Source organism: Cyprinus carpio, chromosome B17 (assembly GCF_018340385.1).
Source record: "Cyprinus carpio isolate SPL01 chromosome B17, ASM1834038v1, whole genome shotgun sequence".
NCBI classification, from domain to species: domain Eukaryota; kingdom Metazoa; phylum Chordata; class Actinopteri; order Cypriniformes; family Cyprinidae; genus Cyprinus; species Cyprinus carpio.
Window position 1 is genome coordinate 13,759,062 of NC_056613.1, and position 67,807 is coordinate 13,826,868.

General features: G+C 36.8%; 2 protein-coding genes across 6 annotated transcripts; both read left to right on the plus strand.

The window, feature by feature from the left end:
* Window positions 1–4,127: 4,127 nt before the first annotated feature.
* On the plus strand, window positions 4,128–55,735 carry LOC109108101 (ribosomal protein S6 kinase 2 alpha). 5 transcript variants are annotated; one of them, XM_042742393.1, is made up of 23 exons: window positions 4,128–4,728; window positions 13,272–13,316; window positions 40,960–41,016; window positions 43,699–43,815; window positions 45,596–45,677; window positions 46,423–46,503; window positions 47,294–47,373; window positions 47,453–47,559; window positions 47,754–47,791; window positions 47,882–48,024; window positions 48,125–48,195; window positions 48,672–48,760; window positions 48,933–48,997; window positions 49,084–49,186; window positions 49,942–50,072; window positions 50,856–50,981; window positions 51,368–51,457; window positions 51,602–51,760; window positions 52,664–52,825; window positions 53,078–53,154; window positions 53,257–53,374; window positions 53,464–53,601; window positions 53,683–55,735. In XM_042742393.1, exons 1-23 carry the CDS (start codon window positions 4,666–4,668, stop codon window positions 53,803–53,805), a joined length of 2,265 nt encoding a protein of 754 aa, XP_042598327.1. In that variant the 5' UTR covers window positions 4,128–4,665; the 3' UTR covers window positions 53,806–55,735. The 5 variants fall into 5 exon arrangements, with proteins under 5 accessions (XP_042598327.1, XP_042598328.1, XP_042598329.1 ...); XM_042742394.1 differs by lacking the exon at window positions 40,960–41,016 and having other exon boundaries at window positions 4,129–4,728; XM_042742395.1 differs by lacking the exons at window positions 4,128–4,728; window positions 13,272–13,316 and adding an exon at window positions 39,380–39,511.
* A 4,407-nt stretch (window positions 55,736–60,142) lies between these two features.
* On the plus strand, window positions 60,143–61,528 carry LOC109108444. Its single transcript, XM_019121595.2, has one exon. The coding sequence runs from the start codon at window positions 60,444–60,446 to the stop codon at window positions 61,122–61,124; it is 681 nt and encodes a 226-aa protein (XP_018977140.2). The 5' UTR covers window positions 60,143–60,443; the 3' UTR covers window positions 61,125–61,528.
* Window positions 61,529–67,807: the final 6,279 nt, after the last annotated feature.

Consider the following 67,807-nt stretch of genomic DNA (forward strand, 5'->3'; position numbering starts at 1 on the left):
CACTGCTCAGGGTGTGTGTTCACTGCTCTGTGTGTGCTACAACATACATTTAAAAAAAAAAAAAAAAGATTCTTAAGAGTAATTTTTTTCAGTGAACTGGACTACACATTTGCTTTTTTCTGGTCAATACGAGAGAAGCATTAGGTAAACTAATCTGATCGTGAGTCCTTGAAAATGTAACAAGGTTCAAATACAGGTATTTCATTTTTGGAATGATCTATTTTAGAAATGATAACTAGGTAGTGCTCACCGAAATGAAAATGCAACAGTGATATCATGTAGCAATTGTTCTTCGCTATTGTTCAGTATGCAATATAGGCCTACTGGTAGTCCAATCTAAATGTAGTCACATCATAAAACATGCAAAACTATATTATATATTATTACATATTTTATGCTGCCTGCATGAGTGTATCCTGCCTGCTACATCCATTGTGTACTAATTTGTCATCTGACTGAATTACACTTTTCTTTATTATAAGAACAGTCACTCTAAAGCGGTCTGAGGAGTGCCTCAGTACACAAGGAATGCTCATGTACACAATGGTTATTGCTCATAAATCTTCAGGGTTTGAACCTAACCTTTATACCATATGTTGCAAGCTAGTACTGTATACTGCCTGTTATAACAAACAAAACACCCACTGCATTGGGAAAATAGTATGCTAGCTAATGAACTGTCTATATAATGCAAATATTGGGTATTGCATACAGATTATTTACATACTATAAGCACCAGATGCTGAATTTCTTTCGAATGAAGTGGTGTGAGTTAGTGTGCATGTTCAACTGGCATTATGCCATTCAGAATTTCATGCAGTCCAGTGATTATTCTGCCCACAGCAGCTCTGTGGCTCCTACAGTCTGCTGCATACTTTGTTTCACACCCACACACACCTCCTACTGATTTTCCAACGATTCACATGCGTGTATGGGTGTGTATGATGTAGTGTGGGTGGGAGGCGGGCGGACATCCTGCTGAATAGTCTGTGTGAGTTTGGGAGGGAGGCACATTGTTGTAGTTATTCAAGAAATAATAGTGAGCATATGAAAGGCTTTTGTATGTATGTGTGAATGTTGGGTGAGGGGTTTTAATTTTGGCATGTCTTAATGTAATGTGCACGTCTGCACTGTAATGTGTTAAGTATGAGTCATCTTCCCATGATGCTAGAGCGTAATCCATACAGGGACTCCCTGAGGTCATTGGGGATGAAATGATGTAGTTCTTTCTCACAACACCAAGTACACACTCAATTACTTACAAAGGAAGTGCAGGTTATTCCTAGGCAGTCTTTTTTTAGGTCAAATAAATGCTATATAACAGCAGTGTGGGCATGTAAAATACCTGCTGCAAATAGTGTTAAAGTATTTGCTTAATCATTGACACAAATATTGTTTAATTAGTTTAAGCAAGTTTAATTAAACTAAACTGGAGTTTATAATTAAGTCTTATATGTGTGTATACTTACAAAAATAAGGTAGTAAAAATTAAGATTAAAATACACTTCAATTATAACTTAATAAAAAATGAAATTAGATTAAAATAAATAAACTAATAACATAGTAAATAAAGACATGTTTAGACATCTTGCATACGTTTAAAAAGCTGAGCTGCATTTTAAATTGCTTTTATCTTGATAATTAATAAGTCAATTAATTCCTGAGCAACAAATTTGATTATTTGAGCAGCGAAAAACAACAGTCAACAAGAGTGTTAATCATCAAGAGTGTTCTGGCTGGCCATTATTTCTTGCAGGGCTTTGCATCAACATCAATTACATATACACAAGACTTCCTGTCTGAACACATCTGTCTGTGCACTGTGGGAAGAAATGACACATGAGTTATGTTAAAGGGTCCACCAAAGGAGTCTGAAGGAAAAACAGGCAAACGGCCATTAGATTTCATGCACAGCTCTATACAAACAGACAAACGGGCTCACTGATGCATAGCTAAATTCTGTAAACTACTAAAGATCTGCACTGTGTGATATATCACCGACCTCTAGGTGGCATTATTGAGCACTTACACACTAATGCCATTAGTAATAAAAAAAAAGGAAAACAAACAACAGCGCTAATAAATAAATAAAAATTATGTTCTTAATGTTCATGGTTCAAACAAAGTCTCTCACACTTCTTATTACTTTTTCTGCTATTGAAAATATATGTTTTATATAAATGTTATGTAATGTACCCTATTTTATAATTTTATAGGTGTTACATAAAAATATTGCTCAGTCTGAATTCATTCAGCTCCTACTGCCTGTATGCATCTACTGTAGTATTTCAATAATGTTCAGAATGCATTTTAATCTTTCCTTTCTCCACTGCATTCTTTTCAAGGTCAAACTAGATTAATTTTTAAAGCCTTGACGTTGTAAAACACGGGAAACTGCTTTGGTATGGAACAAGGAATACCAAACCAGCCAAATAAAAAGTACAACATCTTGCATTACGTCTTCAGGTTTCAGGGGTTTTTTAACCTTTGGATATCTACTGTTGTATTAATAGTCTCTTGCGAGCTCTCTAGACTAAATAGTGTAGAGAGTCACCTTGCACGGAAAGTCATGGTGTTCACACTGCTCTAAAGCAGAGTATTTGCTGTTCTAGCGTATGCTTTTGATTCAAAGAGACTTTGAGTATAGTAATTGTAGAGACGGGCTGGCAGGCAGATTGCCAGGTTCTTACTGAAATAGGCCAAGCTAGCAGTAAAGAGCAAGAGAATCGAAGCCATGGTACAGCTGAGTATGTGCATTTGATATCTGTGTACATAATAGCTGTTTGTACTGCTGCAGCCTAGTGCTGAACACACACACATATACTCAACAGAGGGTAATGAGTGTTTATAATGCATATGATTTATTTTTGTGAAAAAGATTCATACATAATTGACTTTATGTCCACACTAAGGAATTTTGCATGTCTATCATTAAGGCCTTAGTCTTGACGCCTTTTAAAAATGTCACAGTTTAGCCTGACATAGCCCTACATTATCATTAGTGTATCTGAGTGCCATTAAAAGTATTTTGCGCTTTGTGCCATCATTTGACTCAATGAAACATGGTCCTCTACCATGCACACTCCATATCCACCCACTACAATCTCATAAAGACGACCATTCATACTCTGTTTTACTCTGGCAACAAATTCACCGGCACTCTAGCAGATCGTCTGTGGTTGCCAGTGGTAACCACTCTCAGCTAGAAGCAACAGTTGCTCTTCTCTGCTCCCTTTGAGAGAATAAAGAGTCAAGAGGTATTGGCATATTGCTGTCTTGTCACAAAATGGGCAAGCCTACAAGACAATTAACGACATAAAAAGCAATCATGGCATGATGGAAAAGGAGATAGGCTACTTGTGCCAGCACTGGGGAATACGCTGTTACATTGATCTCTACTTCTTATGGTAGTATTTTAGTAAAACATGCTTGGTATGCAATGCAATGATTTGCTTTCCTGTGTCCAGTCGAATGCAACGTTTTTAGTGTAATGTTTCCTCAGGCTTAGCTTGTGCCCAACTGATGGTTAAGTCTGAAGCTGCAAATATGTGTCATGTGAACAAATAACTGCAATAAAGTTTGCCATTTAGTTCTAATGAAAATGTTTTAATTTTCTTATAAATTATCGTTTTGTGTTATATGTTTTTAAATCTCTCCATGGCTTGGCACCAGAGTATCTGTATCTGGCTCCAAGGATCAACTGTATCTGACGGTTTCTCGATCGAGCTTGACGTGTAGAGGAGATAGAGCTTTTTCCGTGGCAGCTCCTAGACTATGGAATGAGCTTCCGCTGTCCTTAAAAAAATCGTTAAAAACGTATTTATTTTTCTGTTGTAAATTCTATGTATTTGGGGTGTATGTATTTGTTTTTTCTTTTTTGTTCATGTACAGCACTTTGGTGCCCATTGTTTATTTTGAAAGTGCTTTAGAAATAAAGTTGAGTAGAGTTGAGTTGAGTAATTTATGGGCTAATTTTCATTTTTGGGTGAACTAACTCTTTAAATGTTGCAATTTACGTTTGTGTGTAACTGGCTGTGACCATACAGCAGAGATCTTGCAGTATCCGTCTGTGGCCAGAGAGGGGCGTCAGTGGAGGGGTATAGGAGAAAGGGGCTGGCCGAGAACTGTCTTCAAACCAATGATCGATAGAAGCTCATGCGCTTTTACTGTGGGTTCGGTTCAGAGCGGAACACACTGACAGCATCAGCTCCTCTTTTCCTGTGCTTGCGTGCACACCGACAGTGAGTGTCAGTTGAGAAACCATCGTATTACAATAACATCTTTTAATTCGTTTCATTTGCTCGGAGGGGACGCGTTTCATCGCCGCAGACGCACGTTCCTCCTAAACCCGAGTCCACCTGTGTGTGTGTTTGTTAGTGACTGACTGGGAGAGATTTGTTCCTTTCCAGGAACGGGGCTGTGCAACTCCTCTTCATCACCTGACCGAGAGGAGAATCCGTCAACGTCATTTAAACAGGAATAACTGTTTCGATTTTTCCGCGGAGTGACTATGCGCGTCCTGTGCGGATTGTGAGAGAGAAAAGTCTCCCGTTTGCTTCTGATCTAAAGGGACAGACCAGGTAGTTCCACAAGGAAATACACGGGCTCGAGAGAAATCCCCGTCCGATTTTGAGTCCTTGAGAGACATAAGAAGGAGCATACACAATGCCACTTGCTCAACTGGCAGAACCATGGCCCAAAATGGAGCTGGTGCAGTTGGAGACGGAGGTGAGAGGTGGTGAAATCACAGAACTAAAATTAACAGATTTAATGGTTACTCAGGGTTACTCTATCCGTGGCAGAGGTCCACGTGTTTGTCATGGGGAGTTCATGAGAAAAAACGGCAATCATAAAGAAATGTGATACTTTAAAATAGTTGTAGATCACTAAACACGTGTGCAGGGTTCTGCAGGTATGGTTGGCTGTCTTTACTCGATGTTCTTTTGGAGCGCGAGCATGACGCGCCGCTTGAAGTAGCGCAGGTGAGATGTTTTGTAACACTGGAGGGTCATTCCACAGAAGGGTGTCCCACGTAACCATGTCTAAACAATGACTTTAACAATGAGAAGCTATCACTAATTTTTACTATAACTTATAATAGACATTTTCTTTTACACAAACAAAAATCCAGAAACTTTCTTCATTGTGGATACATGTTTTGGCTGGTCTCTAACCTTGTGTTTCCAACCAGATTATTTATCAGCAATGTTATCATCCAGACTCCTGTTATTAACAATTCAACTGAAAACATAAAGCACATGTGTCTTTTTAAAATAATTTTACCTTAATATTTTGTTAGATTTGTCAGTAATGGATTATTTTAAATACTCTACTCTGCTCCTATGAGTTTGCACAGTAGACCACAGCATATGTTTAGAAATTTCAACAATAATTCTCTTCTACTGACCATCTTACAGTGTCATGGCCTTGGGAACAAGGCTAGAAAGGAATAAATTAAATGCAAAACTGTCAACCTTGTTATTATATTAGTCATAGCTTTAAAGCATACATGCATTTTTTTTTTTTTTTTAATGTTTGAGGTTATATAATGAAACTCATTAATGTTTTATGACGTTTTTCAAAGTCGGAAAGAAAATTTCATAAAAATCTCCTTTTTAAATTTAAAAAGGCACCAGTTTTGTGAAATGACTCTAGTGGAAGAATATTGGTTTTCTTATGTTGTGCTCAGTGAACTAGCTGTTTTCCTGTGTTTCTTGCTGTGCATTTTGTCTTCTCCGGGGTACATGTGAAATGTCAAAAAAATCTAATAAATAATACAGAAGTCTAAGGTCATAAGAAACTCTGGGAAATAGTACTTTCTGAATTATTGTGCACTCTTGAATTTGTGTAGCCAGACTGTTTGTGGTGTGTGGTACAAAACTGCTGTTTTTTTAATGTTTTATTATTATTATTATTATTATTATTATTATTATTGCTTTAAAAACAGCATAACCATCTCAATAACAGCCACATGTTTGTAATACTTAACTGGTTTCTGTAGTATAAGATAAACTTGTCTCAAGTTTAGCATTCATACAGTGAGATGTTTTATTTTTTCTTCAAAAGGTTTACATTTCCTTTTGATGTGCAAATATATTTTCAGACATGCTGGTTTGAGGAATCATATCTTTTAATCACATGCACAGACCACAGTGCTTACAGCTCTGAGAGCTAAACTCCTGCTTTATTTCAGTGTTGTAGTACAGTAAACTTTCAGCCGTTAGCATTGCACAGCACTGGAATTTGCTCCAGCAACTTTGGCTGGAGGTCAAATTTAAAACTGCAGGGCAAGCTGAGACAATATGGCCTGTGATGTCCATGATTAATGAGAATGGAGGAAAGACGATTTAATTTCTTTTCTTGCTCTCAGACTAATGCTGATCTCTTTTGAGAATCGCTGCCTGAGACATGTTCAATTTTAAGCTTAAATTAACTTTTCTTTCTCCCTTGCCTTCTGGTCGCTCACCCCTTTAATGGGTTCACCAATCAGGCGACAGCAGGTTCGCTGCAGAAACATTTGCTGTACGTCTCAGTCCTTTGAGTGAAAATCTTCCTGGAGATAAGAAAGAGAGGCAGAACTGAGCAGAAATTAATCTAGATTTATAAATTTTGCAGAATAACTGTGCTGATTAGAATCTTGCCACAGCATTTCAGCAAGTACCACAAGACTGTAAAGTGCTTCCTAATGTAGTCTAGGCCAAGTAAGTACTATAGGAACAGGAAACAACTAGGTACAAACCGCCTGATTTGTATAAAAAATGTATTTCCTTCTTGCTCACTGGCAGTTTTTACATACTGCCAATGCTTAAATGTATAGTTCACCCAAAAATGGAAATTTGATGTTCATCTGCATACCCCCAGGGCATCCAAGATGTAGGTCACTTTTTCTTCAGTAGAACACAAATGACGATTTTTAACTCTAACCGTTTCAGTCTGTTAGTCGTATAATGCATGGCAATGGTAACAAAGTCTATGAGAGTAAAAAAAACATGCACAGACTAATCCAAATTAAACCCTGCGGCTCGTGACGATACATTGATGTCCTAAGACACGAAATGATCAGTTTGTGCAAGAAACCAAACAGTATTTATATCATTTTTTACCTCTAATACACTCCTATGTCCAACTGCCTTGAGCACATGCACGGCATCCGGTGTGTGAGGTGTGTACGCGCTCTGGTGTAGTTTACGCAAGCGCCGGAAGTGATCTCTCGCGCGTATACGTCACTCATTGTTTACACACACCAAATTCATACACAGACCAAAGCCATCGATTCGCTCAAGACAGATGCACATAGTGCTCTAAAGGCAGAAATACAAAATGTAATATTTAAAGATTTTGTTACCATTGCCATGCATTATACGACTGACAGACTGCAACGGTTGGAGTTAAAAATCATCATTTGAAGAAACAAAGTCACCTACATCTTGGATGCCCTGGGGGTAAGCAGATAAACATCAAATGTGCTGCCATAAAGTTCTGGAGGGAAAAATATAAAAAGTTTTCTTCAGTGTATGTATTTTCATGCACATTGTTACAGTTCAATTTTAGACATGTACAGTATTTAGCTATATTGCAGTTCTCATATAGTTACTGGTTGACTGGTTGGCAACTAGAACGCATTACTCTGAATCATTTACCCAGGCCTTTTGCTACAGATGTGTGAGTTAATTCTTTTTTGGTTTTATTCGGAGCACCTGCTGTTCACCTTTTTGTTGGCTGCCATGCTCTCTGGGGTTTAGCAGTGATTTGTGTTTGTAATCATACATACTGCACAAAGATGATTGGTATCACTGTTTCAAAAGCCTGTAGTTACATGGAACCTGGAGCTTGTTCAACAAGGGCTTTCAACTCTTTGGAGACTAGATGTTGGAAAACAAAGGAGAGCATTTAAGGCTGTATTCTTCTATTAAAGGACAGGCATTCTGTGAGCTCTCGGAGTCACAAGTTCTGTTCTTGCTCCATCACCGGAAATGTATTCCTGTGAACCCGGGAGCTTCCCAGATTTGCTGGAAGTGTGTTGACGGTATATCATAGCGTATGAGGCCCGGTCTGTTCCACAGGGAGGGGTTATGTTTCACTCGGAAGAGCCAGTTTGACTGTGTCCTACAAGTCAAGCTGTGAGCTTTGAACTGAGATGGAGCCAAAAAAAAAAAAGAATTCAGACATTAGTTTTGGTGGATTCATGTACATTGATCAGATGTTCTCTGCTCTAGATGCTTTCAGTTTCCTTCATGAGTTCTAAAAGAATATTTTAAAACAATATTAATCTAATTCAGTCCAATTTCTCCCACTTGCTTTCTTGTTTTTGCATTTCCTCCATAAATACCACACACACAATGTCACATGCTTCCAGCATATGTTCCTTGGGAATATCAGATTTTTAAACTGCATGTTTCCGGTCTCAGCTGTCGGTGCGTGCAGCGGTTTGAAACGTGAGAAGGCATAGCAGCGCATGATGGCCGAGAATATGGAGATGATGTGATCCGGAAATCTGAACTAAAAGCTGAATTTCTTCCTGTCATCTCTTTTTAAATCCCTGCCACCTGTGAACACCAGTAAGAGTCTCACTCTTTGAAAGTATTAAACATTTATCTTTAATTCATCACAGAGTTTTAATGATTCGATTCATCTGTGATTTCTTTGTCTTCCTTTCTTCATCTCTCTGTCTAACTTTTCTTCTTCCACATCACTCCTGCTATCTGTTTCCTTTCTTTTAACCAGGGCTCAAAAATTCTGTCAGACCTTCATCTTTGTCACATTCATACTCGTTCAGTCTTGTGTAACTGCTTACCATGCAGCCTCACACGCTTGTCAGGTTTGACATTGAAATAGACACAAATGTTTTATGTGCATGTCAAATGCCTGAATCATCAGCAAGCTGACATTTCTGACTTATACTGTTTTTTTATTTATTGAGATGTTTATTTATTTACTTTCATTTGTTCCTTCATTCCTTTATTCATTCCTTTAATTTTATTATATACACATACAGTGGTGGCCAAAATTATTACAACACTTTTTTTGTTGTTTCAAAGCGAACTGTGAACATCAGCTATCTGTAAAGAAACTAAGGAAATATGAGCTGTGCTTCATTAACACTGCACTCGTTCAACGCAAAATTGTAAATTCTTACAATTAATGGCAAAATGAATGTTTGGAAATGTAAACTGATATTTGCTACTGACACATTTGGCTTTCTTTTACATTGCCCTACATTGCTCCTTTCCTCTCTCTCTTCTGATATCATTGGTGTGTCTCAATCAACAGCATCACCTGATCTGCAGGTTAAAGGTGAGATTACATAATGGCCTAGTTGCATGCTCCTACCGCTCTAAGGAACAGTATGACCTATTCGGGACTTCAGAAGCATCTAGAAACTCAACTCCCACTTTATCTGTCAGTCAGTTGCATTATGAGGACGTGAGTCACACGTAGGGAGAGGTCTGACTTTTGATATTGGTTTCTTCAGGGCTTGAAAAAATGAGTTTCTTCTCTTCACCTATAGTCCATATGAGTTTTTCTCAGTCTAAGGGAGCTGCAGAGTTGATGTTTGACTGGACTAATATTACATCATACAAAAAATCCAGCATTTTTGAGCAAATACGGAAAGTATGTACCTTCTTCAAGGTTTTTTTTTTCGTTAAAATATAGCGGTTATATTAAAAATATTCTATATCCAAATAAAGCCAAACACTTACTGAAAGAGAAAAAAAATGACTGTAAAACACAATAGGTTTTCTTAAATTCTCAGTTTTACTTAAGGAATCAGATTTTCATTGGACATAAGTGGTGACCCAATTCAGCACCAAAATAGTTTATCATACAAAGGTCAAAAGAAAAATGTCTTTACAATCAAACATTGAAATCCATTAATAGCATCATGAGCCATTAACATGACATAGTCTGAATAGGGAAATTGGCATTTCAAAAGTTCTCTTGAAATTTGATGGTTTCATGCTTATGAAAGCCATTAATTCAATCCACAAAACACATTGTGGTCATCACAAACCAGATTTAGCATCGTAAAGGAGTTTTTATTTAATTTATTTTGTTTTGTTCATGCTTTATGGACACAAAATGTCCATGTTAGCATCAGTCTGATTTGACAAGCTTCTTCTTTTTTACCTCAACCTTCCTTTCCCTTTCCTCTTAAAAGATAAGTCTGTGTATTTTGCTATGTGTTTTATTATTTGCACTTGTTTTGTTTTGTAGCAACCCTATTCTTTTTCATGCACTTGTTTCATTAATGGCCAAGTCACTTAAAATACAAGCCTTTTAATTCCATTCACTTCTCTTTTTTCCCTCTCTCTCACGCACACACTTCATCTCACCTCTCTGAGGAACTCTTTGGTCCCAATTTCTTGCATGCTATTTCTGTAACAGGGTCACATTATGAGAGATTTGTTAATTTTTTTGCAGACAACTCTTTTAGTGTCAGGAAAAGAGTTTCAGGGTCACATGTGACCAGTAGCCATAATGTTGTGTTTTTGCTTTAATTTGTTCATGCATTTTATGTACTTTGTGTGTGTGTTTTCTTCATTATGTTAATAATAGTTTGAGTTTGTCTTTCTAGAAAGCCAGAAGTTGTGCTGAAGTATCAGTTCTATTCTGTTTGTCCTTTTAACTTCCTGAAAACACACACATACTTTAGACATGTACACATGCTATTTTATGTTTCTGTTTTTTTTAAATACCATCAATTTGTTTTATTTTTGTAAATGTCTCTGACCTATCACAAAATGTAGATAACAAAAATCTGTTTAATTAGAAACCCTACAAAACACAATATATCATGTTGTACATCTTATGTAAAGATTTCAATAACCTGGATTCATTAAAGTGTTGAATGCGTTAAACGAGTGCAGTGTTAATTAAGCACAGCTCATATTTCCTTATCAGTTTCTTTACAGATAGCTGATGTTCACAGCTCACTTTGACACAGTCTGTTAATGATTTATGTAAGCGCATATCAATTCTAGTGTAATTCAGCTTATATTTTAAAGCGTGTGTCTGAAGTCTGCCGTAAAACATGTCGTAAAAATAATGTGTTTTTTTCCATTGTTTGGTAAATAGTCTCACTCCAAACTTATGGCATTGTTCGCAAAGCTCAAATATACTGCCACATTTTTTAAAGCTGTTTTTGATGAGAAAACCTTATAAATGGTTTAGATAAGTTGTAGATATGTTTTATTAAACATGTTTTATTTAATATAATTTACTTATTTAGCTAAAACCATGGTCCTTGGTGATTCTTAAAATGCAAATCCATGTCTACCTTCATTTTGAGAGTCAAAAAAACATATACAGGCAATGAGGCAACACAAAATTAATACTCATGACTCTTGATAATATATTGAGGTCTTATGACGCAAAGTTATTTGTAGCCATTTATGCCCTTTTTTGTTTGTTTGTGTTGGTCTTTCAAGTTACCAAGGAAACTTCTGTATAAGAGCTCTTGTGCTTATTATCGTCAAAAGTGACATTGACGGTAAACCAGAGCTTTTCTAAGTCGAGTTTTCAGAGCAATTTCAACTTCCAGAGCACTTGAGTGAATCGATCTGAAGTCAGCATAAATGAATGAAGCTCTGACTTCGCATGTGAGGAATCCTTGATCTTTGTCTGTTTTACATTTTTCTCTGAGCAGCCAGAAGTGTTTTCTTCCTTCCTCCTATTCTTTTTATTTTTGTCTCTTTCATTTCGTTCTCTTCTCGCTCAAGGTTCTGTATTGAATGAAATTGAAAGCGATAGCCTGTGCAGGATGGGATTCTTGTGTTTTTCTGCCGGGTCATGAGAGAATTCACTGTTAGAACTGCAGAAATCAGTCGGTTGTGCTGGTAATCTACAAATTCAGAAAATGAATAAATAAACCGTACACACATTCTCTCTTTGTCTTTACATGTTTAATTGTTTGTGAGGAAGAAATTGTTTGTGGAATTCTGATAAACTGTCTGTCATACAGATAGATGCTTCTCCTTTTTTTTTTTTTTTTTTTTTTTAATTCGTTTATTCCAGGCAATGGCACAAAAAGTACAAGGTAGACAAATATAGTTAAAGAAAAAGAAGAAAAAAAAAACAGAATATACAGTATACAATATTCAAATATGACGATCTTCTCCTAATGGAAAAATTAAGGGGAAATAGCATGAGGAAGTTCTGTCTACATGTTTTTATAGAATTTACATGTATTTTACATGTATTTTGATTCTGGGTGGTTGTGGTTTGCTCTCATCTGAAGAGTTTTTAAGTTACTAAATGTTGGCCGCCCATCATCAGATACAATTCCCATATGCAGACATCAGATACTGTTCCTAAATGCAGACATTTTATTTTTAGCTCTCTGTAAGGCTTTTTACACTTAAACCTCTGATTAAAGTCTCTTTTAGCTAAATGTGTGCAGATCAAACAATGCAGTGCTAGATTTTTACTAGAAGTTGTTTGCAACAGTCAACCAATAATATCTCAGAAAATATGAATGCACTTTGTAAAGTCACTTTGTCTTTACTTTCAGATTTATGTTTTTAGTTTCTGAAAAATCTTGAACCAAAATAACTTTTATATATTTCAGACTATTTAAGATAATCAAAACTTGCACAGGTGAACAAGAAACCAGTATTCTGCAATGTTCCTTAAAAAAAAAAAAAAGAAGATTTTATGGTGACTTTAACACGGGGTTTAAAGTGTACAGTTTAAAGTATGATTAAACCCTAATTAAATACTAACCTAGTAGTAGTCCAATCTAAACAACGAATAACCTAGTAAAAGAACAGTATAAACAATGAATAATTGCAAATGTCTTTTGTTAGTGCCGTGCAGTGAAATCTGTTTTAGAATTACATTTGAAGACCCAGCTTGTTGGCAGAACAGATGTTCAAGCACATTCACAGAAAGAAAGTGTGTATGTGAGTGTATAAGGAGCAAAGCCTGTTGAAATGCCCCGGGAGCTGTTGATTATGTCATCTAAGCATAACACACTTTTATCATTTTGACACCACAGCTGTGAGCCTTCAAGTACATGCATGCACACATGCTGTGGCAGTTCTCATGATAATAAGCCAGAGGATCCAGCTGTAAACATGCCTGAACTGTGTGTACTTTATGTACACTATTTTGAAGGCTAAGCGATTGCAATTATTTTGCATACAAGTAAATAGAGTTTTCAAATTAATGAGTTAAACTTGATTTTGAAGAAAAATGAACCTGTTGAAAACAATTCCCATGTGGCACCTCGTGAAGTGAATCTCATGAATCTCTTTCTGCTTCTCTTTCAGAATGGGCAGAGCACCACTGAGGATGGGGTCACTTCAGCTGTTAAGGTAGGACCCAGCTGACCACACTTGCAAACACACTTCAAGATGTTCGGGAGAGTTATAACACATTACTTTAAAACAAAAACAAAAAAAATCTAGAAAAACTTATAATTTCCAGCAAATATGCTGCTTTCACAACATGTTACTCTTGTTTATCCATCTTTCTGAATTCATGGGTAATTTGCAGGACATATTTTTATTTTTCTGTTAGTCGTGCGCTCCATTCTAACAATTTCTTGCAATCTCTGTTCCCACTTTATTTTGGTGATATATTTAAATCATCACAGATTGCAAACATAAAAATGTTTGTAGGTAGAAAAATGCATCAGACATTCATTAAGGCCTGATAGGACAAATGGTCAGCTAGCTCAGCTGCCCCAACTTTCTCACACTGGCCATGGGGACATTCTTGATGTTGAGCCATGAATTTGAGTTCTACAGTACTGCTCCTTTAGATTTGATTTGTGATCTCATGTTTGAGCCAATATTGTGTGCCGTGTCTAAGAGATCTTAGAGTCGCTTCTGTCTCACAGGAGTGTCTGGGGTATATTGGCAGCTTTCTGAAACAATCAATGGAACAAGTGCTAAGAAGAATTCAGTCTAGAGTTCTGGCTCAGAGACTCTGAGGCCTCTTTGTGTGTCAAAAGGGGTCGGATTACTCATAGCCTCTCTGTTCCAGGATTCATCTTGACTTTTTGCAGCCTGTCTATCTAACTGTGTGGGGAAAGCCTCTCTCTCCCTCATTTATCCCTGCATTTGTTGTGTTTTTATGTGTAATATGAGCCTGAAGTGATGGACAGAGAGACAGCCTGTCTCCTCCTACAGCATGCGCTTTCCTCCGTCTTTCTGAACAGTGAGCTCGCCTCAAAACTCTAGTGCAGCTCAGTCAAGGTCCTGTAATGCTTTAGACCCCAAAGACTGCAGCCAGATATTTTTGGGCTATTAATTTAGTCCGTCCAAAGACAAAATGACCTCACTTGAGCAACAGTTTAATGAGTCTTTGTTATAATAGAATGATTAGATATTATGCAAATATTATTATGTTTATTATGCATAGCATTTAATTAGTGAAGACTATAGCCAATCAACTGTTGACTAATTATTGGTCATGTGAATAAGCTGCATTTGGTTGAATATGACACTGCATTACATACAGTGGTTGTATTTCCTGATGTTTCTTGACCTTAATTGCATAAATAGTAATTTATGTTTGTTGGATTTTCATGGTTTAAATTTTAAGCCTGTTTTAGGACCATTAAGATTTTGTACATTGTGACATTTACATGTTATCTTCATGTCTCTAAATTCTTGTTACAGTGTGTCCAGACATTGCTTTTGAATATTTTATAACTATTATTCTCAGTGGTGATTGCCATTACTATAAAACATTGATTTAATACTTAAAAAAAAAGAACCAGTTAAATATTCAAAAGGAAAGGATAGTTCATATTTGTCATGAAACAGTAATTTTAAATATTTCATAGCAAATGATTATTATTATTTTTTTTTTTACTTGGGCGTGGGTCAGATAATGATTTTCTTTCAAAATTCCAGATTTCTATAAATCGGATTTTTTTTACATTACATTAATGAAAATGACATTTTTGGGGGTATCTGTGTAAATAATGTCACAGTTAAATCTCAAAAAGGTCCTAAAAGTAGGTTATTTAGGTATGACATTTGGTCTGGACATTTTTTGTGAGAATTAACGCAGCATATAGCAGCAGATAGCAGTAGACACACTGATAACAGGCTGAGCCCATGATTCATGAGTCCATTACTGTTGGCCAATTCACCAGCTCCCGATCTGTCACTGGCTCCCTTGATACATGCTGATTGGTTGTTGCTTATTGGGAACACTTAACATAAATCACACAAGTTTTTATTTCATTGTACGTCAGCAAAGGGTCGTTGGTGAGGGTCATTTAACTGGTGATGAACTTAGATGTGATCTATGGTCATCATAAATAAAGCGAAGTCAATCTGTTTGAAAGGACAGGGCCAGCAAGACAGTCCAGCTATTGGATCTGAGATAAAACGCAAGCAAAATCAGACATTATGGCCGATTTACTGTGAACAATTCAAAAGCCCTCAGCTCATATCACTTGTCCCTCTTCTCTTATTTTGAACTGGGACGTGTGGATAAATAGATGGATGTCTTTTGTCTCTTCATGCAGCTATTTTGAAGCATCCTTTTCTTCATTATATGGGAACATCATGTCTAGGTGTAATAAAATGGCTTGTGAGTGGGAACAAGTGTTGAAGGGTAGGATGGATGAGATCAATTATGAAAAAAGAACAGGAACAGCTAATGATGTGAAGCCTGTTGCCCTTTATTTCACTCTTATTCAGTGTTTTTTTTTCTCCCCAGTGTGTTGATATTATCTGCCCTTGTTAAAGCTTAGGTGTGTATATTTCAGTGTTAAAATACTTTCCTCTCCCAGTTTAAAATGCCATGTAGATGTACAGTATATCAAACAATGAAAAGTATAAACACTTGCTCTGTATGAACATACCGTCCAGCCTGGCACAGCAACAGCGGCTCAACCAATGGCATGTGTTTGGGGGGCGGGGCTATCTGGAGTGTTGTGTAAACCTGTTAAAAAACATAATTATTCAGGGATAGTAGTGTTGTAGCATTAAAGCTACATTCAGTTCACACTCGAAAAGTGGTTTAATAATTGTAATGAGTAATAAATTTGTTCAGATTGAGTTTTTCAAAGATGCCCATCTTGATGTAGATCTAAAGCCCTTTTTTGCTTGTCTTCAGCTGTAGGACCCAAGCTTCAGGATCGATATTGTGGATGAACGTTGCTAATAATACCTCCGTTCTCCTCCATCCTCCCCAGCGAGAGCAAGCAGGAATAAATAACTGCTTGTCCAGGAATCTCTGTCAGACTGGGTCTTTAGTTGAGCGGAATCAAGCATGACATGTCAGAGCCACAAGCGACAGTCTTGGGTGATAAGAACAGAGAATTTAATGAGACCTTATCACTTTTATCTCACTTCCTTGCTTTTTTAGCTTCTCATCAGCTCTGGCTTCCTCTGTCTTTAACCCTCCCAATTTTTTGTTCATGTATTTCTACAGTATTAAATATTAAAGATGCACTGAGTCATTTTTTTTCATAATATATTACTATACACTGTTCTGTTATGTACTATTCCATTCCTTATATTAAAACGTTTTTTTTTTTTTTTTTTTTTTTTTTTTTTTTTTTAATGAGGGAAACATTACTTGAGTGAACCTGTAACTTTGCTCTCTGGAATTGTTTTGCAGAGGAATTTTTTTTTAAATAATTTGTCTTAAAGTATTTAAAATTATTTACAGCAGAGATGCATGTGTGTTTATTTATTTATTATAATTTTTAATTTAAATTATTTTAATTTAAATTATTTTAATTATTAGTTAAAAAAAAATTATTAGTTGGCTCTAGTTAATTTCTGACCCTGATTTGCCATTTTAGTGAAACCTAAGATATGAAAGACAGATTGCCTTTCCAGTGTCTTCTGAACCAAATGCACATAGACCTCGAAACCTTGCATCACTTTCCAGTGTGAGCTTTGGCACAAATTGGCTGTGGTGACTGTCAGATCCCGTCTTCACATAAGGTGAGCCTTATCTGCCCCAAGGGTTTTTGTGGCAAGTTAGGCAGTATCATGCTATTCTTAGTCTTGCTGAACTTGTATTGCAATAGTTTTATGAGTTCCATGGTAAATTTTTACTTTAGTGAAAGCAATTCTATTATACAAAAGTTATTTTAAACACAGTTTGACTTCACTTTACAATTATTCGAACAGACTGAAAAGCCTTCCCCTAAAGAAAAAAATATACCTGATCTGAGAATATAGTTTGAAAATAAATAAATAAATAATTTGTATTAAAGATCAGATTTAATTGATTCAGACTGACAGAAAAAAATGTGTATGTAAACAAGGATGAGTCAATTAATTAAGGCTTTTGCTTCATAATTCTCTTGAGCACATGCTGTACATATTGGCTCCATTAAATCTAGTCATCTTCTCCCATTAGCTTGATAGTGGACAATTAATGGCAATTACTGTGACCATTATATAGTGTACTGTACAAGTGTTCTCATTTGAACAGAACATGTGTATATAGTATTTTACAGTCAGCCAATCTGAAGAATCTTTAACTCATTTCTTGTAATTAGTAAATATTTTCCATGGCTTATGGTGTCTAGTCAAAACATGCTCCAGCTCTTGTGATCATTTTGATTAAGGGTGGTTCCTCATGCTTGGATTAAGTTCATCATGTTCTCCCCTGCTTTTTCTCTTTTCCCGGCCAAAATAATCAGGCTGATAGCACAAAATATCTGCCATGCCCTCCAAAACCTGACAACATTATGATTTGTTTAGTTTTTTTCCTGGTAAACATTATCTTATCAGAAGGCTATTCGTTTTACGAGGTGCAGTGTACCTAATTTTTCTGTTTTCGTCTTCGCTGCTCCAGTGATGAAAGACAGACCTCAGTTATCACTCAGGTTTTGAACATTTCTGCTAGTGACTTTTGCCAATTTAAGGAGTCATTTCCAAAGCTGCCGTAGAGACTGGAACAGAATCAAAGGCTCATGTGAAAATTGAAAGCGAGAAATTGGTCCTGTATGAGACTCTAGAAAGCAGCAGAAGTACTAAACTACGAGTCAGTTCCTTCTGATGGATGTATTAAGCTTCTCATCTGGCCTTGTGGTAGCGTTCAGTCCTCTTGGCTGCTCTTTCTGTCAATGTATTTGCTGAAGTTTGTTTTAAAAATTCCAAGCTGTTCTGTCTTCTGTTCTGTTCCTCAGTTTCTAAGAGCGGGAACACCCTTCTGGGAGTTTTCAGTCATTTGTTTTGTCTATAAAGTGCTGTCAGAACTGCTGCTCATTTCTAGAGAGGCAAGCGAAAAAGAAACAAATATTAACACAGATGTTGTTTGACGCATAAAATCAGGAACTGTGGAGGGGAAGTTCATCCAAATTAAGGTTTTGAAAAAAATGTTTCAGAACATGAAGATCTGCCGAACCTTTCCATTATGTTCTTCAAAAAATGCTGTTTTGAAGTGATTCAGGAATTAATGCGCAGAACAGGTCACTCGTTGTCTTTGTTTATAATTTGATTTAAAGTAATGCAACTTTTAGATCTATTCTTTGCTGGAGTCCCTTGACATAGTCCTGGTTTGCTTCCTCCATAATTGATGTTTACATGACGTGTTGTCCTGTTTGTTAGAAAATGTTAAATTGATGAATGTTGCCCCTGTTGTGTGTTTGCTGTGTGCCGCTTTGCTGACTATATTGACCTTGTTGTCATGGTGTTTCATAATCGGCATGGCAACAGCATGAGATATCGATGCATTAAAAAGTGATGGAGAGAGAAGCATTGCGGCTCATTGTCAGTTGTCAGAGTTGGAATAAAAGGTTTTTAATGAACGCATATTCATAAATACTGACTATTTGCACTAATGAGAGCGAATGGAGTCTTGCCATTTAAAATTGCTTGTGTGTATGTGTTAACGTGAGAGAATCTCTCTGCTGATATAAATATGCTCAATGTGGACAATGATATAAACAACCACAGTATAATAATTTTCAAACTTTACAATATGTTTGCCAGCAAAGCAGCCTCCATGAAGTGAAATCGTTTGTCTAGCAAAATATGGCTGTGGACACAGACTTGTTTGTGTTTGTTGAAACTATATGTGGTCCCTCTAGTCTAGATGTCTTGTTTTTTGTTTTTTTTGCCGAACCTTGCCTGACCTGAGTTTAAACACTGTGTGCCTCTATGAAGACTCTTTAATATTTGATAAAAGCACTTACGCTTATACAGCAGAAGAGACTTTTGGCTCTTAATTACACACGACTAACTACGCTCCTTCACCTACACACACACACACACAGTGTATGCAGGTCTTTAGTCAATGTCAATAAATCAGTTCTTGATTTGTCCATGTTTATGTGAGTGTACACTACTGTCCAAAAGATTGGGTTTGGAAAGATATTTCTGTATTTTTGAAAGAATTCTCTAATGCTCACCAAGGCTGCATTTATGTTATCAAAATTCTGTATTAAAATGATAGTTAAATATTCTTATATTTTAATACAATTTTTCTATTTTAATTCATCGTTTATTACTGTTATGGAAAAGTAGAATTTTAATGGTCTTGAGTGTCACATGATCCTTCAGAAATCATTCTAATATGCTGATTTGCTGATTTTCAACATTTCTACATGTTGAAAACAGTTGTGTTGCTTTATATATTTGTGAAAACCTTTTTTTCAGGATTAATTTTAATCTTTGATAAAAAAGGACAGCATTTACTTAAAAAAGAAAACATTGTTAACATTATTTATTTATCTTCTATTACTTTTGATTAATTTAATGCAACATTGCAAAATTATTGATTTCTTTAAAAAAAAAAAAGGACTAATCCTAAACTTTTGAGCAGCACTATTTTACCTTTTTATAATATATAAAAGGTAAATATTTTTTGCAGTCAGTAAATACTTTTGTTGTATGGAATAATGTCCTTTTTTGAGCTTGGAAGCTGTTTTCTTTGTTCATGGTTTTACCATTCAACATGTAAAAATTGAATAATATTTAAAAAATTTTTTTTTTTTTTCATCTTTTTTGACAACTGCTTTCTATATGGTTTTATATATAACTTGGACATTTCTACTAAACATCTCATTTTGTGTTCAGCAGAAGAAAGTTATTCATGCAGGTTTGAAGCAACACAAGGCTGAGTAAATGATGACAGAATGTTCATTTTTGGGTGAACTGTCCCCCAGTGCTGTGAAATTCATGATGTAGGTGGTATTCAACTTAGGACCTTTTAAATGCAACACTGCTGTGTGAAATAAGAGGAAAATATTTCAAAGTGAATCTGAGTCTGTGCGCGCGTGTGTGTGTGTGTGTGCGCATGCGTACTCCCAATGGAAGGGGGTGGGGCTAGGGGTGGGGGGTGAGCAATAATGTATTTTCCATTGGTGTGAATTTGATTAGTATGCACTCTTATGTTAGATAATGGCCTTTTAGGATTGATCGGCACAGCTGGGGTGTGTTACACACCATAGTGTGAGTGTGTGTATACGTCTGTGTTTAAGCCTTGCACACAGTGTGTGTGTGTTAGAAGTCTGCATGTGTGTTTTTGTGAAGTGGGTGTGGGTGTTTTTAAAGAGAGTATTTGATATCACTTTCAGCATCTGAGTGAAATCTCTTTGAGGTCACCCTCCCTGAAGAGGAACTCTTGTGCTTGCTCATCAATTTTTCAGCAGTCCCAGCCGCTTTGTGGCGCTCCCTGGCACTGATGTTATCTGATGCCCTTAGCCTGTAGTGTGTTTGAACCCTGGTCTGTGAATGAGAGCGCGTTTCTCATGATCCATGTAATTAAAGCTTGTGTTTGGGTTGCTGCTGCACCAACTCTCAAATCACAGCCAGGCTTAAAGGGATACTCCACCCCAAAATGAAGATTTAGTCATTAATCACTTACCCCCATGTTGTTCCAAACCGTAAAAGCTTCGTTCATCTTCAGAACACAATTTAAGATATTTTGGATGAAATCTGGAAGGTTTGTGACTGTTGCATTGACTGCCAAGTAAAACACACTGTCAAGGTCCAGAAAAGTATGAAAAGCCTCATCAGAATAGTCCTAATCTGCCTTCAGTGATTAATGACAAAATTTTCATTTTGGGGTGGAGTATACCTTTAAGTGGACATCAAGAGCTACCTCTCATCAAGTTTTTTTTTAAGCTGTTTTGATTGGCACCACCCACAACCACTGACAGACTGTCCTAAACTTAGCATATCGGATACACACAAAAGGAAAGAGAGGGGTGGGGTAAGCAGTAACTCATTATCATTTAAAGAGACATGCACTGAAACAGGTTGCTGTGAACAGATCTGTTTTTGACTAGGTAAAAACAGGACCCATTGGGACCCATATTGGTCAACCAGTCATCTGAATATTGGGGGTTTTGGTCCTGTATGTATGTATGCATAGTCCTTTCTGTTATTTGTTGTCATGATATGTTCTTGCTGTCCTCCTCTCTGGTAATCCTGCATTTATTTGAGTCCTTCCCACAATTGTAGGAGAGGATTATACAGCTTTGCTCCCTGACCTCCAGCCCTCTCCATATGATCCTTCAGTAACAGCATGATTGTGTATATGTGTGTGTTTGCGCTGAAGACCACTAGCTCAGTAATTAGTCTGTATTCAGTGAGAATGACCCTTCTAGCTTACAGTAGAGCATTAAGACAGCTTTGGAGGTCTGAGGTCAGTGCGCTTGATGGGAAAATGTGCCATGTATAAAGAAGCCACCTCTGAGCATTGAATTAATTGATGTGACGTTACAATTAGACACATAAACTGAAAATGTAATACATTTATTTAGTTAATTAATTACATCAAAAATAACATCTTAGAAAAAGAGCACTTTTTGTAATTGAGTAATTCAAGCTTGTTTACATTGAAGTTTTGTTTGGAAATGCATGTAATGCACATGTAAACAAATATGTGAATTCAGTTGCAATGTTTAGGGTTCAGTATATGAAATCAGATTGGATTTATTCCAGTTGATGAAAGTTAGCACATATAAACATACCTAATGATTACAAGAGATAATGGTGAACTGACACTTCTTTTGCTTTCTGTTGGACCAGTACAAGCAGACACACACAAGCATCTCCAGTTACTGCCTGTAGTGCATTTATTGTATTTGTGAGATTATGCTGTGATTTAACAAGCCCCTACAGCTCTGTGGATAAAGATGTTTTTATGGCATATAAAAAAAGTGCTATTTCTTACCTAAGGTTACTCCACAAACACCCCCTTCAGGTGAAGCACACTGCACACTGCTGAGCTCAGTTTCTCAAACATGTCCGTCTGAGCAGCTAAAAAACTGAAATGCACAGGATTTCAAACATTTATATATAACAAGATCTGCAGGTCAGATGTCACAGGGATTTGTCAGGAATTCCAAATTACCCTGTATCCTTGCCAGGCACAACACAAACAGCAATTTTCTGTCTATACTGAATCAAGTACAGTACGTGTGATACAATATCACAGCCAAGTACCTTGAAAATATGTGAAGAGATATGTTCTGCAATCTAAAGGCAACCATATAGTTTTTTGTTTGCTTTTTATGTTTATACATGTATATTATAATAATATATTCCCATATATTAATATTTTTCACATTTATATTAGTTTTGTATTTCACAGTTTCAATGGGTCATTAAACATACATGAAAAATGCATAGCTGCATTTAATTTAAGGATGTTGTCAGCGAAGCATTGAGTTTTTTCTTGTACCACGGTAACAGTGGTGTGTGGTGGTGTTCTGAAAGTTTTTTTTTCCTCTCTTTTCTTTCTTTCTTCAGTCACATTTTCTTGGTTAAATTAACATTACTTACACTATAAGAAAAAGAAAAAAAAATCATTTTATATTTTTACATTAACAACGTAATTAATATAAGACAAGTATGAATCTCAACAAGTTAGTGTTTTTAAGCATTTTACATTTATTCCAAAATAATAACTCAAGACTGTAACAATTTAAACAATATATTTTATTTGTGAACTTATGTTCAGCTTTTCTTTTTAATTGTAAATTTTTAAATTATTATTATTATTTTTTTTTTTTTTGGATCATCAGTCACCTAAGCTCGATAAATACTGATTACAGATGTGGAGATTTACTTTTATATTTCACCAAGCAAACAAAAATTCCCGCAGATTATGTTTTCATGCCATTTTAAGTCTTATTTTGATGTAACAAAGTGGTTATATCTAAGTGTGTGAGTTGTTTACATTTTTTAATTAGTCTTTCCATTTAACACCATAATATGCAGGATTTATCGCATGAACCAATCACAGCCCATCATAAGTAGTCACATCCAAGCCTACTTTTTGATGGAGGCATTGCCTCTCCTCACGTGACTTTCCACCATTCATTCTCAGTTACTGCCCACTAAACCCACCACACGCTTAGGGGGGTCAGTTAAAGGGGTCATATAATGTGATTTAAATTTTTCCTTTCTCTTTGGAGTGTTACAAGCTCTTGGTGCATAAAGAAGATCTGTAAAGTTGCAAAGACTAAAGTCTCAATCCAAAGAGATATTCTTTATAAAAGTTTAGTCAACCACGCCCTCCTAAAACGGCTCATTCTAACACGCCCCCACGTCTACGTCACGATGTGGGAAGATTTGCAGAACTCCGCCCAAATGTTCACACAAAGAAAGAAGGCATTACTTTTATTCTCGCTGTTGTCACCACCATTTTTTGGAGACGCTGTGTGTTTTGTTGTGAAATCGAAACTACTTTGGTCTTCTAAAAGAACACACAACTAGAAGTCAGTGGTTAAGTTGTATTTACAACACTGTTCCAGAACATTACAACCCAAATATTCAGATGTGTGCAACACATTTTACGGAGGACAAGGACTGTTTCCTGAACCAGTAGCCTACAATGCTTCTGTGCACAAATGCTGTTTCTATAAAGTGGGGCAATTCCAACTTTGCAAGGACAGTCTGTCACTTCTCACTCACAGTCTGTAAGTACGTTTACATATTTAAAGAATTTGCCACAGATGATTCAAACGCGAGTTTTGAGCAGTATAGATTAGCACTTGTTCTTTCTCCGATCACAAATGCAGACATGGTTTTATGTTTACGCAGCGCTATACGTAACACAACACGTAAAAAGACAGTATAAGTCATTATAATCAGTAATTATGTCCCCACTGGATACAACAAATGCCTCGTTTGTAATGGGTTTTATTGGTTTTGTCTCGTCATGCTGGGAGACCACAACAAAATATGGTAAGGGGCCTAACATTTCCGTCACAAGCTTGAGGTATTCAGCCAATCACAACGCACTGGATAGCTGGCCAATCAGAGCACACTTCACTTTTCAGAATGATGAGCTTTGTAGAAATCAAAGCATTTTAGAAAGGCGGGGCATAGAGGAGACACAGTAATGTACATTATGTGGAAAATGTGTTTTTTGAACCTTAAACTGCATAAACACATTGCATTACACCAAATACACAAAATAATGTTCTTTTTAGCAACATTATATGACCCCTTTAAAACTCAATGGGCTCAGGAGAGGCCACACGGGCTTAACTTTACCTGCTGGTGCCACTGTTGGACAGTATTACTTTAGATTAATGAGTGATTTATACATTTTTTAATGTTATATTTTGTAATATTAGCGTTGTTTAATTTTTTTTTAGGCCTTTATTAAGATAGGATAGTGTAGAGTAGACAGGAAGCAAAGTGGGGGGAGAGAGAGGGGGGTGGGATCGGAAAAGGTTTCAAACTCAGGACACCTGCAACGCAACAACATTATATGTCGGTGCGTTGCCCACTATAGGCTATCGGCGCCAACACGTTGTTTAATTTTTGTTCTACAAAAATTACACTTTTTTGGGATGAGAGCCTTGCCTCCTTGGAGGAAATGCCCCTGCATGGTAATATCTTGGAGTATCATGTGAATAATATCATGTAGCATAGTGTATTTTCATGGTATTACCATCTGATACAGTCATCATAATTCTGTCTTTTCTCAAACACCCAAGAAGCACTACAGGAACATGTTTCTTTATATAGCAGAACAATAGACCTTACATATTGGAGTCAAGCTGGAATGTGGGCAGAGCATTTTATGTATTTGTGATTTGGATCTATAACCATGTATGTATATGTTGTGTAACCATGGTGATGTGTAACCATGGTGACACTGCAGGCAAGCCCGGGGTTGAGTAGAGTAAGTTAATGCTCTGTGTGTGTGTTTGTACGTTCAATGTGAGTACAGGTCACACTCGCTCACTCAGTCTGAGTAATCGCTCTCTTGAAAATAACAAATCGCCTGCCATCCTCACACTGTGTGTGTGTGTGTGTGTGTTTCTGTTGCAATTATGATCCACTTTGAAAGGCCCTCCAAGCGGTCTGTGTTCATATCCTGTGCTGTGACTCCAGGACAGTCTGTGTGTGTATGTGATCATGCTCTGTATAACAGAATCTGCTCGGACTTGATTTTGGGAGGAGATGTTTTACATTCCAGCATCATAAGCTGCCTCCATGTAGAGCAAACACACAGGTTCTGCTCTGAAAGACAACCTGAGACATGAACAGAAAGAGGGATTGTTCTTTGATGGCATTAAAGGAAGAAAAGAGAGGATTTTAACAGTAGGCAGATGTCATCAGGTGCATATTTTCAGCCTTCAGGGCAGGGTAGTAACTATCATAACAAGTGGAGGAAAGAGTTATACAACTCAGTGAGAGTGAAGACATTTAATTCAAGAATTTTTTCATGTTTTATTTCTACTTTTTGATTAAAAAAAAAGTACAATAAAATGTACACAGACCCCTTAATGCTGCATGAAGGTGGCACTATTACATTAAATACATTCGGACAGGAATTACTGCTACAAAACAAATATGCAATTATCAATATAGAACCAGAAATGTTGAAAGAAAAAATGATTACATTTAAAAAAAAGAATAATAACAAAGCATACATTAAACTACCCTTCAAAATGTTGGGGTTGTTAAGATTTTTAAATGTTTTTGTAAGTACTCTCTTATGCTCACCAAGGCTGCATTTATTTGATTAAAAAATTCAAAACAATAATATTGTGAAATATTATTAGAGTTTAAAGAAATGAGCATCTTAATATTTTAAAATGTAGTTTATTCCTGTCAATTTTAAAAGTTCAAAATATATTTGAAATCGAAATATTTGGGAGACAAATGTCTTTACTGTTGTTTTTGATTAATTGAATGTGTCCTTGCTGAATAAAATAATTGATTAAAAAAAGTAATGGTTTTGTTTGCACAGAAGCAAAGCAACATCAGAGCTGCCTTTAATGCCAGCATCTCGCTGCACATCATTTCACAGGGCCTGATCAGAGCAGCTTTAACTCGGCTGTGTAAAGTCAGCTTGAGACTTGTTTTACAGATACAGCATGTAAGCCGGTGATCATTCTCAAGTTAATTCTTTTTGTAAGTGGTAGAAATTGACTCCACAGTCAGCCTGATTTAATCCAAAATATGAAATGAATTAGGTCGTACTGTTCTTATTTGTAGAGGTGTTGTGGGAGATCTTTTATCATCACAGACGTGTTGAGTTCAGTGAATTTCATCTGTGGAAGATCTGACTGCAACACTCGAACGATGTTCTTTTTATGTCTCTCATGAGTCTTTCACTCTCACTCTGAATTATTCTCCTTCATCTATACATTTCTCAGGCTCTCACACACATGCATGCTGAGAGTGATGTGTTAAATGAATTTTAGAGCATCTTCAACCCAGCAGTGCTTGTTGTGTGTATTGCTGTCTATTTGATTGAGGCTTTACACAACCATAAGATGCCTCAAGTTTGTGTGCAGAGATAGAATAAACCCACAGTGATTGCGTTCTCAAGTATTAAACTTCTTTGTTGCTACAACAGATTTCTGTCAGTTGGATTGCAGAGAGGCCATGTATGAGATCAGTGCAGATCAGGGTCAGACATTTTTGGCGCTAAGAGCAAAAATGCCCCCAAAATTAAAGATACAGTGCCAAAAATACCCAAGAACTATTAAATCAAATCCTGTATGACTTCTGCAATAAATTAAAACGTGAAAATAAATGAAAAGTGTCCATTGCAATTTAGATCTGCTCACTGCATTAAAAATTCAGTGAGTTTTATAACCAGTCTCACTCATTTCTGTTGTGCGTATATGCAATGGCCAATTGGAGGCATTTTCCTTAGTCCCCGGTGATACAGAAATCTGTTGAAAAATGGTCTGGCATGAGGTTTCACTGCCAAAAAGCAGAAAAAAATGCAAAACACTCATGCGGTGTATATACATTTTTCGATTAGTAGACAAATTGAATGAACTAGTATGAAAGGTGAGAAATAATCTTCAAGTGCACAGGCTAAAAGGGCCTACAGTTGAAGAAATCCCTGTCAGTGTGTATGCACTGGCTTGCGTTGACATGTTTTCTTGTGTTGCACAGCTTGGCTCAGTGTCCATTCATATTGTTGCTGATCCAGGATGCCAGCAGTGATGTGCTGACACCTGCACATGCTCTTCTCTCAAAGTGAGTCATTTTAGACGCGTTTCGGCATGAGGGTACTCTTACTCAGCACTGTGAACACATGGAAAAATATGTTCTGCTCTTTCTTTCTACTCTTACATGTTTTTCCCTGTTTTTTCCTCTCTATATGTCAGGTTATTTGAACCATTTGTGTTGTGTCTCACTCTTTGGAGTGGTTTCTTTTAATAGACTGGCACCTTTTCCCCTCTTATGCACTGCGGCAAAATTGCTTGCACATTTTACCCATATCATCAGCGTGGAGCGAGGATTTCTCCCTCTTTCCCAGCAGGATGACATCATCTTGTGTGACATCACGGCAGTGTGTTCTGTGCTGTGTGCGCCTCGGTTAATCTGTCTGACTGCAGTGCAGAATACTTGAGTGAACTAATCCGATTCCCGTTCAAACACATTTCTCACTCCTACTATCACTTTTCTCATTTTAGCATGTTTTCTTCAGGGGTTTTATGTTGATTTAGACAGGGAAGGAGGCAAATGAATAGAAGGGGAAAAAAGGTTAGTGCAGTCAGTGGCGTAATATGTTGGTTTATTATGGTTGTTGGCTGTGTATTCACATAAATGTTGATATTTGCATGTAATGTGAGCAAGTTCGAATTTAATATTACTATTTAGCCATCTGTTTTTGTTTGTTTGGCTCCTGATACAATGTAGATATTTGAGGAACATCATTATTAATTTATATTGTGTTTACTGGCTTCATAAATCTTATTGGTAGCTCCTGTAGCTCAATGTTAGAGTGCTATCAAACTCCAGTATTATGGGTTTGATTCCCAGAGAACACACACAGTGATGCAATATATACTTTAGATGCAATCTACACTACTAATTTTTCAATGGTTTTGAAAGAAATTTCTTATACTCACCTGGGTTGCATTTATTTGATTAGAAATTCAGTAAAACATCAATATTGTGAAGTAATACAACAATTGAAAATTTCTGATTTAATGTAATTTAAAATGGACTTTATTTCTGTAATGACTTCAGCCTTTAGTGTCATATGATCCTTCAGAATTAATTCTGCTGATTTGCAGCTCAGGAAACATTTTTTGTTATCATTGTGAAAACAGGTGTGCTGCCTAATATAGATTTTTGAAAAGAACAGCTTTTTTTTCTTTCTTTTTTTAAAATAGAAATATTAACATTGTGAAAGTCTTTACTGTAACTTTTGGTCAATTTAATACAAATACAAAATATAAAAAAAAATCTTTCTGACCCCCAAAGTTTTGAACATTACTGTAAATCACTGTTGATAAAACCTTTATAAATGGCTGTCAAGTGAATGAATGTAACCTGAATTTGAGATCACTAACAGAAAACCTCCACTGTTCAATCATTTCATACTATATTATTTTCCACATCGATTAAAATTAGGCAATTCCGTCCCTTCCAAATGTGTGATGAAGAGAACAGTGATTAAAAGTGTATGTCTGTTTGTTCACATCCTGTTTGCACATAATATTTTTCACCCTTCGTTGTGATTTACACAGACACCGTAGATTCAATAAAGAGAATAATCCACCTGTTGATGTCCACAAAGCAAAGGAAACACCCTCTTCCTTGATCACTTCCTCTCTCGCCCTCTCCAGTAGCCTAGTTATCGCTTCTTCTTTTCACACAGCCTCCTCCACTGTTTAAATATTCTCTTTCAGAGTTATTTTGTGATGTTAGTTTATTACATGACTCACTGTCACAGCTAGGGTGGCGTCTTAATAAAACATTAATATGTTTACGCTGAGATTTCTTGAATAAATTTGGCTTTGACTGGACTGCTGCAGGGAAAAAACAGTTGCAGCCCCGTAAGCTAATGATGGCTCAGCCTGCAGTGGTTTTAGACTTACAGACCTTAAATAGATTTCATGTTGATTATCCACTTAATCTGTGTGATCTGCCGTAACTGCTGATGGTCTGGTCAATTTTGCAGGCCAGTGATTGAATCCATCAGGTCATGATCTATGACTCCCCTTAGAGGAGTAGTTTTGCAACTTCAGCCAAAATTTAAATTTTCATCTTTTATTAGAGTCTCTTTAAGTTGTTTTTGTTTTCTGTCTTTGTAAAACACAAAAGGAGATGTTAGGCAGAATGTCCAGGTTACTCTTTTCCACACAAGTCTTGAGGTTGAATTAGAGGAAGATTTTTAACAAATAATCTTAAATTTCAGCATGTTCCTCATATGAAATTAACATATGGCTTCAGAAAGCTGACTGTGGAGTGTGGTCCTGGAATTTGTTTAGTTTGGCTTTTCTTTTTTTTTTGGAACACAGCAGCCTAAGTTCCCACCTGATTTCCAATAATGGGAAAAGAGCAGTCTGGTCATTCATCTAAACAACATTTTTAATTCTATGAAAGAAAGATGACCTGAGGGAAAGTAAATGGTGATGATTTTTCAATTTTAAGTGATTTATCCCTTTAATAAGAGATCATTTCAGTCTGAAGCAGATTTTTTTCTTTGAACTTAACCTCCAACTTGTCTTAAATATCCCCAAAGGTGAGATGCTTCATTTATGTGTTTGTATATTATTCATTACAAGATTTTTGCAGCTGATTGGTCTTTTGTTGTAATCTCAATTGGCTCATCACATGGCTTTATTAACAACTGTTATTGTTTTGTTTCTATCTATTCTGTTCCGATAATACATGCACATTTTTAATTCAAGAGGTTTGTTTTGTTGATTAGGTTTTGCTGTTAGATGTTAGATTACTGTTTATATTTGTTTTTGGCTGCAGAGCTCCATGTGAGCAGATTAATGCAGGACAGATGGTGTGTGGAGGCAGAAATAGATTCAGATGTCTGTAGGTGTTGAAGCTAGATTTTTTTATTTTTTTTTCCCACAGCTGTCTGGCCCAAAGCATGAACCTCTTTGTGACCCTGCTGTCAATGTCGGACAAAAACGGCAAACAGATCTCTGCTCAGAGGCTCAAGGTTTCCTGCTGAGCGTCTTGGCCTCACAGAGGTTCAGTTCAGTCAACATGATACTGTGAGGAAATGTTTATTTCAGAGATGCTGTTTCGTGAGACTTGTTAGGGCCATTTTACACTGTTCATGGTAGTTTCCAGTTTATTTTCAATGGGAGAGGGCAGAGGCAGAACTGAGGTGGTACTGAAAACAGCACTGTTTGCCAAGCTCGTGCAGAAAAAAACCTGGTGTTTTTATGTATGACTGCTAGCGAGATAATAAAATGTGTTCGTTTCAAGGTTGCCCCATGTCACTGACCAATCAGAAGTGATCTTGTTCATAACCAGTAAAACTGCAAGTAGCTTGGGTAGCCTGTTTTATAGATAAATAAATTCCTTTTAATTGATTTACAGTATTTTGTTAGTTTCATTAGCTATCACTTATCATAGGAATTATCATAGTAATACTGATTGTACAATCAAAGCTACAAGATGAATCAGAGTTCACTGTAAGTGGCCTCTCCGTGGCCAGTACTTATACATAGACATTGCACAGGGCCATATACAAAACAAACACCATCAGAGTAACACACATTTACAAAAATAATATAGATTGTAACAAACCCCTTTGCATTTCTAAAAACAAAAAATTTGACAGCGTTTTATAGTAAAATTCCACTTTTTTTTTTTTTTACTGTTTACACACTTTAAAGGTTTTCATAGTATATGGTAGAGTAACTTATAATTCAGTCGTGAAAACTCTTGGAATAGTTTAGCACATGATGGATATGGAAATGTTAATGTATTTGGATTTGACAAGACTTGCTACTGCCATTACATTTACAGGCAAGTATCTATACGCATGTAAGATATACTGTTGCTGCACAAATAGCATACATGAAATTAGCCACTAGCAGATCTATACAGGTGGAGCTGGGGGAGGTGGAGGGTTTCTGAAAGCGAGCTGCAAAACCTTCTTAAAGAATACACTGAATCAGACTATTTAAAAAATTTGTGCAAGCTCATTTAGCTGCAGATGCAAAAGAGATCAATCAGCCAGTGCCATGACTAAACTAGATATTTTGCCAATTTAGATTTTTTACAAAAGTATTCTATTAGCTGCAGATGCAAAGAAGCTTGTGCTATGGAGGGATGTGATATTTTTAATTTTCCTGCAAAAATTACAAACATTTTTAAAGTGTATTTAAAATAATAACCTCATTTAGATATGCAGCATGCTTTTGATGACTAGTCTAGGAGGTATTGTTGCACTAACACTTTCCATTATCTATAGCAAATGCATTTACAAATTTGAGCTCCCAATTGTATCCTGTTTTTTTTTTTTTTTTTTAATAACTAGATGCTAAAGTTTATTTAGTGCAGTGTGGAGTTTAAATGGATAGTTCTCACAAAAATGAAAGTTCTTTCATCATTTACTCACCCTCATCTTGTTCTAAACCTGTAAAACACAAAACGTCATAAGGGTGAGTAAATGATGAGAGACATTTTGAGGTGAACTGTTCTTTTAAGGCTTCCTCTCAGGCTCTACCTCTCACTCACTCTTGTCATGTTGAAGTGACAGACACACTGTGCTGCGGCAGTGTTTTAAATTACACACATCTCTGTTCCATTTATCAACAGTCCTATAGAAATGAGAAAAGTCAGCCAGGCTTGAAGATGCCTGTCTACTTCACATCCATCAATTGTTTAACTGCTCAGGATACTGCTGATCTTGGCTGACCTTCAGACACTCAATTCAGGTGTGAGCGTATCACAATTTATCTCCACCTGAGCTCTTAAACTACTGCCCTCTGTGCGGACACGGCACCCCTGCTTTACAAAGTCTGATTAATCTGCTCTTCTCCTCTCAGTTTTTCTTCTCTCACGTCACCCTGGTCAAAGCCGAAGGTTTTAAGTGGATTAATCATTACCCTTAATTGCCGCTGTCTGCTGGAAACATAATCACAGCAGATATTGTTTGAATTATGGTTCGTTATTGTAAGGTTGTGCTTTGGTTAGCCAAGGCTTTGCTGTGCTTGCTGTGTTGATTCAGCTAAAGTCAATATTGCAGTGAGTCACCAAATCGACGCTGATGTGTCTGTCTGCTATCACACGTGTAAATCTCATTCACTTCACGCAAAACATAAATGACTTTTAGCAGAATGATGGTATTGATCCAAAACTCTTTACAGACTCTGAATGCTACTCCCCCGCACCTGTGCCTGATCACCCTGTGCGCCCTGTACTCCCAACCATAATCAAAGCATGTGGAGAGTTCTTAGCCACGTGCAGTTCTTAGCCACATCTAACCCTTCAAGCAAGAATGTATCCATTTTTAGGGTTGTGGGAACCAGAAATGAAAGTCAACCATTCAATGAAAGTTAATGGGACCAAAACAATATTGGACCCCATTGACTTTTATTGTATGAATGACAATTTATTTTAATTTTTTCTATTATTTTGCGTTCCACTGAAGAAAGATAGTCATGCATGGTATCAAGTGACTTGAGGGTGAGTAAATGATGACAAATATTTAATAATTCATGATTTTCATAAAGTAATTCAATTTCATGATTCCAGATATACACTTATTATGTACATACATGTTTTACATTATACTTATATTTTATAAAATGCATGTAATTACATATTTAATTAATTTCAGTAATTACATTTAGTTACACTGTTGACCCATCCCTTACGCCTTAACCCACCCTTAAACCTACCCATACCACCAAACCTGTCTCTAACCTCACCCGTATCCCACTTTAATAGCAGCAAAAGTGTTTTGCAATACAATATGAACACAGTAAGTACATCATACTTACCTTTTGATATATGTAGTAAATAGTAATTAAGGCCACCTAATATAAAGTGGGGATCATTATTTGTAAGATTTAATTATTTTCCAAGTTTAGAAATCCCATTTTACTTAATCAGGCTACCTTTACTATATATCAAAGTTTTCCAAGGCCAATTGGAATCATAATTCTTCAACCGATAAAAGGGAGTAAATTAAAGCAAGAAACATCTTGCTATTTAGGCTAGTTATTTAAACTTATTTTAAAATGTGTTTCATTTTAAACACCCTCGAGCCCTGGTCACTGGTATATATATTTATATATACATAGTAAATAAACAGTACACATAAATGTATTATGTAAATAAAAACTCACAGATTAATCATTTGACAGCACTAATACATTTCCTTGTAGCATTTAAAAAGACTGATTTTATTTTGTAGTGTTTTATTTTTAATTAATTTTAAAGTAGTCACTTTAAAAATTTCAATATCATCCATTGAATTTCTCTTTTTTTCTATTGTGGTGAACAGAAGCTGATTGGGTTTTATGTTAAAGGGGAGCCGTAGCCCCCTAATTCCCTCAGAGGCGTGCGAAGGTGATGATTCACAACCCTTGTCTTGTTTTATTGTTTAATTGTCCAGCTAGCTGGGATATGCAGTTATTTGTTGCCCTTAAGAAAAACATGTAGCGGTAGTTTTTGTATCCATGAGAGAGCCTGGGGAGGAAGTGCTGGTGTGTTTGGGGTCGGTGCATGTTGTTTAAGGTGTCCTGGGTTGAACAGGCCTCCACAGAACATGCGTTATGAATTAATGAGCTGTGCTGTCTTGTGCTGGGGGACAACATTAATCTCAGAGCGTGTGTGTGTGTGCACGTTAATCAGTTCTGTCTGGGTTTGTGTATGCGCGCAAGCAAACATCACAGCTTCGAATATTTCTGTCCAGAGTCAGCGTGTGACGCAAGTATTAAGGTCATCTGGTTTTTCGTCTTGAACAGGTATAACGGACACCAGCTTTGTGTATTCTTATACAATGAGATTAACTAGGACCACGTTGTCCTAATCCAAAAGGTTATCTGTTTGAAAATGTAAATGTTTACATGTATAATTCATGTAAATTACGATACATGCATATGATTATATAGAGCCCTCTGACACTCCCATGGCTCTCATCTTCAAACCTGTCTCCATCCTGACAGCAGTTTCCATGGTTACTCTGCTCGTCCTCATCGCTACAATGACTCCCATTATTTTCTGACACCCCCCACAACCCTAATCTTCCATTCACACCTGACCGGTATAATTCATTCACAAATCTCAGACACTAGATTCTACAGATGGCTTTCTGTCATTGCCAGAATGATGCAATTACTGGTTTACTAATTAAACATTGATTGAAATCCTCTGCACCTCTTCTCTGATGTATTAAATCATGTCTCAAAGTGCAAAAAAAAAATATATATATATTCTGGACTTTGTAGCTTGAAGCAATAATGAAAAAGGCCTGCTTTCCATTTACGCCCCTTATCTTTTTCTTTGTTCTTCTGTTGTGAAAGGCTGTATCAACATGTACTTGAAATTAGTCTTAAGGGTTTATGTCACCTTAATTTGCTAAATCCAGTTATTCAAATTTAATATAAAATCAGTGTTTAGTGACTTTTTTCATCTTTTTTTTATTTACAGTATTTTATCTCATATTGGCTATCATTTAAATATTATTAATGTGAACGATTCACATTCAAACTAAAATCATAAATATTGTTATATTACATTAAATTTATATTATAGTTTAGTCTTATTATTGTTATTATTATTATTGAATCAAAAATATCTTAATTTGTGTTCCGAAGATGAACAAAGGTCTTACAGGTTTGGAACGACATGATGGTGAGTAATTAATGACAGAATTTTCATTTTTGGGTGAACTATAATGGCCCTTTAATGGACCCTTTCCCATATTCATCTGACAGGGGCTGTGAGTTAATTTTGACCTGAAGCTTACTTTTGACCTGAAGAAATATAGTATAATGTAATGCTGATCAAGGTTGAAAGTTTGAATTTAAAATGAGAAAATGGTGCCCAAATCAATGAGGATAAACAGAGAGTTTCTAATATGTTACTCAATTATGGATTTGTTCAAATATCATTCTAATCTGATAATTAGACAAATTTTCCCCATTATGAATAACTGCACATTTACAGAGCACTTACACAGAGCAGAATGATACATGATATGTTGTAACCAGTGTAGACATTAAGGGCGCTGGTCCGATTGACCGATATGATTATTCCATGGCATATTCAGTCTCCCTCCAATCTTGAATATTTGGTAGTTCATAAAAAGAAAAAAAAATATTTGGAGGAAGAGGACCTAATTGAGTAATCAGCCTTTCCTCTCTTCTTCTGTTAGAAACTGCATATATTTAGCCCTTCCAGACTTGACGTGACGCACTCCAAACTCCCTGAATTTATTTGCATTTTAACAAGCTATTATGTTTCAGTATTCTGTGTCAGACAGGCTGTTCACTTAAGCAGCAAGGTTAGGTTCAACTGCACTTTCCAGTTATCACATTCATCTAATTTGCATGGACGCTGCCACTCTAATTTTTTTGTGTGTGTGTGTGTGTGTGACAGATGTCATGCCACTATCAAGAAATATGAACCTCATCGAGGTGTACTTTTTTGTTTTTTTTGTTTACATCACTCAATAGAAATGAAATGATTCATACTTTTTTGTTTCACAGTTATTACATTGAGTTTTATTGTCTTTAAGTACATTTTGTAATGGTGATTTGTTTGACTCGGAGTCTGTTTCATCTGCAAGCCCAGATGAAATATGACGAGTTTTTTTTATACTCTGTACAGCTGGTGAATTGTCACGCTGTGTCCTAACCAGGTGCAGTGCGACAAGCAATTTCTCTGTCCACACTGAAAATGAAACTAAGGTATGGTGTCATATAATCACAGCCAGGCAGAAGATGTTTAATGTACTGTTACATGTGATGGGAATTTGAACCAGTGAGATTTTACGATGAATACAGCAGAAACAGAAGTCAAGAGAGAGGGGAGTATTCATAAATGCCATAACTCAGAGGTTAAAAATGCAGTTACTGTGATTAATGTAGTTTAATAATGTGATACAGCAACCTTGTACCGCAAGCACCAGTGTTCGTGTAGGAAAGCAACCGGAATCACAGAATAACAGGAAACAGGAATCAGAACAGGAACCTCCCCAGTGTGTTTAGAGCAACTATACGGCTTGTTTGATTTTCAGCACTTTACAGTTTTGCCGGAACAAGGTTTTTCAGTGAACATTAATAAAAATAATGTTCATCTTTACAACTTCACATTTTAAAATCAAAACAAATCAAGAACAAATCAAGTATATTCAGAACGTCAATTATATACAGAAGATCAATACTGATATCCAGAAAATATGCTAGATCACTTGTGTATATCTGAATATATGCTGAATATATGCAGCATATGCTATATGCTGATCTCTGCTGAAAAGTCTAGCGTTCGATAGAGTCTGACAGTAATAAGATTTACTGAATGAGCTGCTCGTCAGGTTACAGATGCTTGTCCAGACTGAATTTGCTCAAGACTGAGGTTTAGATCAGATAATAACCATTCCCCTTTAAACAACAATACTGAATCAGATCGGTGTATCCCTGATAGGAAATAAATTGCTCTAATAAAGACTTGGCAATGTTACTTTTTAGGCTTTCTGAAATAAGTACACTAATGTTATTTGTGTTAGGACAGTTTTTTTGTGTGGTCAAGATTTGCCTGTATTGTGGGAACCAAATGTCCCCACAAGGTTAGTAAAACCTGACATTTTTGAGCCGGCAGTCCCTATGAGGAAAATAAATGATTGAAAATAATAAATTATGTTTATATGAAAATATAAATGCAGAAAGGTTTCTGTATGGGTAAGGTTTATTGGATAGAAAATATTATGTCAGTATAAAAACAAAAGCAAGCCCCACTGTACGTGTCTGTTTGAATTGTGCTGCTGTTGGATGTCGCCGTGCAAATTCTGAAAGAAAGTGTAGTGCTTCAACGTTTCTTTTCTTCTTTCTTTTTTAATGTGTTTCCATAACCCTATTTTATATACAGCATTTTGACATTTACTCTTCTACACAGACCCACGCTGCCCTCTAGCGGCCGGTTACAGCGCTGAATTGGCACCCATTCGCTGCTTCCAAATTAAGAGACTCCAAAACAATGTGTCCCTCTCAGAGACTCTTAAACTATGAAGTGCTCAGCCACTTACCACCAGCTCAACCAGACTACTCTCTGCTCATTAGAATCTCATGTTTATTCGCTCAGATAATGAGGGTGGCATACATATTCATAAACACCTTTCACTGATCAAAGAGACTCAGACAGTTTTCCCCCACTTCATGTTTGTCAATTAATTCTTAAGCCTCTTCGAGCCCTTTGCCAGCTGATTGGCGTGACCGATGCACATCGCTTCCGCTCACACAGCAGCTGCACGCGCGTCTTTGTTCGGAATGAGAAGTTCTGTAAATCCAGTGCAACAGGTGGCCACGCAAAGAGACGCGCGCTCGCTGCTTAGCAACACACGCAGAGCTGTGACTGTTGCAACTTGCATTCAGATGGTTTTGGAGGCTGAGTAGTGAAGGTGTGAGAGTGTGTTGTTGTGCTGAAGCTGTGGGGACAACTTGACCACAGGCATCATTTAGTTTTTTATCTGGCGGGTAAATGGGGAAGGTGTAGACGTCCTTGGGAAGTCACGAATCTTTCGGTGTGCTGGTAAAGGGTCATAAATATGAATTAGATTGAGCACATATTTTAAAAAGTTCTTGTTTTTATCCAAATTTTTACAGTAAGTTTCAAATCATTGTAATGAATTTGTCATTTAAAAATTTGGGAAATTAATAATTTTATTTAGCAAAGGCATTAAAATGATCATTAGTAAAGGCGGTTCTAATGCTACAAAAGATTTCTGTTAAAAATAGTTTTTTTTCTATTCATCAAAGAATCCTGAAAAAGCATCAGTTTCTGCAAAAATATTAAGCAGCTGTTTTCAACTGTGATACAGGATATGTTTCTTGAGCGACAAATCAGCATATTAGAATGATTTTTAAAGGATTGTATGTTACTGAAGGCGACTGAAAATTCTGCTTTGGCTTCACAGGAATAAATTCCATTTTAAAGTATAGCCTATTAAAACAAAAAGCATTTTTTTAATTATTATTTTTATATAGTATTTCACAATATTATTGTTTGTACTGTATTGAGAACAAATAAATGCAGTCTTGACGAGGAAAAGAGACAGAATTCAAAAACATAAAAAACTAAATATTACCAACCCCAAATTTTTAAACTGTAGTGTAGCTTTATATCAATTTATAAATATACTTTATATGTTGTACGTCGTTAAGTAATGGTCAATAATGGTAAAGATATGTTTGCATTTACAGAAAGGAATTTTAACCCAGATTTATAAATGCTGTATAAAAGTGTTGTTCGTTGTTACTGTAGTTGGATACCCAATGCATAAACTAAGGTTAACAAAATTGAACCTGCGCGATTTTATTGAACAATTATTTTTCCTGACTAACTCAAATTTTATTTGATAACTTTATTGCTAAATATGCCACCAGTAGTTCTAAGATTCTTCACTTGGGATATTTTTTATGCATAATGAATTACATCGCATTGCTAGGAAGTCAAACCCATGATTTTAGTGTTGGCAGTGGTTTTTTAGTGTTGGCAGTGGTTTTTTAGTGTTGGCAGTGTTTTTTTTTAGTGTTGGCAGTGGTTTTTTAGTGTTGGCAGTGGCGTGCTTTGCTAACTCAAATACAAGAGCCCAAATAGATAAGCTAATAAATACTAAATATCACTAATTGGTGTATAACATTTTTTGCTGGGAATATGAGGTCATTGTGTTTACTTTCCCCCACTGATGACAACAGCACCATTAAAACATTAGCTTCTTATAACTCTAAATGAAACAACATTAAAACCCCTCAACAGTTGGAGATGCTAGTAGATTGCGCAAGTGGTGAGCAAAAATCGGTGGGCGCATATCCGCATGGTACATGACACCTATTTGCTTGAGCTTGTTCTTCCGCAGCTAAAGCCTGTGTGGAAACACGTCTGTGTCAATACCCAGAAAGGAATTGAGTGACTCAGGTTAACGTGGTTTTTATCTAAAGTTTTCGCCATTTCCTCACATAAATGCACATCACCATTCTGTCCCTTGCATTTTTCGACATTTCCCCATTTCTAATGACTCAAGAGGTCTGTGCGTGTGAGAGAGAGACAGAGAGCCCTGTGACGGACAGCCCTCGCTGAAGCCTCTGTCCTTAGTGTCATGGATCAGGGTGGAGATGTGGAGGCATATCTTCCGCACCAAGCCACGCATGCAACAGGCAAGTGTACTTGTCCTTCACCCGAGGGAATCGAGAGAAGAGGGGTAGAGAGGTTTGTTTAGGATGAGAGATGAGAGCTACAGGAAACACGCTCTATTCTGATGTGATTAGGAACGAGAGGTCCAGATGGGACGTTATCTTCTATGTTGTGACTTGTGTTGATTTGCGCTTAATGTTTTTCTTGTTTAAAACTTTTTCAACAAGTTTTTTGTCGACACGGCCCTCATTTGTAAGCTGTTTCGCTATGACTTTTCTGTGTGACCGAACTGGTTTGAACATTTCTGAAACAGGAAACGTCTGGTTTACGATGCAGAAAGCTGCAGCCTGTAGCTTTGTGGCTTGTTCAGCATTGCGAAAAATATATTTGGTGTTAAATCCTGTATGTTTTCTCATTCAGTGTTTATATCAGTTATTAATTGTCCAGTTAAAATTTCTGTCAGAAACAGGAGTCGTTTTAGTTCAACTGTACGTAATGGAGAGCTTACAGAGAAAGATGTGCTCATTACAAAATAATGACAGAGGAAGTGCTAATTTTTGCATATGTTTTCCCTGTTGGCGATCGTGTTGTGGTATCAGTTATTTTGAGGCAGAGTGAAAGTAAAGTGACAGATAAAATAAGTCGTTTTATATAGAGTTAAACAGTTCTGTTACACAGTGTTGAGTGGTAAAGGTCATCGGTGAATGCACGAGTGAGTGCAGAAGGAATATTAGACAAGTTTCTCTCTCTTTCTCTCAACCTCAGCTGTAACAGGAAGTTTCGACCGATACAGTGTTTTTGTTTCAACACTGAACAACTAATTCAAGTTATTTATGACAGCAAATAAAGGGATAGTTCACATGAAAAATGAAAATGCTATCATATATTTACCATCAAGATTGTGCCGGTCACTGTTTTATAGTGCAACAAGGTCTATATTATATTAAAAGTCTTCTGAAGCAATGGTCTGAAATTTACTCTGGAGGTGAAGTTTAATTGTAATCTCTTTATTGCCCTCATTTGTAAGTCGCTTTGGATAAAAGCATCTGCTAAATGACAAAATGTAAATGTATTGGAATCTTTTAAATAAACCCATTTCACAATTTCACTGGTTCTCAACTTCAACTCACTGGCTTAATGTGAGTTCATTTAGAGCATTTATTATTTCAGAACCAGAGGCATGTTTTCTCCTTTAACTTTGTTTTTTGTAGGAATATATGAGCAAAGCAATCATGCCCAGATCTGCACTAAAACAATCGATCTGAGATTGTCCGAACAATGTAGTCTTGGAAGATTATCATTAAATAGCAATGTCAATTTCAGTCTTGTGTTTCTCACCCAAAGCTTTTATTGACTTTAGAATTGACTTTCAGTTTCTTGAATTCTTAGGTGCTTCATCAGTGAAAATCTTCATTTTGTTCTTAGTTTGATTCTCTCTTTGTTCGCTTCTTCCTCCCCAACCCCACATTAGCAGTACAAGTCACAGATCACCTGGGTAGAGAAAGAGTTTGCTGATATCAATGTGAAGGTAAGATTTCTGAGCTTTCTGCCCCCTCCTGCTTTCCTCTTTGAGCGCTGTCACACTGTCTGTCAGCTTGGGTTCTAACAGCAGAGGAAGAGGAGCACTGGGACATGCCTAAAACTGACCTTTAATAGCTTTCCTTAATGTTGATTATGACTTCTGCTTGTAGTATCAGGCTGGACTGGTTAGGGTCAGAGGAAGACCTGTTTTAAAGCACCACCGTATTTTTAGCTCTGTTGAGAGTGAGAGGGGAAGTCAGCAAGGCATTATGGGACAGAATGAGCATTTAAGTGTCCACCCGAGGGAAAGAGACATTGAGCTACATCTTAGTCAGCTTTCTTTTTCTGGATCTGTGTATTTCTTACTTTCTTGTCAGTAATGTTAATAAAAATAACTAAAATATTTTTTTAAATCCTCCTAATATATAATAAATGTATTATTTTTTTCTTTCTTCAATCTATTTTTTTATTAGCCCATCTGTCTCACATCACTATGTCACATCCTTCACCCCCCCCCATCTCTTTCTCTCTGTGTTTTTTTTTTTTTTTCTCACCAGTTCTGTTTTCAGGTCTCGGTCTCAGCCTCTTGCTTCCTCTTCCTGCGTGCCTCACTGTAGTTGTCAAGTAGGGCAGAGCACACACCCTGACTCCACACACACTGCCAGACTCTGCTCACTCCTTCTCTGGGATGAGTTTTGTTGTCCATGGCTGCACCGACAGCAGGTGGATGGGGGTAACAGTGGAATACCCTGGCTAGAGGAGGGATGAAGAGATGGAGAAAGAGAAGAGGAAGTTTAAAGTCAGTCAGTTATTGAGGCTCTACCTGTTCAAGAGGCAGCACAGTAAGGCTTTAGCGAATGCCACTCAGTCAAGAGAGGAGACTAACAGCACCACAAACTCGGCTCAGTCTAGTGCAGCTTTAACCGATGAACACACGACGTGGACGGTCAGTGCACACACACACACACAGTATAGTGGCATTGCTTTGTAGAGGAGTTGTAGTTTGTTGCTAGGATGGTTGTATTTAGAGACTATTTGTTTTGTTGAATAGGGTAACATTGGTTGTATGTATATGTAAACAAACTTTTCTTTAATTAATTGTCATTTACAAGTCAAACACTCCGATTTAGTTTGATTTTGTCAGATGTTTGCCGCTTAAATTTGGTCGTCCTTAAAATAAGACCTCAAATGCATCTTTCATGTGGTACATCCGCAGGGGAACAGCTATGATATGTGTTTCAGAGCTCTGTGACACTGTTTTTTTTTTCTCTTTTTAATGATACAAGTGTTAGAAACACCCTAATACCTGTCGAATGCTGAAATTCTTCCTTTTCTGAACTTAAGCTGACTTGTGTTCGGCATTAAAACTGCAGCACATTGCCACCCAAAAATAAATGCATTTCAGACCTTGATAAAACTGAGAGGTTTTTGAAGTAAGTAATGAGATGAATGTGTCATAATTTGTAACATTTTTTTGTAAAAGAAATCAATTAATTAATCTGAGCTCAGGGCCAATTTATTCATGTGCAGAAAAGTTGGTGAGCATAAACTGAATTTCTTGCTGTAGTATTTTTTTCTGATTGTCTACAGAGTGAATATATATATATATATATATATATATCTATATATATATATATATATATATATATATAATATACATATACATACATACATACATACATACACACACACACACACACACACACACACACACACACACACACACAGACACACACACACACACACACACACACACTCACCCACATGTCATTCAAACCTGTGTGACCTCTTCTGTAGAGTATAAGTTGTTTCGATGACCATAGTCTTCCATTGTATGAAAAAAAAAATTTCTTCAAATATATTTTGTTCCACTGAAAAAAGTTTGGAACAACTTCAGGAGGAGTAAATGATGACAGAATTCTAATTTTAGTTGGAACAATCCCTTTAAATGATTTATTTACTGACGTATTGGTAATGTTTCCATCCCAGTGATAACTTTGTTGGTCAGTTAGTCAGAATTGTAGGTTTTTCTAAGTAGATCTGATATTAGTCTAACTGGGTTTGATATGATAGTGCTCTTTAGTGAGAAGTGTTTGTGGGCTTTTATTGTACCATGTTCTCAGAATTCAGAGCTTAATTTTGATTCGACCATTAACCATTTCCTCCTAAACATGTTTACCTCACTTTCAGCAAAGCCTACATGCTTTCTATCAGCTTTAATGAAGGATAAACTGCTAGTCATCACACTTTCTGATCTGATAGGTTTAAAGTGTTTTTCTATGTGGCTTTAAATCGCATTCTTGACCTTCTCAAGAACTTCTCCTCACTCATCTCAACTGCACCCTTGCTGCTGAAACTTGCAAAATAACTATCGAATAACAAGTGGTGGTGGTGGAGCCTTAATGGTCTGGGATGATAACACAGAAGTTGCAGGTTCAATTCAAGATACACATGCAACTGATCCCTTAACATAATCCCTCATATAATTATTATATAGCTATATATGTTGAGAATGGCTTATCGTTCATTGACCTCCAGCATTGGAGATTATGTCCACTTAAGCCAGCTTTGAGCTTTAATAGTCAAGCTCGTCTTGCTGACCATTCGGCTGTCTGCTCTGTATATGTTTTATGTCAAATACCCTGACAGAAGCTGTGGTTGATTTCCGCCTCTGTCTCTTGTGTTGTAGGAAGATGGTGACATCAAGGAGATCAACATCACACATGTTGTTAAGGAGGGGGCGGAGAAAGCAGACCCCTCACAGTTCGAGCTGCTCAAAGTGCTGGGGCAGGGCTCCTTTGGAAAGGTAAAGAGAGTCTCATATGCACAAACTTCATAGACGTCTTGTATTTGTTGACTTTGAGGTGTGGTCCTTGTATATAGCTTATATAAGATACTGTTAAGCAAAAGCTAGTTAATGGTGATTTTGTGATGATGTTCAGAGGGTTTTACTGCTCTGGACCAGAGCAAACATGAATGAATTTGGAGTCTGCAATCCACCAGCACATCCCTCGCCCATATCATCATTATTATAATTTTTATTGACATTTGTTCAATTTTAATTGATTTATATGCACAATTGATTTATATTCACTACTGACTGAAGGTTTGGTCTCTATCCATTGACGGTTTATAAGCATCCCTCCTCCACCCCATCTCCCCACTTTGAGTTAATTTTACAATTATACGGGGAGGGGGGGTACTCTAGGTTCGGGCCATTCCCGAGCTTGGAGCCCTTTCCCGGACAGCACGCCAAATACGCATTATCATACTTCAGCTAATTATACGTAAGTGTGAACTCGTGAATTCATAATATGTTACTGGAAAGATATTCCATTCTGAACAATACTTAATCTCAATGGCAAGACATTTGAGGACCTTTTTGCTAATTAAGTGTAACAACATTTAGTAATAACTTGTTCATTTGTGAATATTTACACTTACGGGCAATGAATTTCTTTGAATTACAATTCAGACAAGTTCTCTTCCTGTCATTCAATTAAATACAACTTCCTCATACTTCCTCTATTGTCTCATAAAATAAAAATGAACCAGTTCCTTTGTTGTGAATTAAAATTTTTATGAGTTTTTACATTCTTTTAATAGCAGTAAATATCCCAGTGCTTTTAAAGGGATAGTTCATTCAAAAATGAAAATTGTCAGTAATTACTCTCCCACGTGTCATCCAAACCTGTAAGACCTTCGTTAATCTTCAGAACACAAATCAAGATAGTTTTGATGAAATCCAAGAGCTTTCTGACCCTGCATAGACAGCAATGCAACTGACACATTCAAGGCCCAGAAAGGTAGTAAGGACATTTTTAAAATAGTCCATGTGACTTCAGTGGTTCAACCCTAATTATATAAAGATACGAGAATACTTTTTATGCACAAATAAAACAAAAATAAGGACTTCATTCAACAATTTTCTTCTCTTCTGTACCAGTCTTCAATGTGCATTCATGTGAGTAGCACGACTTTGTGAGTGGTGCTGCTGACGCAGGAGCCAGTGTTCTGACATAGAACATCCATCTCTCTTAGTTCATTTTCTGTATATTCTGGTTCAAATAAGTAAGGCTGGGCAAAAAAAATTCAGAACGCCGGCTTCTGCATTAGCAGCACCACACACATAAAGTCGTGGTACTGTCATGAACGTGCAATAGAGACTGACAAGGAAGATAAGAAATTGTTGAATACAGTCTTTATTTTTGTTTTCTTTGCACAAAAAGTATTCTCATAGCTTCATAAAATTACAGTTGAACCACTATTTTACCGATGTCTGACTCCTTACTACCTTTCTGAGCCTTGAACGTGTCAGTTGCGTTGCTGCATTTGCAGGGTCAGAAAGCTCTCAGATTTCATCAAAAATATCCTAATTTGTGTTCTGAAGATGAACAAAGGTCTTGTGGGTTCAGAATGACATGAGGGCGAGTAATAAATGACAGTATTTTCATTTTTGGGTGAACTATCACTTTAAAATCGGACTTAACCTGAATTGCTTTCAGTGAACGTTCAGCACAACAGTTTAATAACTCTGTAAAGTGAAAGTATGTTTTTTTTTTTTGTGTGTGTGTGTGCACGCACAGGTGTTTTTGGTACGAAAGGTAACCCCTCCTGACAGTAATCAGCTCTACGCCATGAAAGTCCTGAGAAAGGCCACACTCAAAGGTACAGCATCAGTGTAAACACACACACCACAAACCACACAAGCTTCCTTTACGAACATATACAGCGCTGCAGCAACAGCTGCTTTCGTTTCACATTGTTCTCCTGGCCTGTTTTTCTTTCTGTACTCTTGTGTCACTCCCAGTCTTTGTGTAACCACAGATACCAACCCTGAGGATAACACCAATCATGAATTTACCATTTGAATTTACTAGATTTTCATATATTATTGTCAGACCTACAGTATCAGATGGGATTTGCAGTGTCACTATACACAATATTTATTTTGTTGGCATATTTTTTGGTGTATTCCTTCAACTCTGAATCTGAATTTGTGTCAGTGTCAGCGAGGTCACAGATTAACGGTAAGTCCTCTGCGGGTACACTTACTTCCTGTTTTTTTTACTGTGCACCCCAATGACAGAAAATCCCACCATGCTTACAAACCTGAGGTTTTAGGTTCAGGTGTCAGTTCACTGAAATCTCAGAAGCTATCTCTTCTTCTCTCCTCCTCCTTTCTCTCTGTTCCTAAAAAGAGAGCCTTCACAGATCTAATAAGAACTGATAACAACACTCCCTACAAACACATGCTATCTGATGAACTTCTGCTTCAGACTTCCGCTAATTTGAATCTGCTGCTATGTACCTCAGTCACTTGCAGAAAAAAAATGTTTTCATGCTCAAGTTGACTTTGTTAGCTGTGGCCAGATATTTCCTCAAGACCCATGTGAAATTGTTCTCATCACAGTGAGGGATCGTGTGAGAACTAAAATGGAGAGAGACATCCTGGCAGACGTCAACCATCCGTTTGTGGTTAAACTCCATTATGGTGAGTTAGTGGGATGTCTATGATACATTATCAATAATCTGTGCTCATGCCATTTCCCTTCCCTAAAATAATTGCTAACTCAAAAATTAAAATTGTCATAATTTTTTCATTGTCATGCGATTCCAAATCCATAAAACTCCATTGTACACAAAAGGAGAGATTCTAAGGACTGTACTGGTACTGGTTTCCCATGTAATTTTAATGAATGTTGACTGCAGAAGCACCATTAAAGTATCATAAAAGCAGCCTATTCCAAGACTTCAGAAGTCACACAATAGCTTTGTTTGAAGAACATGAAAAATTTAAGTTGTAATTCACAAAAAATCTTGCCATCCATTTATTGACTCTGAAGTAGTGAAGATTCAGATTCAACAGCTCCTGAATTGAAATATAATTAGTAAAATAACAACTTAACAAATTTGGTCTTTTGGCATTTGCATCCTTTTTGATGCTTCAATGACACGATGGTGAGTAAATTATGACGATCTCTTAAAATGTCACAAAAGGCACTATTATTGAATTGCTGTGCTGCATGTGGTTTTATTAAGAAGGAATTATTAAATGACTTCAATTCAGTGTTCCTGAATGATTCTGGTCCTAAAATTTATTTACAGTTCAGAGTCCTTGTTTGCAGGGTCATTACATTCAATTGAGTAATTGAACATCGTAATCTTGCATTTTACCTGCTTGACGGAAGCCTTAAATTATAGAGGAAGCTGTAGGTGCTTATCAGTAATGACTAACAGATCAGATTGACTTCAAGCGCACTTCTTTGTGGGTGTGTGTTCAGCTTTTCAGACTGAGGGTAAACTCTATCTGATTCTGGACTTCCTCAGAGGAGGGGATCTATTCACCAGGCTGTCAAAAGAGGTATATAATACTCATATCAATGAGCGCAATATCCTATTCTTTGTCTACATTGTATTCACACCATCTCTTTGGTGTTCAGGTGATGTTCACAGAAGAAGATGTGAAGTTTTATCTGGCTGAACTGGCACTGGGTCTAGATCACCTGCACGGCCTCGGCATCATCTACAGAGATCTCAAACCTGAGAAGTACTTAAATTTATACACAAACACACACACACACACACAAATCATAAACTCACTGAGGAGATGCTTGACATTGTAAACACATGTACACACCATGAAATCTGCTACCTACTGTCAAGTATGAGTGTGATATTCTTTAGATTTGTATTTTAACGTGACTCACTTAACAAATACATTTTCTGTGTTCTATTTTCTAGTATCCTCCTGGACGAAGAGGGACATATCAAACTCACAGGTACAATAAAAACACTGGGTTACCAAAGGATTTAGACATACTTCAGTCAAAATGTTAATTGGTGTGATTGATCTTGTTTTTTTCTCTCAGATTTTGGACTGTGTAAGGAGGCTATCGACCATGAGAAGAAGGCTTACTCCTTCTGTGGGACGGTGGAGTACATGGCTCCAGAGGTGGTTAACCGGCAGGGACACACGCACAGCGCTGATTGGTGGTCATTTGGGGTACTGATGGTATGAACGGATTCATGCAGAAGTGCAGCTTTGCTGTCAGTTATATTTTGTCTAATATATTTTGCTTTAATTGTTGTTTTCTGTTTCTCTTTTCTTACAGTTTGAGATGCTTACAGGTTCACTGCCATTCCAGGGAAAAGACAGAAAAGAAACGATGAATCTCATTCTGAAGTGAGGATCCATTTAGTTTTGTTCTTTTTATAGAGTCTTTAAATAATATTCTCAAATTTGTTTTTAAATGAAGCATTTAGAATAAATGTGTTTTACATTATGATTAGGCTCATTTTTTTGTCCTAGGAAATAGTCTTCAGTGCATCATTTTCCATTTAATTGGTTTGCCTAATTTGTTACTAGCAAGTTGTTGGAAGAAAAACAATATAATCTGTTAAACAACAATAGGTCTCTATTATGTATTAATATTGACTTTGTCTACACTACATTAATACTTTTATTCAGCAAGGAGACATTAAATTGATCAAAGATGACAGCAAGTCATTTATAATGTTAATTTCGAATGAAAGCTTTTCTATTGGAATTTCTCTTCAAAATCATCAAAAAAATCTTACCAAAACTTTTGTACAGTAGCATATATGTTGTGAACATTGATCAGTTTTTGAGTCATGATTATTGTTTGGTTTTCTCTTCAGAGCCAGGTTAGGGATGCCTCAGTTCCTGAGCGCTGAGGCTCAAAGCTTACTGAGAGCTCTTTTCAAGAGGAACCCTACAAACAGACTGGGTAATGAATATAGTTCTGTAATCATGCTATAAGCTTCCTTTTCCAGTGAAGTCAATTATATTATATAAAAATTATATTTGCCACATTAGATAAGAGTAGTTGACAGGAGAATTCCATTTAATGTGCTGTATTTTCAAATGAAGTATTTTATTCATACACTAACTGTTACCAGGATCTGGACCAGATGGAGCTGAGGAAATCAAACGCCATTCATTCTTCATGACGATTGATTGGAATGTAAGTTCTTCAGATGCCTTCAGATCTATTGGAATATTTCTATTAAATGCTTCAGTGCAAAAATGCGATTTTATATTTATTTTCAGAAACTCTTTAGACGAGAAATAAAACCTCCATTCAAGCCAGCTGTGGCCAGACCTGATGACACCTTTTACTTTGATTCAGAGTTCACTTCTCGTACCCCTAAAGGTAAGGGATCGTTTCTATGATCTGTGACTAGTCTTGTGCTCAACAGTTTTTTTTTTTTGGACCATGGCAAGAGTTGTTGGCATTCAAAACAAACTACTGGAGAATTTAAAGAGATAGTTCACCTAAAAATGGAAATGCTGTCATTTACCCACCCTCACTTTGTTTGAAACCTAAACGATTGCCTTTGTTCTGTTAAAAACAAAAGGAGTTGTTTAGCAAAATGTTATCAGAAAGTTGCTCTTATACATATGATAAATGTAGATGGAGACCAGAGGCTGTCAAACTCCAAAAAGGATACAAATTATAATTACATCACCAGACACTATATCAAGTATTCTGAAAGTGTAGGATATTTCTGATTGAGGGGTAGACCAAATTTGAATTATTCACTTAATCTTGCATGATTTGTTACATCTAATGATGGTCTCCATTCAATTTCATGCTCAAAAGAGCAGCATGAAAATTCTGTTCAGCATCTCCTATGTCACACTAAAGAAAAAAAAAAGAAAGAATTGAATAACATGATCAAAATATAAATCTTTAAGTGAACTCTCTCTCTTTCACAGTTTTTGTGGTCTCTTCATGAATAGGGTAGCCATACAACAGATGGCTGTGGTTTCATCTTGATCTACAAGCTGAGCTCACTGCAATAAATTTGGATCTTTGGGAGTTTTTTTTTTTAAATGTCATCAGCATGCGTAATGTGGGGTATGAGTGTGGGCTTCATGGTTTCTCTGCTTCTTGGACTTTCTCAGATTCCCCAGGTGTTCCCCCTAGCGCAGGGGCTCATCAGCTTTTCCGGGGCTTCAGCTTTGTTGCCACAGCGATGCTAGAGGAGGAGGGCAAAGAAGAGCCCTCTCGGCCCCCTCCACACCCTGTGGTACAGGTTAATGATCTATTATATGTCAAAATACATCTGAAAATAACTCTTTGTATTTAGCTGTGGTTAATGTGACATTCCTTGTCAGCTTTTATGACAGTGTACAACAGTATTACAGGGCTCAGGTTAAGCTTGAGTTAACCAGGGGAATGCCGTTAATTAGCACAGAACATAATTAGGTTTTTTGTGCCTAGTTACAGTGTCCAGTTTTTCTTGTCATGGCTGTTTAAAGTTGATAAATTCTATAAAATTTATGCAATGATGAAAGTAATAAGGATATCTGACCTTAACACCTTCAAGGACTGTTTAAGTGGTGTTCACTTATGAAACCATTAAATTGCTTGAGGTTAGACTATAACTTGTTTTGAACCCTGAACATACTTTAGTCATCCTGTGATTTATGATTAAGTGAGCTTGAAATGGCTGACCACTAGATAGCAGTATTTCTACCTTTTCACTTTGATTTATGTAAGAGTGAGTGTAATGCACTTTAATGTAGATGATGATACAGTGGTTAAATGTGAATGAAGGATGCTATTAGTGAAAATTTAGTTCTGCGCAAAGTAAATTGGTTTACTCAGTATTAGTGATATCATCATTCTGTGCTATCCAGCATTGGCTATGTTGAGTTCTAACTGTAATAATAGTATGTAGTGTTTGTGCCTTGCTTAAAAGAATGTAATCAGTGTGTACAGTGTTCATTAGAATTATTAGATTTTACTGTTGGTACCGGTGTGTGTGTGTGGCTGTTCTAATGCTCTCTCTCTCTTGTGTATCTGTCTCCAACAGCAGCTTCACGGTAAGAACCTTTTGTTCAGTGACGGATACATACTGAAGGAGGACATCGGCATGGGCTCTTTCTCTGTCTGCAAACGCTGCATACACAAAGCAACCAACACAGAGTATGCAGTGAAGGTTAGAGCCTCACACCGTTAACCTCTCAAAATTTTGTACTGACGTGGCTTTGAATGATTTTTTCTTTCTTTGGCATCAGCCAATTGGTTAGATTACCTAAGCATATGTGACTCTGTTTTTGATGAAACTGCATTTTACAGTCGATTTGGTTCCCTTTTTTTTTTTTTTTTAGAAAATAGGCTAACTCTAGTTAATAATCGTAAAATCTGTGTTTCAGACAGTATAAAGCTATATTTCTTTTTTATTTAAATAAAATATATTTGCTGTTGAAAGCTTTTTTGTTGGTGATGTTCAGTTAAAAGAGCAATGTTCACTAAAAGAGTTTAAGATACATGTGGTCTTCAAGTAACTAATACTGTACATGATTTATTGTATAATTCTGATAGGTAATTGATAAAACAAACACCGACCCATCAGAAGAGATTGAGATCCTGCTGAGATACGGCCAGCACCCTAACATCATCACTCTCAAAGATGTAAGTACAACAGCATATCATTTCACAATTAACTGATCTGCAGAAATCATCTGCATTATTGAAATTTTATATTTACACAATATAGAGACCTCAAAAAACTACCACTCCATGTTTAATAAAAAAAATAAAATACTTGTGGTGCAGGTGTATGATAATGGGAAGCAGGTGTACCTGGTCACTGAGCTGATGCGAGGAGGTGAACTGCTGGACAGAATCCTCAAGCAGAAGTTTTTCTCAGAGAGAGAGGCTAGTGCTGTGCTGCACACTATCACAAAGACTGTGGAATACTTGCACTGTCAAGGGGTGAGAAAACATGCATGGACAAACACAATTACATTTGTCTTGTAGATAATGACCTGCCGCTGGCACAAAATATGTTGTTATGATTCACAGTTTGTGACAGAGACTTTCTTTCCCCCTCCTCTCTAAGGGTGTTCCCCAAGGCTCTTCCCTAGGCCCTCTTCTGTTCTACTCCCCTCTGTTCCCTCTCCTCTGTTTGCAACAGTTATTGTGATTAAATAGTTTTTATGTTGACATCTTTCCCAGAAGAACCACAATAAATATGCTTTTGAGGCCTAATATCATCCTGTAGCCTTTTATAGCACATAATATAGTAGAGCTTGAAAAATGAAAAAACGGCTCAAATAAATTACATTAAACCACTCTTCCTTGAAATCTTACCCTGATATAATGGTAAACTGGGATTAGGGGCAATTGTAACACTTGAAGAATGGAAAAAATGTACTCAAATCAATTAAATTAAACCACTCTTCATTGAAATCTTACCCCAGTATAATAGTAAATAGGGATTGAGAGCAACTGTAACACTACATATATTTTATCACAATATTATAGACCTTTGATTTAAACACATTCCCAAAAGAATTAGTGCCATATACTGTAAACTATTAAGTAATATTAAAACAATAATATTATTACTTAGGGGATCGTCTTATTTGAGATGGGTTAATAAAATGTATTATTCAAGTGGTACAATTGCCTATTATGGGGGCAATTTTAACACTCATCTTGAAATGTATTATAACGTCTTTTTCATAACTGCTGCACTAGTAATGGTACGGTTACAAGTTGGCACATATAAATGCTTTTGGCCCCTAAAGATGGCAGGTACATTTGTAGCTGTCTGTGAATTATGCAGGAAAATTTAAATGATTATAAAATCGCTTGTGTTTTTTTTTCTCTTAGGTTGTGCACAGGGACCTGAAGCCAAGTAATATTCTGTATGTTGATGAGTCTGGAAATCCAGAATCTCTGCGCATCTGTGATTTCGGTTTTGCCAAGCAACTCCGGGCAGACAATGGCCTCCTCATGACGCCCTGCTATACTGCCAACTTTGTAGCACCCGAGGTGAGTGTTTTTTTCTCACAGCAGACTGAGGAATTCTGTGTAGACCAATAAACATATTAAATGCCCAATGTTTTGAATTACAGTGATATTGAAAAACACATTTGCTAGGACTTTGTTTGGAGTTATTTGTACCAAAGGACAGTTTGTTCTATGTGGCTTTAAATTTTCTGGCGTCAATGTGATGTCTGTGTGGTGCAGTTTCAAGTATTATTCTCAATAACAGTGCTGAAAGTTATCATTTTTGTGTTACAGGTACTGAAAAGACAGGGCTATGATGAGGGCTGTGACATTTGGAGTCTTGGAGTATTACTATACACTATGCTTGCTGGGTAAGAACACACATTCACTCACATTATTGATAAACATTGCACACACACAAAATCTGAAAACACACCCACACTCATTTTTCTTTTGGTTTTTAACTGTCCCAGTTTTACACCATTTGCCAACGGACCAGAAGACACTCCAGAAGATATTCTGAGTCGGATAGGGAGCGGACGTTTTACTCTGTCGGGAGGCAACTGGGACGCGGTTTCTGATGCTGCCAAAGTAGGCCATGACCCCACCCCATTCCACACAGCCATTCAAACCACTCCGACAGGGTTTTCATTTTCTCACACGCATGATTTTCCACACAGGATCTGGTCTCTAAGATGCTCCATGTGGATCCTCACCAGCGACTCACAGCCAAGCAGGTCCTCAAGCATCCGTGGATCATTCAGAGAGACAAACTTCCCAACAGCCAGCTACAACATCAAGATGCCAAGCTTGTCAAGGTATCACAGCCATGAGGCTCTTACATTTATTATATAGAACGTAAATGGTGGTCTATTACTTCACCAACTCTGTCCTCACAGGGGGCGATGGCTGCCACATACTCAGCACTGAAGAGTTCCCAACCACCCCCTGAGCTGAAGCCCATCGAGTCCTCATTCCTGGCGCAGAGACGGGTGAAAAAGCTTCCTTCCACATCTCTGTAGAGAACGAGGGAAGGAGACATGAAGTACTCCAGACTGAATGCAGTTGTGGAAAGGATGGATGGATGAAAGAACCACACTGAAGCTTTACAGACTAAAGACGGTCTCTTGAACCTGCCCATGACATCAGCACTGCAGTGGAGCTGTCAAGCACACTAGGCAAGGGAGGTGATTGGCTGATGAAGTTTGAGGGGCGTGGCCAGTGAGGGTTCCGTTCTCCCTTAGAAGTAGGGGTGTGTGTTTATGTGTGTGTATGAGAGAGAGAATTCAAAAAACCGGGTAAAGGATACTGTTATGATATTCCCAGTGCATTTGTCTTGGTACTGTAATAAATAAAATCAACACTGCTGAGTTTCTTATTATTTCTCAGTTTTTGTTAGTTTTGCTTTTTATTTTATTTTTTACTTCTATAGATTGTTCAACTGGATTTCATGTTTGATCTGTCTCTTCTTGGAAGCTTTTCAGTTGCTATGCTCTTAGTCAGTCTCTTCCTAAAAGCTCAAAGTGGGCTTTAGGAGAAGCAGAGATGTTCCGGTATAATATTTCACCCACATGGACAAGTAAAGGTTAAATATATCTTCCATAATAATCCGGTGAGCATGTTCACATGACTATCAACCTAAACATAGTGGAGAATGGGAGTGCTTTCTGCATGGATTTGTACAATGCTGTCTTGTTTCTTTCTTGTTTTCCCCGACCCGGCACTTTTGCTTGGTGAACCTGTCAGCACTGGTGAGGACTGTTCAGGAAATGTCTTCTTGTGTTTATTAAAGTAAAGAATGAAAAAAAGTGTGTATGTGAGATGACATCTGAAGCCTGTGGCATGGAAAAATGTTGCTCTTGTTAGACCAGTGCTTTTTCTGGATATTGAATGCTGTCTCCTGTGTTTTGATTTTGTTGTTGTTGTTTTGCTTAAAGAGAAGTTATTTTATAAAGGCACATTGAGCACAAAAGTGTATAAATATGACAGCTGAGGAAATGATTTAATGATTGTGTATATTTTTACCTTGTCTGTCCTATTCCTTGTTCTCCCTGCGTTCAGATGCCTAGTGTGGTGGAACTATCAACTGTGTTGTGCTCAGGCTGTTGTTAGCGATGCCTTGCAAATTCATGAAGCCTTGTCTTGCTCAAGTATTGCACCCTTTACCAGTCAAACACAAAAAGTATTGTTTTGTATTCCCTTTCCCACAATTCTTGAATTAAGAATTATGAAAATTCTTTGCTCTGACATAAACAATTAGAAAAGCACCTAGGTCTCATTGTTTTGATTATTAAAAATAATAGTTTTACTCTGAATCGCTCGTTTCAAAATGGAAATTGTAACAATTTACTAACCCCCACGTCTTTTCAAAACTATATTGTATTACTTTTTATGTTCCACAAAAGATGATATTAAGTGGAATGTCCAAGCTATTTTTAAGGACCAGGAATTCACTTTCATCCTATTAAAAAGAATATCATGGTAATTCGGCTATAAATAGAAAGTGATACAGGTTTGGAATGACATGAGGGTGAAAATTGTTCAGTCACTTTAAAAACAGTAACTGGAACAGAATTTGGCACTGTGTCCAAAGTGTTCAAAAACATAGTCTGTCTCTGTAATTGTGCATTCTGTTTCTCCCAAACCTTATTTGCTCTTTGTATGCTATCTGGGGTTATTCTTGCCTAATCTTACAAAAAAAAAAAAAAAAAAAAAATTGTGATTTATTTGTCTTTCCTTGAAGAAAAAAAGTGCTTTATTTGCTGGGAGTCGCAGCATTCGGTCGTATTACTGTGTAAATGTGTTTGTTTCTCCTGCCTGATGTTGGGGTGGGTGGGCTGGGATGTTTGTGGTAAAGGGGTGCAAATTAATGCCTTTTGCTTCTACAGTAAAGGGGCTGAATTAAAGAACCTTCATCCTGATGCCTTTCTATTAAAAGAAAAGAAAAAAGTATGACTTGTCCTGTATGTCTTGCTCAATCTTTCTTTTCTTTTTCAATCACTGAATCATTTGGCCTACAGTATGTGAGGTCTGCACCTCAATGTATTTGGCAGTCTTGGGGCATATTATATTTTTAATCTGCTCATTGGATTAATATACTAAAAGTCAGACAAAATGAGAGCTTTTTACTTCAGAATTTAGGCCATGATGTGGTGGGATTATTTGAGAGTCTAAATCCATAATGAATGAATGAATGAGAAAGCGCTTGTATATACAGTATCTCTGTCTGTCTGGTTTTAATCCTGTCCTTACTTTCTCGCTCTCTCTCCAACATATTTCTCTCCTCTCCATCTGTTTTGCCTGTTCCTCCTAGAAATCTCCTATATCCTCCCTACTGTCCCTTAAATACACACACTCCTTCTGAGTGACAGATTTATTTAGGTAAAAATATTCAACCCTGTCACCTATTGTTATTACTTTTATTATATACACTACCAGTCAAACATTTCTGAACAGTAAGATTTTTAATGTTTTTTAAAGAACTCTTAAAGAACACCAAGCCTGCATTTATTTGATCCAAAATACAGCAAAAGCAGTAATATTGTGAAATTTTTAAGATTTAAAATAACTGCTTTCCATTTAAATATATTTTCGAATGTAATTTATTCCTGTGATCAAAGCTGAATTTTCAGGATCATTACTCCAGTCTTCATTGTCACATGATCCTAAATATGCTGCTTTGCTGATGAAAAACAAAAAACAAAACTTTTTTTATTATTATTATCAATATTTAAAACAGTTGAGTACATTTTTATCAGGATTCTTTGATGAATAGAATATCCAAAGATCAGCATTTATCTGAAGTAAAAATATTTTGTAACATTATACACCATATACCATTCAAAAGCTTGGAGTCAGTATAATTCTTTTCAGTACAGGTTTCTTCTGAACTTTCTATATATAAAGTAACCTGAAAAAGATCTACTCGGCTGTTTTTGATAACAATAATAATAATAATAATAAATATTTTTTGAGAAGCAAATCAGAATATTAGAATGATTTCTGAAGGATCATGTGACTGGAGTAATGATGCTAAAAATCCAGCTTTGAAATTACAGAAATAAATTGCATTTTAAAATACATTCAAATAGAAAACAGTTGTTTTAAACAGTAAAAATATTTATAGTTTTTGTTGTACTTTGGATCAAATAAATGAGGCTTGTTGAGCAGAAGAGAATGCGTTAAAAACATTAAACACCTTACCGTTCAAAGACTTTTGACTAGGAGTGTAAATTGTATAATTTTTTTTATGAAAAAAATACAAAAAAATAAATAAAAATAATATAAACAAAAAAAATAAATAATAAACTCAAAAAAAATTTATAGAAAGTTAAATATTTTGTTTAAACTCATTCACTTCAGTCATTTCGGTTTCAAACAAATGTCTTATAACAAGACAAGCTTATTCTTTCCAGACCTAAGCATCATCTTTAATACAATTTCGTGCTGTCTCTCTCTCACTTTATCCTCTCATTGTATGTAATCACTAAAGTAACATCTGCAGCACCTCTCTGAACATTACTGATGATGGAATGCCTGAAATAAATCCATCATTAATCCATCACTGAGAGCCACCTTCCCTCCCCCTCCTACCAATAACTGCTCTAATCTCAGATGGAAGGGGCTTTTAAAGAGTTATTTAAAGCATGCCTGAGTGATTCTCACTTTGTACTGTCCCATCTTATTTTCACTGTCCAAACCACAAAAATGGGGCTCATCACATCACTATTGCTGCTTCACAGCTGTTATATCTTCTCCAGGCTGGTCCGTTTTTTTATTGCCTGTTCAGATAACACTAATAACTTTAAGTGATTTTCTCTTGTCTTTGGAATTAGAGTATGTAAAGTATCAAAGTGGAGTTCAAATGCCATTTCCAGTGGTTTTGAAGCAGTATTGAGCCGGAAATGTTGGATTTTCCCATTATCTGTAGTGTTCTTGAGATTTGACCAAACTTCCGCGGCATCTCTTCCCAGCATCACTGTAATGATAAGGCCTGGTTTCACATTAATCTTGGTTGTAATGATGTGGTGTCAGGCTGAAGGGGGTCTGGGGAAATGGAGAGTTTTTCAAAGAGTCCACACACATCAGCTCAAAATTAGGTTTTTTGTGTAGCCCTCAAATTATTTTGCTACTTAGGCTACTAGTAGAATGCACAAAAGGTAGTTCTCATAAAAAAAAAAAAAAAAAGTTTTATTACCTTCTTTCTGTGGTTAAGACAAGTTATTTTGTATCTTTCAGAATACCTTCTTATATTCACTTGATTATTTGAAAATTATTATTTTGTGCTATAACTAGGAGTAAAGCAGAAGAGATGAATAAGAGATCACTTTAGGCTACATTAAAAATCACCAACGTGGCATTTAGTGTTTGAATTTCGTAGTGAAATTGACAGAATTTGAAATCTGAGATTTAGTTTCTTAGTATATATTTAAAGGGATTCGTCCGGTTTTTGTATTTGTACTTAAATCGCTATTGTCAGTAGGATTATTTCTTCCGCATCTCATCCAACGCCTCTTGTGCTGGTTCAAAAATGTCATTTTAAAGCTGGTAATCAAGGCTTGAGCCGTTGATAGCATTCTAATGCAGCTATTAATGAAGTTATTAGAAAGAGAGCAAGAGAGACAGAGACACAAAGAGAAAGAGAGAGAGAGAGAGCTTGTGTGAATAAGGCTACCTCTGTGCGTCCCACAACCAGGGGCGTCGGACTGGGGGTAACACCAGTACTGATTACTAGGGCCCCAAAGAAAGAGAGGGCCCTTGAAAAGTCTTGAATATATTTTATTTTACCTGGATATTTTCATTGGGGGGTCATGGGGGCCCATCAGGACTGCCTATGCATAGGGCCCGGGATCTTGTGCAACGCCCCTGCCCACAACGGTTTTCTGCAGCAGCGTCTCTAAACAGCGCTGTTATTACCTTGCTAGTGAGAAATGTCATGTGTATTTACTTTTGGAAAATCATCTGTCATGTTGTTGTTTTTGTTAGTACTATAATTTCACAGTTTTACTCTGCGAAGTGATAGGGAACTGTAATGTGGTCAAGAGAGCTGCCTGGAACTACGTTCGCCGTGCCTTTCCAAGAAAATAATTACACACCTCAGAATGTTCGTCAGCCAATCAGATTCAAGCATTCAATGGCCCCGTAATTTAAACATTTATATTTATTAATTAGCTTCAGCTAATTGTCTATTTTTCTGAAATGAATGCTGTAAACTATTTAGGGACGAAACTGTGCAAGACAAAAATGTCAGTAAACCATATCTCTGAGTAAACATATTTTCGATTTACAAACAGCTCATTCCCGTCAACTTGAAAGTGCGTACAAATACCTGTAGTATGCCAAATAAAAACAAAAACTTCTTGTATTGATACACAAAAATTTACTTTGCCGTGTATATGCTACGCAATGGGTTTAGGGTTGTGGGGGTAGATGTGTATCATATGTATGCGAAAACTGCGTATCATATGCACACCAATAAATTTCATATAATATGCATGCGAAAACTGCGTATTATATGCACGCCAAACACGTGTGTATCATATACACACCAAAGTCAATTTTTGCATATCAATACTACGAGTTTCTGTTTTTATTTGGCATACTATTTATACACATTTTCATGAGACCAGGCTCGCAAAACACATAGTGCAAATATAAGGGAAAGATCCAACCAGGCAACAGACATAATTCTAATTTGAAAAAAAAAAAACACTACTACTAAATAAATAAATAAATAAATTCCCATGTGTAAATCTTGAATTACCTATTTGGTGCCTACTAAGCCAATTTAAAAATACCCATTCTTACTAGAATTTTACATGAATGCTGTAGCATTCATTATATTCCATCTGCCACTTGAATTTAGAAATTATTAATTATATATAAACAATTATAGAATGATTAAAGAAATTATAGAAATTAATTATTGGTCCAAAATCAGAGGGTGGAATTTGACAGTAAAAAATATTACAGTTTGACTGTATACCATATTACATAATTTTGATTCCATATTGCTTAATTGAAAAATATTTCACCTGCATGTTTTGCTGGTGTTTTTTTAGCTTGAACACTAAATAATTCCCTAACAAATAGCACATTTATTGTTATGTATTATTTGAATACAAGAATATACATAAAACGTATGTTTTATGAATGCCAAGATCTGTTGCTTGGCAACAGCATGCTCCTGGAATGTTGGATTTGCAAATGATCTTACATCTTTGGCTATTTATGACCTCAGCGGGGGAGGAAAAAGTGAGAGGGATGCAGAAAGATAGAATAACTTCAAAGAGAACAAAAGAGGGAAATGTGTATGAGTGTGTGTGGGGTGGGCGGTCAATTCTACTTTCCTACAAAATTTGATATAAAGCTGTGTTGCTATGGGCAACACACAGAGGGAGGGAACATGGTATGATCAAGCAGCAATGGTGAAAAATAACCACTTTTTGGCTTTTTTTTTTATTGCACGAGCTGACGTAGACAACTGTGATGACAGCAGAGAGTGAAAAGAGAGAAAGAGAGGGGATGCTGAGTGGGCAGGAAAACAGACGGCGAGCATCCAATCAGCTGCAGCAAAGTCAGTGTCCTTTTGTCCAATAGAGTATGACGAATCTCCTTCAGTGTGAGCTAACAGCGCTGGTGGCTGCTGTGTTATTAATGAATGGAGCGTCTCACAGGCATCAAAACGGTGCTTGAGCTCTCTCTCCCTCGACGGAAAAGGCAGCACAAACAGAATAGTACTAGTGTTTCACACCTCGACAGAAAACAACTGCAGCAGACGTGCGCAAACATGAAGAAGCACCAACACGAGGATGAAAACTCTGACAGCGATGCAGAGCAGGAATCTTCTGTTCCTTCTACGACGAATGTCCGTCCTTCTGCTTCCTCTTCCAACATCCTCCTTCCCCCCTCTTCTCAGCGGAGATCCATCTCCATGGGAGACTTTCGTAGAGTCCCTGCTGGACAGGCGGGCTCCGAGCCGCCCTCTGCATCTGCCACAGCACCCTCATCCAAGCTGGTCACCCCCAGCTCCAGTATGGAGTTCGAAGCAGCTCGTCGACGCCTCCTGGAGGTGGAGGAGCGCCAGCGTGTCATCAGGGAGATGGAGAGACAACTGGAGGAGCTAAGGGAGGTGTTTGTGCGCTCCGAACAGGAGGCGGTGGAACATGGGGAGCTGGTGGCCCGCATCACCTCTGCCGCCCAGCAGGGTGAACTATATGTGGCGGAAAACGGACAGCGGCTGAAAAAGGGATTGCGGTTCAAACGGCACAGGCCCACCATTGTCTTCTCCTCCATGCTGGGGCTGAGAACGTGCCTCCCTTGGCCTGTTAAACTCAAATAGCCAAACATCCACTGCAAGACAGTCTTTCACTGCTGTCACACGTCACAGCATCATCCAAGGATGTCTGAGGCTCATTTTCTACTCGCTTTTAGTCAGGAAATGCTGAAACCTTTGCTTTGATTGTATATATTGTTAACTGAGATCTTAAATGGTGCTTCATTTGAGCCCATTGAAATGGCGCAGGCCTCATATTTGCTGCTAAAACAACCCAAGACACTGGGCATTTTCTGTAATGCGTGTGAACTTTGCTGATGTTTAGAGCTCTGTGCATGTGTTATAATTCATGTATCTGGGGTTGCTTTGTGTGTGTGAAAGGTGAGAATGTCAGGAGCTAATCTTCCAGAAGTAGTCACTCAGGTTTTCTGTGATTGGTCCAAAACAAAGAGTTTTCTTCTGCAGAAACAAGATCGTTAACTTTAACAATAACAATATTAGCGTCGACACCAATGGATGATAACGTTCTGGTTGTTATAAGCATGCAATGAAGTTATGTAGTCTGCCACTTGAATGCTCAACTCTTTAATGTCAGGTGGATTCTGATTGGCTATCAAAGATTTTATCATTCATCAGCTGGAAAAATTGGTTCTGAAAGTGATTCCAACGATATTCAGTATTGTTACAGTTGTAGTGCAGACTAGTGTGAACTTTATAGTAATAGCTCTCACTACAGTTATCATCCATGGTGTGAATGACAGGTGAATTGTATGCGATTGTGATCATACGATTTGCGTACATATACTGGGGGCTTGCTAGTTGGTGCGCACATGCGCTTTGGTCCTCTTGAGTACATCTGGGGCGCCCACTGAGCATGTGTGGATGGAGAAGAGAAGTGGTGATTTATCTCTCTCCGTCAACGTTCCATCTGGGGCCTCTCTCATCCCCCTGTCGCTTAGCAACCTGGACCTGACTTTCATTTCCTTCAGAATGTATTTGACATCAACAGATCCAAAACTACAGCTCATGAATGACAGGTGGAGGACATTTTGAGGTTCTTCCTGTGGGAATGAATTCACTGCAGACTGCTGGTTAGTTTGAATGTACACGACTGAAATTGCCTTCAGATATGTAAATGAAATACGTAAGCAAATGGCTGTGTCCTAAACGTAAGTCCCTGTAAGTTAATGACCTCACAGGCTTCCAAATCGGCTTCTAAAGCATCATACTGTCATGTGTAATGATCTAGAACTAATTCTTCTGAGAGATAACCAAACAAATATTTAATGACTACAAATGCTTAATTCTTGCCAGAAAATCATACATTATGAATGTACATTCATAGATTATTAACCACTCCATCAGATACCAATTTCAGTCTTGAACCACATGCAGATAATAATGGAAAATCACAGGCAACACAGGATCAAAAACCTTCAAAACGAATCAGATGAAGGCATGTTAGACAGAAAGGATGTTATGCTAACATCTAACGCCTTCCTACCTCCGTACACTACTTGCAAACGCAGCTTTTTTCAGGTTTCAGGCACAACCAATATCACTCATTTGATACTGAGTAGAAACAGGCTATTAAGTGTTTCACATAATCTTTATGGTTGGTTATTTGGTGCAACTGCTCTCATGGAAACTTCCTGTCTCTTCTGTGTTTCCCCTCTCTCTCTCTTAGAGCAAATGGCTCTGGCTCAGCCTTGTTTGAGAGGAGTGCGTTTGGGGACTTCAGCAAAACACAGGAGACTGCTATTCTTGGCTTGAACCGGTTAATTCTGGAAGATTCTGGGCTAGGTAGAGAGAGAAAGATGATGTGATGCTGGCTATACTTGTATGTCTTTAGTGAGCAGAATAACCTTTCCTTCGGCAGATAAATTTATGCTGTACAGCAGGGTAAGCCAGCAGGACTGTACATCACCACTGAGAATGTAGCCTGCACTTGGCATCTTGCCTCATTGTATAAGCAGAAAGTTGCTCTACTCACTGCATCGTATTGGGGGAAACATTGAATTACGGCATCGTAATATATCATTATATATAATGTATACTTTTAAAATTATATTATTAATAATAATACAAATTGTACTATTAATAATTACATTTAATGAGCACAAGTGATTATAGCAGAAGCACTAGTATTTTGTATTAACTTTGCTCTGTATTATCAGATTCTACTTAGAAGTCTTTAATCTATTTACTCTAATGTAACATTAATTATTAAATTGATATGCTGTGATTACAATCATTGCATACACATAGAATGTCTTTTAACAGGGTCACTTTGCAATCCACTCTACTGCTGCATGGTGCTTTTTGTCTCTGCAGCTCTGCGTGACACCCACACATCTACGTGTAACGCCGTTAGATTTGCGTCATTTGACAGGGCAGGATGCCTGCAGACTACAGTCTTTATTCGTTTATATTGATCAGGCGTTAAGCAAACACAACAGAAGTTGCTGAATCTAGGATCAAGGGCTACTTGCACTTCTTTAATGACGGAACATCTCGGTGTCCTTTAAGGGTTGTGCTGATCTCCCTTATTTTAGTAGGGATTTGATTTAGGCAGCTGTAGATTATGCTACATTCAGGACAACACGATTGATTGGCTGCTGTAGAGTGTGAAAGATGATTGAACACGCCTGCAATGTTTTTCAGTGATTTTTGTTTTTGACAGTGTTTTTAGCGATTAATGGTGGAATGAAGTGATGAATCCATCTGGGTTCCCCTTCAAACAATTACCATGGTAACTACAGTTTATGTTTAAATATCTTGATTTGTAGAATCAATGCTAACTTACAATTGTAAAACCAAAACAATAAGTGTAGTACGGTTTCAAAAGATAATATTTATTTCACAGATCTCTGGAGTGCTTGATTCTGATTGGTCAGTTGTGGTATTCAGTGCTCTGATATTTCATAATATATAGAGCAACAGTGTCAACCCACTTTTTCAGTGGCCTTGGTTCCACAAGTATTCCTATTTATTTTTCCCATTGGTTTTTATTAAGTGTTTATTTACGAGTTATAAGCCATGAACCAAACCAATCAGCTACAAGGTAACTCACAACATTATAAACTAAACTATAAATTATAAAGAAAAAGGTACAAAATTGTGTACTTAATAGTTTTAACAACAGTCCCATAAAGTATTGAATGACATAAGTTTATTGAATTGGTTGACTTAAAGATGTTGATTTTATAAAGAGAAACATTTCTTTTTGTTTATTACAAAATATGCAGATTAGGCTATATTCATATTTAAGAATGTATAGAAACTGGCTTTATTTGTAGTGCTTCATGGAAACAGGCAGGCGTTCTTTTGGTGTGATTTCTTTAAAGAATCTTGGGTAATTTAGTTTTTCACCAGAAATTTCACTGTTGAGCAGTATTATTAAAAAAAAACAAGCTGAAAGAATGCAGACTGACGTCTTCCAAAAAAGTAGAAACCATCGATTAACACTTTCGTAGGTCTGTCTTTAAAGGTGTATAATTTATCTTTAAAAATGAATCTCCTACAGAGAAAATACATGGGATATTTACTTCTGGAACTTGACTATTGTGCACTAGCATTTCCATGGTTTCACTGTGGTAATAACTACTGTAAGGTACCATGGTAAACTTTTGAAGGGATTTTTTAGTTGTGGAATTCCAGCAATGCTACCAGATGACCCTTTGGATGGTTTCTCATTGCATTCGTAATTTGTAGGTTACATTTTCTCAAAAGCTGTGTAGAGTTAAACATTCATCAAATGCCTTATCTCGTTTAATGTACATATGTAATTCATTTACGCTGTATGGTTTAAAGACACCTCAGATGGAGTCTTTCTCACGCACTGATTTTTGCACTGCACCTTTTATGAGTTTTGCTATGACAGATATTAAAAGAAAAGCTTTCCCAAAGATCTCTCTGGGCCCACTTGCAGGATGAATGTAAAGTCTGTCCTTGTGTTCATCTATACAGTTATGATGCCATATCCTATAGGTTTCATCAGGTAACACAAGGTTTTTGTTGGATATCCTGCTTTTGTTGTTACATCTACCTATTTAGATTAGCTGATTAATTATTCCTTTTCTCAACTGTAAAATAACATTCTCCAAGTTAGTGTAAATCATCTTAATGCTCGACAACTATTTACAATAGCTTTTATTTTTAGTGACAGTAAAGAGAAGCTTTTCTGATAAAAATACATTTAATGGGGTTCACAAACTCTTTAAACTTAACTTTTGCCTTTGACTGTATTTTATGTACACTACTGAAATTAAATAAGAATGTATCATGCTTTGACTTTATGTATTTTATGTGCTTTTCAAAGTTTTATTCACAATCTTTAAAAATGGCATTTCTGTAATTACTGTTGTTTCATTATGTGTCACAGAACAAGATTCAACCTTCAAAAACCTTTGTCTGGTGTATTTTATTTCCTCTTTATGCTGAAATATTCACTGGAAACTAAATCAATTTCACATGCTTGTGTACATTTATCGATGGTATAATGAATATCAGAATTGCTTTGACTGACCTTTTTAATGAACATATTTACCTACAGAAATGCTGATCTTAAGCCAAAGAGAGAAACTAATATGCCTATATCTATTTTAAACGGCGAGTCTCTCAGCAGAATTTGATAGGTCAACAGGACCGGAAGAAACACTAGATCCAGCACAGCTTGGATCGATTTCTGCTGAAATCAGTACCAACACCCTCCTTTCTTTCCCTGAGCCATCTGGCAATCTGACAGACATCAGCATTAGAGGAAGCACAGACCACTAATGTCAGTCCACCTGACATTAACAATTATATACGCAAAGGTCAAATGCTTACTTGTATTAAATAAAAACATATTATATTGCATGTCTCTCTCACTCTAACCACATTCAGAGACTAAACTCACTTCAGTTAAATGCAAAAATAATTTATCAATTTATTATTCAATTATCTTATTTTTTTATGTCTTATTTTAAAGTAAAAATATATAGGCTATTAAAAAAAAAAAACATCCTTAAAACATGGTCGAACTGAACATGTTTTAAGGATGCTTTTCTATTTTTAAAATTGCATAAGAGATCCTAGAAACAGCAACATCAATAACTAAGATTAAAGTTCTGGAGTGCAAAAGGTCAACCATTAGTGGTTTCCTCGTTTGCAGTTTATAAAGATTAGTAAAGCACTCATAGTGTTGCTAGCATAACATAGCCTAAAGCCTTGCGTAATGTTATTAACCCCCTAATGACAAAAGCTGACATAATAGCCCCGATCCAGTGGCTGGGTTTAGATGAGTAAAAAGCTTACCTTGGTGAATCTCCGTACCATACACATTAATAGCCTGGGGTTGAGCGGGGAAAAAATAATCTATCTGCCTTTTTCCTGAGTAACTGATGAGGGCCGCTGTGATGGATTCTAACTTCCGTTTAGGTGGTCGTGTTCCGGTCTCCATAGAAATCCATGTTTAAAGCGAGGTAAAAAGATCGACTTAATTAAACTGAAACGGTGTTAAATATTTTTTTTTGCTATCTATCTATCTATCTATCTATCTATCTATCTATCTATCTATCTATCTATCTATCTATCATCTATCTATCTATCTATCTATCTATCTATCTATCTATCTATCTATCTATCTATCTAGCTCGTTACAGGAGCGTTACTACATAAAGCCGATCCTTGCAACACTGTAAGTGACAAAACTATGCTCCATGTAGTTTTTAAAAATCACTTTTAGGTTTTAACGTTAAATTATCGGATCGAAAAAAAAAATAATTTGATCGAGACTCCTGCGTTCAGGAAGAAGGATGTCCTGTAACTGGTCAGTTTTCCACCGTATTTTTCCTTGGATGTGCGTTCTTAAAGCTAATGTATTACGCAGAGAACATTTCAAATGAATGTACCACACATCTGTACTTTGCTTTGGTGTACATGTACTCAAATTAGATACAGCCAGGTCAATAAATCTCATTGAATCAGTTAGAACCGAAATCTTGTGGAAATAATTCATTAAACGCCAGTGGTCAGTCATTTCAATTATCTAAGCATCAGCATATCTCAAATTTTATTCAATTTCCCATTTTCAAACTTGTTTTTATTTCAGAGGAGCAGATAGGCCCACATGTCTAATTATAGAACACTACTGTATGTAACAGACATCATGAAGCAACATTGAAATGGCTGAAATGCTACCACAATATTGTATGCACACTTCTACACTTTCCTAAAATATTATTGGAAACATTTAAATGTTTTAGCACTGCTGCCTTCGAAGTAAAAAACCTCATAGCAGGTGTTTTGAATACTGGAGGCAGTTGTACGATTTGATGGTTTACACATGGCATTCAATCAAGGAGATCTTTGGTATCATGTTGCAATCCAATGGTTCTCATTTGCAGACCATCACAGTGAACATCTGCTTCAGACTGACCTGAAACATTCTGCACTGCACTGCCCGCCTCAGCAGTGATGAACACCTGTCAATTATGCAACAGCTTAGTCAGAGGCTAAGAGCTAACGATTTTCAATCTGATCAATTCAAGTTGAGTGCTGGCAACCATCCATTAGGCCCATCCTGGATGGACAGCTAACTGACAAAAAAAAATAAGGGAAAAGGTACTAATATGGATTTATACACACACATGTATCATGTGTGTGCATAATCCTTTTGCTAAAAGATCCATTTTTAATCCAGGATTTGTGGGGGGAATGTTGCATGTTTGACGATTGCAGAGGGTTTATATATTCTAGAAAAAGAT

Coding starts and splice junctions, on each gene's coding strand:
- LOC109108101 (XM_042742390.1), top strand. CDS start 41,782: ATGGAGAAAGAGAAGAGGAAGTTTAAAGTCAGTCAGTTATTGAGGCTC. Junction 48,196..48,671: donor ACGATGAATCTCATTCTGAA/GTGAGGATCCAT, acceptor TTTTCTCTTCAG/AGCCAGGTTAGGGATGCCTC. Junction 53,375..53,463: donor CGGTTTCTGATGCTGCCAAA/GTAGGCCATGAC, acceptor TTTTCCACACAG/GATCTGGTCTCTAAGATGCT.
- LOC109108444 (XM_019121595.2), top strand. CDS start 60,444: ATGGAGCGTCTCACAGGCATCAAAACGGTGCTTGAGCTCTCTCTCCCT.